This window comes from Miscanthus floridulus, chromosome 8 (genome assembly GCF_019320115.1).
Source record: "Miscanthus floridulus cultivar M001 chromosome 8, ASM1932011v1, whole genome shotgun sequence".
NCBI classification, from domain to species: Eukaryota; Viridiplantae; Streptophyta; class Magnoliopsida; order Poales; family Poaceae; genus Miscanthus; species Miscanthus floridulus.
The window spans coordinates 8,368,433-8,439,406 of NC_089587.1; the positions used below are offsets into that span (position 1 = coordinate 8,368,433).

The 70,974-nt window shown below is 45.8% G+C and overlaps 4 protein-coding genes across 5 annotated transcripts; 3 read left to right on the forward strand and 1 right to left on the reverse strand.

The window, feature by feature from the left end:
- Positions 1-336: 336 nt before the first annotated feature.
- LOC136471049 (achilleol B synthase-like) lies at positions 337-9,501 on the reverse strand. 2 transcript variants are annotated; one of them, XM_066468789.1, is made up of 19 exons: positions 9,445-9,501; positions 9,132-9,373; positions 6,156-6,341; positions 5,955-6,044; positions 5,619-5,813; positions 5,424-5,508; positions 5,140-5,306; positions 4,342-4,530; positions 4,025-4,138; positions 3,760-3,882; positions 3,550-3,672; positions 3,218-3,322; positions 2,726-2,782; positions 2,527-2,573; positions 2,280-2,423; positions 2,029-2,206; positions 1,565-1,645; positions 1,395-1,478; positions 337-644 (listed from the first exon to the last, which is right to left on the reverse strand). In XM_066468789.1, the coding sequence occupies exons 2-19, from the start codon at positions 9,330-9,332 to the stop codon at positions 516-518; spliced, it is 2,298 nt and encodes a 765-aa protein (XP_066324886.1). In that variant the 5' UTR covers positions 9,333-9,373; positions 9,445-9,501; the 3' UTR covers positions 337-515. The 2 variants fall into 2 exon arrangements, with proteins under 2 accessions (XP_066324886.1, XP_066324887.1); XM_066468790.1 differs by lacking the exons at positions 9,132-9,373; positions 9,445-9,501 and adding an exon at positions 6,522-6,662.
- Positions 9,502-49,554: 40,053 nt separating this feature from the next.
- LOC136471050 (uncharacterized) lies at positions 49,555-52,456 on the forward strand. The gene is made up of 3 exons (XM_066468791.1): positions 49,555-49,972; positions 50,944-51,202; positions 51,855-52,456. The coding sequence occupies exons 1-3, from the start codon at positions 49,874-49,876 to the stop codon at positions 52,169-52,171; spliced, it is 675 nt and encodes a 224-aa protein (XP_066324888.1). The 5' UTR covers positions 49,555-49,873; the 3' UTR covers positions 52,172-52,456.
- A 15,063-nt stretch (positions 52,457-67,519) lies between these two features.
- On the forward strand, positions 67,520-68,035 carry LOC136468525 (cysteine endopeptidase RepA-like). The gene has a single exon (XM_066467066.1). It carries the CDS (start codon positions 67,520-67,522, stop codon positions 68,033-68,035), a length of 516 nt encoding a protein of 171 aa, XP_066323163.1.
- A 21-nt stretch (positions 68,036-68,056) lies between these two features.
- LOC136468526 (uncharacterized) lies at positions 68,057-69,023 on the forward strand. Its single transcript, XM_066467067.1, has 2 exons — positions 68,057-68,187; positions 68,780-69,023. The coding sequence occupies exons 1-2, from the start codon at positions 68,057-68,059 to the stop codon at positions 69,021-69,023; spliced, it is 375 nt and encodes a 124-aa protein (XP_066323164.1).
- Positions 69,024-70,974: the final 1,951 nt, after the last annotated feature.

Genomic DNA, 70,974 nt, shown 5'->3' on the forward strand with positions numbered 1-70,974 from the left:
GTTGGCGCCCACCACTTCTTCTCCCCCAACGTGCTTGGTTACAGCGCCAAGGAGCTCCTTAACTGTGTACAATCGCTCACACCCAAGCTTATGAAGCAAGGTCTTGGTTTTGCATCTGGATATGAAGACGTCGATGACAACGGCGTCCTCAGCATCCAGGACATCAGTAGTGCATTGCTTTGAGAAGCGCCTGATGAAGTACCTGCCAAGAATATTCACTAATGTGCAATGAGCAGGTTTTAATTACCTGTATTGAACCTGTTTTCCTAGGAATCCATGGGAAAAGATGATGAGGAAACTTACTGACAAAGCATACAATTTGTACGGATGAAAGAAAAGGCAAACTCTGGTTATTGTATATAGGTATTATTACAGTATACATCATGCTAGATTTACATCCTCACAACATCCAACACTGCATACATGTGATACACATCTACATGAAAGTAAATCTCTTTTTTGCTTCTCACAGATGCAACCTTTTTTTTCACCATGCTATACGATATTGTTTATGTTCATATGGACTTGTTTCTCTTCATTGCACGAAATCCGCGACGATACTCACCCAGAGCCCAGATGGGGAACGCGTTGCGGTAGTTGGGGTAATTGAAGAAAAGAGAGCAGTTGAAGCATCCGACGTGCTCCTATCATAGAAATGCAAGTGCAGTCAACAAAACCACCTTGACCTTTGATAATCAAACACCACATAAGCAATGCCAAAATATGGCGTGCAATTATGCATCCCCTAAATATCTAAATAGGTTCTCTCAAATGTCCACCGTGCACCAAATAAAGCATGTTAGATTCATGAACTTGAGTTTAGACATAATAATGCCTTGAGTGTCATGTTATGGCGCATTTTCAAAAGCGGGTGCCTTATGCAACCAATTAAAATTGCTTGCTCTTGATTTGTTTCTCGCCCATAAAAAAATACCGTTTTTGTACAACTTACATATATTTTTATAATTTTTTCATGTAAACCAATGATTTTTGCCACTCTTCAAGAATCAGATCTGGCCAACTAGCAAAACGATTTGATAAAGCAATTCTGATTCACTAGAAGAAAAGTTTCTAAAAAGAGACTTGAATCCAAAATGTTTCTAAGAGAATATGGATCTCTACCAAACACAACCTTATTTGGGGAATGTATTAAGAATTACATCATGCGGTTACATATTCTAGTCACCCAGTATATTGTTCATTCACATATCCAAATGTGACAAAAAAAGGGTGCCTCATTATTTCAATACTAATATGCCAAGCCATATGATAGTTTTTTTTGTGTGTTCATCAACAATATGTTCCAACAATTTTCAAGACAAGTTAAGAGAAACATAACAAGTTCATTTGTCAATACAATGTATTACTATCATAAAAAATAGAATGGAACTTACTTGCTGTGGAAACTCTCCTGTCTCCAACTGCATATTGATCAATTCTTTTGCAGCACGATGCAATGGTGTTGGATCTCGGTCAATCTTGTATTAGAAAAGCGAGATGTCAATAGATTGATAAATTGTATGTTCTTGTCAATATGTAAAATAAAAGAATAAATGAACTGTACCTGTCCAGCATAAATTAAAGCGAGCATTGCCCAAGCAGTATTCACAGCGTGAGCATGGTCACCTTCGATATTTACATAAACCTATTTAGGATTAAAGGGGGAGATAAGTTCAAAGATGAATGCAAATACTTTAGATACTAAAGAAATATATATTTTTTTCACATTGCATTAAATATTGTGCCCGTCATGACCTGCTAAGGACTTGAGACTAAAGGCTTTGTGTTGTTGTGGTTGTATTAATGGAGCAACTCATAGTGAGAGGAAATTAAATGAGCATAGAATCAATAATATCTGATGATTTAAAGCCATGCTAAATAGCTAGATTCACCATAAGTATAATGTGTGTCAATTTATTACTAGTATGTTCAACAAGGATTCAACAAAAAAAATTGTGTGCCCTCATCAATTATCACTAGTAGGCAAAGTTGGACTAAAATGATCTAGAGAAGAAGGAAACAAAATACCTGAGTTTCACTAGAGATATGGCTTTCTCCCCATCCACCAGTACTGAGCTGCTTTGACAATATGAAGTGGCATGCTTTCCGTATGGAAGAGCTGTTCTCGTACGATCTTCCAAATGCAACTAAACCTTTAATTGAAAAGAAGGCTGCATAGGTGAAACATACACCCCAAGTACCTAACCTGCAAAACAACTATTTGTGTTATCATCTGCTGGCGTAGAAATTCTCTGGGTTAATGGTGCTTTAGGAAAAACCATGAACCGTCTTCTTGTTGTCTGCTCTCAATAAATGTTGCTGCATTTCTGATAGATGTTTCTATCTCTTTTGTGCGGCAACCAGGATATAATTCTTGGAACAGTATCAGAGCTTGGAGCACTGAGGAAGTGCATTCTGGGTAGCTGCCAATTCATAATGCAACATGAATTTATTTCATTATCTGAAATGAAATTTTGTAAGAAGGATCTTCTGCTAAACAATATGCCATTTGCATGCATCACTTACGAGTAATCAACACCTATGTTCCGGAAACTCTCACAAGGACTTAGAATCTAGTTAATTAACAGAAAAAAGTGTCAATACAGTGGAGTGTATAAACAGTAAGATGTACTGAAATTAAAATTTAAGATTACTTAATAGGAATTGCATCTTCCTAATGGGAAGTAACAAGAGCATATAAGAGCTCCAGCTTCTAGAAACATACCTCTATCCAAGAAGAAGTTCTTTTGCACTCATATGTAGAAATGGAACCATCTTTGTTCTACAACATAGAATGATTAGCCATTTTGAAATGATCTCCACGGCTTAAAACAATGCCGACACAAACATATTTTAAAAAGGATCGAGGCAAAGCAAGCATGGTATTGTTATAGCTAAAATTTCAAGGTCTATAGATTGAAATTTGAAAGCTGAGAAAAACTTGTGCAAATTGTATAAGAAGGTTTCCGATTCATAGCCACATGTAGAAACTTGGTTCCTTAAGACAATTATTCACATACACACTATATTTCATCATATCATCCCCATAAGCATGGTGTAATAGATTTATTTTGTATCAGCCAGCACAAAGTGCAACATTTTTTATTTCCATGGCATATAGTAGCACTGTTTATGGCAAGTTTTGTGTTGCAATTTTCTAGGGTACGAAACAAATGATGACATCACATCAGATGACTGAAGTTTAGAGAATTCATACCACAAAAGATAGAAGGCAATCAATAGCACCATGCAGCCTTTCTCTTTCTATCAGATCCCCAACAAGGTTGTTTTTGTTTGAGATCTTTGACAGCAACAGTAGAGCCTGGAAACAATCACGTGAAATTGCTTTAGAATAGAGGAAATGAAAAGGCATGGGAATGAACAACATATCAAGCAGACACTCTACATTAATTAATATGGTACTTAGTGACCTTAGTTTCGTTTCTTCTTAATATAATGGCGGACAACTCTCCTTCTAGTTCGAGGAAAAAAAGTACTTTTACTCATATACATTGAGGCAAAAGAAAAACTAAACAAAGATGGAATAACCTTAAGTGCTTCTCCTGTAGTGTCAGGTATAGCCCATCCATTGTCTGCAGATGAAAGTGTCCATGAACCCTTCGATCTATGCCGATGCCAGTAACTTTGGTCACCAGGATGGTTCCTCAGAACCTTCATGTACACATGCATGTTGTGTTTCATCATTGCCCGTGATGGTAAATTATAAGTTGCCATGACTTGAAGATAAACAAAACAAACCTGTGAATTTTTTATGAACTCATAGGCTCTCTGCATAGTTGGACCATACTCGTTGACAAGATCTGTAGCGCAAAATGCTTGAATTGTGAATGATGTCTCCCAGCTCTGGCAGCCATCATATACCTACAATGGTAACACACAGCCATGCTTACAAATTATGGTTACATCCTATGAGAAAATTTACTTGATGCGTATTCATCAATATGTCCAACATACTTGCAATCGTACCAAGACACTTCTATTGCAATATTAAATGATTACATACCTGTGCCTTCATGCCATCCTCTGAAAGCCACAAGAAATCTGCTATCCTTGCAAGGTGAAGCTTGAATGCATCTGAATTTGGATCTTCTACCCAGCAGCAGATCATGTTTAGAGCCTATAAATAACAAAGTAACCAATATTAACATGCACCAATCAGAAGTTCATGATCCACATGATAATTAACAAGAACCATTAGACAGTGCATATACTAAATCATAAAGCACAAGAATTCATAATAAGAATACAAGAACAGAACAGAACAGAAGTCTGGCCAACTAAAGTGCCAGTAATGAGACATCAACTTTTGCGGATATTTACCTTGTTCACAGTACATACGCATAGGTATTGTGAGTTCTCATCTTCATAATGGATATGCTCCATGAGGCTTCCCAGAGCTCTCTCCCTCAGCTTGTTGACAGGCCAACTGCTCAACACTGGTTCTACACACCTGTAAAGTGAAGTCCAAACAACATTCTGCAACAGCGTACGTGGACAGACGAGGTCCTCCTGAAATGCCAAAAAGAAATTTAAAAAAAAAAGTTAAAAATAGACTTAAGAAAAGAGATCCTCTTAGTAATTAGTCCATTATTGCGAGAAGAGAAATCCAAGGTTTTCTACAGCCTGATGGTTCGACAAATATAAACAGAAATAAACCGGTAGGTGGCTCTATTGTTTAGCTACAACAATTGCAGAGGGAGGGAGGATATCCATATCGGTGTTTGGAAGTTAGGCCTGCACACACTAAAGTAGTTGTCTATTGCAGACCACCGCACCTCTCTCCTGGAATGAGTCTAGTTACACTTACACTTACACTGGACAACTATCCAAAAATACAGACAAGTTACAACCCTAGGCCTAATCCAGATAACCACCTAATAGTATGCTGACTATTGACATGGAGTTGGCTGAGCTAGGACAATCCAATAAAGACCACAAATTGATTCCATAACCAAAGATCCTAATAGTATCCTGCCCATATTCATAATACTCAGGTATAATCGAGGTGGTTCGTGGAGCCCAAATAATTTGTACTTATTTTACACGTTAAGTAATTAGGCCGACAAAGAAAGTTTTGAGGATAATGAACTGTAGAACCACAAGGGATGTGGCAACCACCTTTGCACATTTATTACGAGCATTGCTCCAGTCAATCTTGCCATAGGGAGTGTCATAGATCTCCTCTCTTAATGCCAGTACAGTTGGTGTAATCGGTCCGATGAATTTCTTGCCATAAAGATAAGCCATTGGCAGATATACCATACGGGTTAGGCACCAGAATTTCCCTGAAAAGGACATGGTTGGCAGATATAGCAAACTTATTTCAACAGATCCACGCGCATCCAATATATAACGTGCCGGAAGTTGTAATAATGACACAATTTCATAGAAGGAATATATACTTGGATGAAATGGAAGAAACTGAGGAGCGATCCATAGTTCAGGGAAAATTGGATTATTTCCTGACCAATCGAACACTCCAAGTACCTTCAATCAATTGATACAAAAGAAGAGGTAGTGTCAATGACACTGCCATAGAGAATCAGATGTTATGGATGAGAAACGTGTTGTACACATGTATGGATCGCAAAGAGTACCGAAAGCCATATCTTTCCCCACTGGGGAATGAATGTTGCACCACCATGGGATAGAATCCAAGCACGCCCTTTAGCCAATGCACCGTTGTTGCCGTATGGCTCCTCGCCGAGAAGCCTCAGGGTGATGTAGTTTAAGCATGTGCCAAACATGCTGCTAGAGCACCGGACAACCGTACTCCATCCACCATCGTCGTTCTACAAATTATTTATTATTTATTTATGAGTAAATTAAAACTAATGCCTTATTATACATAAAAAAGCAAACAATTTGGTGCAAATTGACCTTGTCCCCAACAAGGCCTTAACGAGAGATAATCCAAGAGAATTATGTCATGCCTGATGGTTGTAGATGTAGCGGCATATCTCATGCCGATGTTCTGGTGATATGACAACATTCAGTGATCCAGTGACATACAGGGCAAATATCTGCATATGAACGTGAAAGTATGTTTTATATATCCATATCAGTGCAGAACTAAGCAAGGAAAAGAAAGAAGAAAAAGAGGTAATGGCGTTTTGTCCAGATATAATGCGCACCAAACAAGGCATGATGAACATGACCCCGCTGAAATCACCAGGCCAGTGCCCATCACTCGCTTGCAGTGAAGAGAACTGATCCATGGCCCGCCTCAAGGAGTTCAATACAATTTCTTCAGTGACTTGGTCATCCTCCTCAATCTTGATGCGTGGCAGATGACGTTGGTATCTGTTCTGCTTTGCGCACTGCAACGAAAGGATCGATTTTGATTAAACGTTTGACGTAATCTAAGAACAAATTTATTTTTTTAAAAAAATGAGTATCAGCAGATCAGATAATTGGTGAGGAACATCGATGAGGAACGAGTTGGTCCTTAAGACGAAATAAACCAAAAAAAAAAACCCGCAAATGTTAGGGATGAAAACCTGGTGCTTCAACTTCCTGGCCACGCACACACAGTCACACTCTCGTCATCCGCCAGGGATGATGAAAACCTCGGAAGCTCCCGCCGCCGCGGACGCCCTCGCCAGTGAGGCTTGCGCCCCAGACCTTCGCCTCGGCCTCTCACGCCGGTGATGCATCCTCACGTCGGCTGAAGCCCAGCTCCGTTTCAGCTATTCCGTAGGCCCATGAATCCAGTAACGTGTTCCACAGGGCCCATCGGCACCATCCGGCTCTTGATAATCCACGAAAACGAATGGGCCAACGTTTACCATTTTTTTTTCTTTGCAAAAGGACACGTAGCGTAACGGTTTCTGCTATAAAAAAAACTGTAGCCCAGTGGTTACAAGAGTGGTGGCCACAGTGAATGAGGCCTATGGTCTAGTGGTAGCACAGTTCAGTGGGACACCAGGTTTCCTGGTGTTGCACCTATTTTCACCTATTTTTGAGATATTTTTTTTCAGAAAAAGCAGGGTACACGCACACGTGTGCGTTCGGTGGTACTGTGCGTTTTCCGCGCACCGGAGGCTAGAGAGCCTCCCGATAAAAAAAAGAGTATTAGCCACCATTCAGTCGACAACGAGGCGTCTGTAATGACTTTGTCAGCTCAGTCTTCGAAAATGCTCATAGAAGAAGGGTTGCGTGCTCGTGTTCATAGGCATGAGTATACGTTATTGTGTAATTCTAAAAAAACAACTTTTTTTACTTCATCTCTACTATCAGCTATATCGATGAACTAAAAGTTATTTTGGTGAACCGTTTGACAAAGATGTTGTATATGTAAAACTTCTTAAAACATCCTCTCACAGATCCCATGTAGGGCCTCACTGAACCAGTTGAAGCTGGAAGAAGTTGATATTTTTAGCTTCAACTCACAGCAATCTTTTGTGAGAGCATGTTTTAAAAAGTTTCAGCAGTGAAGCTGTTTGAAAACTATCCGTTTGACATAAATAATTTCAAACAGCTCATGGAGCTGCTAGAGAAACTGTGCCATTCGGAACCATGTAATAGAATAGGACTCAAGTTGTTTCGGTTTTGTCGTAAATTAAATTCTTGCACTCGATGGTCCTAACTCAACCGCACATGTCTTTATATATATATATATATATATATATATATATATATATATATATATATATATATATATATATATATATATATATATATATATATATATATATATATATATATATATTACCCTGTAGCTGGCTACAAAATAACTTATTCTATAGCCACTTTGAGTTACGATAATTACTATGTTAATTTATAAGATTATAGTAACTCCTTATTAAGTGGTTTACTATAACATTATGGTAAATATCCCCATGTGTTACAGTAACCCAACTATCGTAAATATATATTGATATTATCGTAAATTAGTATATAAAATTATCGTAAATGGAGGTGGCTACAGAATAACTTATTTTGTAGCTGGCTACTGAATATACTCTCCCTATATATATATATATATATATATATATATATATATATATATATATATATATATATATATATATATATATATATATATATATATATATATATATATATATATATATATATAAAGTATTCCCTCCATCTCTATTGAAAATATTAGCAATATTTGCATCTCCGAATAATTTTATTATAAAATACATCTAACGATCTACCTAATAATACTAATTATATATTGTAAATATTAAACTCCTTCGGCTGCTCCACATCCAAAGCACAGGTCTGTGGCCAGCTCATCTCATGGAGCTACGGTGCCGCTGTGTATGGGTGAGGCAGGGGTTCAGGGGTTTTCTCGATCTGCGTGAGAAGAGATCTTCTTCTTAATCCGGAATATCCGGGGACTGTCTAGCCACCGCGGATCGAGTTTTTTTTAAAAAAAATATTTAGTTAAGATTAAGTATGTTTGACTTATCAGGAAGTAAGAACGACAGATAAAAACGGACAGAGTAGGAAGTAGGAAGTAAATTCGGTGGACACACATGATCCTATCAATATCGCCGTTTATTTATGGGAAGTGAATTCCGTGGGCACATCATCCGTGCGATCCCTTGTTGTCGATGTTGACATATATGGATGAACAATTACAGTAGTATTCAATCACATATAGCTGCATGTCCTAGCCACCTTAATTAAGTATTGTTGTGTCTGTGCAATTTAAACTGAACTAGTCATGCAACGAACAATCCTTAGTAGTTATTTGAGTTGTATAATAATAATTATTATTGTCGGAGATTCTCTAGAATGAATTTCTTTTACACATCGATGTTGATCTAAGCCCTATTCGTTTGGGCTGATTTGGCTTATAAGCCATGGCTGAAAGTACTGTTACCTGATTTGGTGATAAGCCATAGCTTATAAGCCAAATACAATCAAACGAACATGCTGCTAGTTTTTTTTGTCATTTTTCGAAAATATAGACTATCAATCAGTTAAGTAAGCTAGTTATTTTGGGTGAATCGATTACGTAGAGGAGCCAAAGCTTTGCATGTGTAGTCAAAAAATCAATGGGTTGTTTTCCATACGTACGTACTTGTTCGGAGTATATGATTATTTTCACACAACAAAATAAATCTCTCGCTCACTCCGTATTATATATATACCTGCATGCGCATGAGGAGGTCGGCGGACTCCCTCCTCTGGAAGCGATGGTCGGAGAACTCGCGGCGGACCCTCTCCACGTCGGCGCGCTCCTCCGGCGTGCCGTGGTCGGGGTCGAACTCCCACACCGCCCGCCCCACGAAGCCGTTCGTCGACCGCAGCCACGGGCTGTCGTCGCCCTGCCCCACCTTCAGCCTCCACATGCTGCTGCTGCTAGCCAAAGACGTGTAGATATACGACCACCCTGGCATCATCAAGAGATCAGGATTGGCAACATAATAAATATATTAATAATAGTAGTAATACGACTCTAACGGTATATATGCAGGCAGCCACCGCCGCCGACGTGTAGTCAGGTAGGAGCGAGAAGTGCTAGCTAGCTGTGGAGTGGAGGTTCTACGAGGGCGAGGCGATTATTCAGTGCCTGATTGGTTCCATGGACTAAACTAAAATGTGGACTAAAATATTTATTTTTAGTTCCTAAAATGTTAAACACATGGACTAAAATTTGGACTAAAGGGTTTAGTCCTCTAGTCCATGAGGGGGTGACTAAACTGGACTAAAGTGTTCTGGAGACAATTCTGCCCCTCTTTACTCACCATCTCATCCGTGGCCAGCAGCTATAATATCTTCGTCTCAACAGGGGTAATATTGTCTTTATACAACTGCATTAATGGACTTTAGTCCCTGAAACCAAACAGGATCCGGACTAAACTTTAGTCCAGGGACTAAACTTTAGTCCACGGACTAAAGGAACCAAAGAGGCCCTTAAAGGAGACTACAAGAGGCGTCGTTGTCGATGAACAAATTATTGGTATATGTTGTTGGTCATTGGGTGACTGCCCTCTCGTTCAATATTGGCCATACATATAGTAGTTGATAGACCTTGCTGGTTTCTTGTATATCCGGCCAAATCCACTGGTCAAATTTTACTAAATGCGTTTAGATAATATAATTTTTCGATTGCAACTCTTCAACGCCTAAGGCCTATGGACTATGGTACATATATATCCATTCGGGGCTAGCTGCTGCACCGTGTCGAGCTCGGGGATGGTTCCTCCCTGCCCGTGCATATCCGTAATCCGCCCTAGCTCGGCCCCGGCGGCCGCGTGGTTTTCCGACCTCTCACCAGTCTACGCCCAAGTAACCTGCGGCTGCGGCGCGATACGTACGTTGCTCGCGCCGTTCGTCTTTCTCACAGCCGATATCTCCCTGACACCTCCTCGCTGCTCCCTCTCACACTGGAAGCGAGATTGTACTGTGAGGATCGATGATGTGTGTACCTCTCTGTGTAAGACCCGTAGATCCGGTAAGTCTTTCTTTGTCTTATCGATAGATGCACCGTAGCGGATAGACGCCGGTGCCGCAGTGTAGACGACGTCCAGCGCGGTGGGGTGAAGTCCAGTGGCGCTGGTGGAGAGACGGCGGTCCGATGGTGACCCTGCAGTGGGCCGACGGCGGTGGTGGGGCACATCCCATCGCTGGTAGCACGATCTTTAGATCGGTTTAGGGTTATTGTAGGTGGGTGTGGCGGCTCACGATGAACCTCGTGAAACGAGCCCCGATCCTCACCTTCTCTATTTGTATGTGCTGTGCGATAGGGGCCCACCAACCAGTTAGGGTTGGGCTCCTCCGATCAGGGAGCAGAGGCAAGGGCCCAATAGGCCGTTGGGTCTATTGGTGGAGATCAACTAACATTCCCCCTTGATCTCATTCCATCTTTCACTTTCATATCGTTTACTTTTGTTCATTCCATTACAGATTAGCTCATAGAGCATGTCTCATCGTCACGGTCCATTGCCGATAGACTTAACAGCTACAACTCACTACTCTGTTCTGAAATAAATACTTATCTTTGGGCCTTCTTTTGTCCAGGAATATTTTAGGTTTTCCCTTAAATCCATGCTAGCTACATATTCTCTGAACATCATGTTCTCTGAACATGTTAGGTGGTAAGCCTTTTGTAAGCGGATCCGCGAGCATCCTTTCTGTACTTATATGCTCAAGACTTATGACTTGATCCCGGACTTTATCTTTCACAACATAATACTCTATGTCAATGTGTTTGGCAGCACCACTTGACTTATGTTGTGAGCATTCTGTACTGCCAGATTATAATCGCAGTATTACTTTAGTGATCTATAGATGTTGTCAACCACCTTCAAACCGGGTATGAACTTCGTTAGTTAGTTCACCTGTCCGTTGCCTCATAACACGCTACAAACTGTCATACCTTGTGGATGATGTAGTGACAGTTTGCTTTGAGCTTTTCCATGAAATAGCTCCCCTTTACGAGATGATAGAAAATCCACGTCTGGATATGCATTCACTCTCGCATAATCAGAATCTGAATATCCCACCATGTGGAGTGAATCAGATCTTCTATATGTCATCATGGGGCCTTTCGTTCCTTGCAAATAATGCAAGACTTTCTTTACTAATTTCAGTGTTCTATTCCAGAATTGCTCTGGAATCTGCCAAGTAAAACCCGGTAACAAATACCAAGTCAGGGCACATACATACTTGAGCATGTTGCAAGCTTCCGACAGCTAAAGCATAAGGAACCACTTTCACTTTATTGATTGAGCTCATATTGGTTCCTGGGGCATTTAAAATTCCCATATCTGTCGCCCTTGACTATAGGAGCAGGTGAGGGACTACATTTATGCATACTGAATTTCTTTAAATTTTTTTCCATGTATGCCTTTTGTGACAGTCATTATACCATTTTTCTTCTATCTCGGTGAATCTCGATCCCTAGAACGAATGAGTCTTCGTCAAGATCTTTCATATCAAGTTTTGAGGACAAAACTTCTTTGTCTCCTGTAGTAGACCGACATCACTACTAGCAAGTAAGATATCATCCACATACAGGACAAGGAAGATAAACTTCCCATTCTTAAACTTTGCATAGACACAATTGTCCTCTACATTCTCTTTTAAAACCCAAAATTCTTTATTGACTGATCAAACTTCAAGTACCACTGTCTTGAAGCTTGCTTTAATCCATAAATGGATTTCTTTAGGCGGCATCCCATTCGTTCTTTTTCTTCCATGACAAAATCTTTCGTTTGTGCCATGTAAACATTTTCCTCCAAGTCTCCGTTGAGAAATGCCATCTTTACATCCATCTGATGTAATTCTCAATCGTAATATGCCACTAATGCCATTATGATTTTAAAGGAAACTTTATATGAGACTGGAGAAAAGGTCTTATTGTAATCAATTCTTTCTCTTTACATAAAGCCTTTTGCCACAAGTCTCGCTTTATATCTCTCTATATTCCCTTGAGAGTCAAGTTTTGTTCTGTAGACCCATTTACAGCCTACTGTTTTGGCTCCTTTAGGAATTATTTCCAAATCCCAAACTTTATTGGCATTCATCGATTTCATTTCATCTTCCATGGCCTCAAGCCACTTTGATGAATGATCACTTCTCATAGTTTCTTCAAATGAGGTGGGATCATCCTCCATTTGAAATTCCTTAGTGTTATACACTTCATAATCAGCAGAAATAGCTGATTTTCTAACTCTTTGAGACCTACTAGGGGTCTTCACATTTGGCACATCTTTCTGTTTGAGGCTGTTGTTGCTCCCCCTTATGTGTGGCAATAGGTTCTATAGGATCCTGAAGAACAGGTTCCTCATTTTCATTCATTATTGCCACAGGTGGAATAACAACAGATGCTAACACCATAGTATCTTGCACTGTCGGTGCAGCGACAGCATGTAGTGAGAAAATTGGCTCATCAATCATTAGAGTGGGCGCATACACCATCTTCACTTCAATGTCAATTTCTCGAGCTACCATGCTCCCCCTCATCTTTTCATCCTCTAGAAAAACAGCGTGTCTCGTTTCCACAAACTTTGTATGTCTCTCTGAATAGTAGAAACGAAAACCTTTTGACTTTTTTATGTAGCCAAACAAATGGCAACTTACTATTTTGGGATATAACTTTCCAATATTTGGGTTAATCACTTTAGCCTCAGTAGGGCTCCTCACATTCACGGAAGTGGTTTAGCGAGGGTACTCTTTCTGTCCACAACTCATACGGTGTTTTGGGCACCGACTTTCTTGATACTTTATTGAGAATATGAGTGGCAGTTTTAACGCCTCCATTCACAGGCTCAACTATAAGGTGGAGTAACTTATCATACTGCTCACCATATCCATCAGGGTACGATTAATTCTTTTAGCTACTCTATTCTGCTGAGGTTCACCTGGCATAGAATACTAGGCTACTATGCTATTCTTTTAGGGTATGCTGACCACAGTACTCCCCCACGGTCAGACCTGACTATCTTCATCTTTAATATCTTAAATTTATCCAATGCTTCTATTCTTTTTTTTATTAGATAAATTTAGCCATAATGGGAGTAATCATTTGTGAATGTTATGAACGAATCATAACCATCTATACTCTTTACAGGAAAGCTGACCACAGATGTCAGTGTCAATAATCTGTAAAATTCCTGTGCTTCGTTTGTCATCTTTCTTTACATACTTTCCTTTTATGCATTCTCGCATTGTTCTTAATCTAAGAGCTCTAATGGAGGAAGAATATCATTCTTAACTTGTCTTTCTATTCTCCCCCTCGAAATATGGCCTAAACAACAGTGCCATAATTTCGACAACGCATCGTGAGCTCTCTTATGCCACCCTTCGAAACCAGTGTACACGCCTCTTCGTTGATAGTGTGACAGAACCAGAACCTGGTCGGCCAGCTCAGTAACAAAGAGCAGGAAAAAACAAGTAAGTTTTCATTTTATCATAGCAAGTGCATGACATGTGTTGTTGCATTGTTGGTAGTGACAGCTGTAGTGCAGGCTTAGAAGCCGAAGTAACCCGCCTCCAAGAGGAGAATAGTCGTGTGACCGCCGAGTGTGGTCGCCTGAAGGAGGACAACGAGAAACTAGCGCGCAACCAGTCTCAACTCTAGGACAGCACAACCAAGATGAAGGAGGAACTGAGAAGTAAGTATTCTAGACCACCTTTCTCATTCTGTTGCCCGCCTTATCTTGTCGTGCCATTACATTTTGATGTCTTGTATGGTTTGCAGTTTTAAAAGTCAATGCCAAGAAACATCTAGAAGCCGTGATGAAAGATCGTGATGGCTGGAAGGCATGATGCCTAGAGACCACCGAGGATTGGGACACATGGAAGAAATGGTGCCAGGAAGTGGCAACTGGCATTTTGCCCGTCCTCGACCTTATTGACCCGGCGCTCACAGAGGAAGAGCCAAGGACGCCCTAGCTCGGACTGGTCGAGAGATGCAGAAAAGCATGGGGATGGTTCCAAGAGTTTGTGAAGGAGGCAGGTGAGTACACGGGTGCACATGTGCTAAGCATGGTGCGTGCCCACTACCCCCTGCTCGATCTCAAGCGCCTGGAGGGTGGATACCCGAAGGAGATAGACCCAGACAAAGCTGAGGAACTTCGGATGGCCCAGCTAGACCTGTCGTCAAAACCTGTGTGGATGTGGAACAGTACCTGTATATGGTACGCCATTGACAAGTCAGCTAGGAACGCCATCAGTTGCAAGCCAACCGACGAAGCCTGCGGTCTCGACCAGCCAGGCATCGGCGGGGCCATCCCCTTTAGATCGACCAGCACAAGAGTCCCCGAGACTCAAGTAGGATATCGGAAGCAGCGAGCAGTAGGTGCCGCACGCCTCAACCAGCCAATGTAATAGGCTTACAGCTGTAGAAGGAGGACATAGTTGTGTTATTGTAAACTTGGGCCTCTTCAGGCAAGCTTGTGATAATGTAACTGTATATCATCATAAGCTTGTTTACTTTGTATAAAACGTTTTTAAGCTTGAAACTCATGTTGGTGTAACTAAGTGAGAACATGTTAACGTTATGTTTAGTTGTACCATTTTGCTCGACACATCATCCTGAAAAGTTTGTGCGGCCCTAGTTTGCCATGTGGTCGGAGTGTGAGGTGCATGACCTATGCACACGTAGACGCGAACAAGTCAAACCAAGGGGGACCTGCCGATCACCCGTAACGTAGAGAGCGGATCCCATGCACGTGTTGGGAGGAACCGGAGACAGGGCCTGCTCCAAAAACCGTAGGAGTGGTGGTCGACTTTTACTGGCTAAGTTAGAATAACCATAAAATTCGAAGTGACATATTAGAGTGGTCGGAGAAATCATAATAGCTTTATTGAAGTAAATCAAAAGTACAAGAGGGGTACATATCTCAGTAGTTAAGCATAGAAACGTCTAAGCTTGTCGATGTGCCACGAGTTTGGTATGTCCATACCGTCCAGGTTAGCTAACCTGTAAGACGTTGGTCGTGTGACTTCCTTGATCATGAAGGGTCCCTCCCATGGGGTTGCGAGTTTATGGACACCAGCCTGGTTCGTCTTCCACTTCAGGACCAGGTCCCCGACCACAAAGAACCGCTCTTTAACGTTCTTGTTGTAGTACCTGTGCAAAACAGCAAGGTATTTGGCCGTACGTACACAAGAATCGAGCCGCTTCTCTTCTGCGCTATTCACTTCTAGCTCCCGTACTTCATTGACCTTGCCTTCGTCGAAATTCTCTACCCGTGCTGATCTAAAAGCTATATCTGCTGGGAGGACTGCCTCAGCGCCGTAAACCATAAAGTATGATGAGACATCGGTGTTACGACTGGGCTGAGTTCTGAGGCCCCAGACCACTGCTGGTAACTCTTTGAGCCATCTTCCGGGAGCTTTGTCATTTTCTCTATACATCCTCTTCTTCAATGCGTCCAAGATTATGCCATTTGCCCGCTCAACTTGTCCATTAGCTCTAGGGTGCGCCACCGAGACGTATTTTACTACTATGATCCTTTCATCGCAGAAGTCTCAAAAAGCGTTCCCGGTGAACTGAGTACCCAGATCAGTGATGATACTGTTGGGTATGCCAAAACGGTGGATGACTTGGTCGAGGAACATGACAGCCTTTTCTGAGGATGCATGTACCAAAGGCATGTATTCTATCCACTTAGAAAATTTGTCGATCAGCACAAAGACGCATGTAAATTTCCCTAGAGCCAGTTTGAAGGGCCCGATCATATCCAGTCCCCAGCATGCGAAGGGCCAAGAGGCTGGTATTGTCTGGATCTCATGTGCTGGTACGTGGATTCTCTTGGCGAAGAACTGACAACCCTCACAGTGGCGGACTAGCTTCTCTGCGTCGGCTACTACTGACGGCCAATAGAACCCTGCTCGGAAAGCCTTACCGACCAGTGTTCTTGAGGCCATGTGGTTGCCGTAGGAGCCAGAGTGGATTTGGTACAGAAGATGTTCGCCATCTGAAGCGTCGAGATGACGGACTAGAGGGGGGGTGAATAGTCTTTTCTAAAATTAATCGCGTCGGCTAACCGATATAATTGCGGAATTAAAACTATCGGTCTAGCCAAGACTATACCCCTCAATGTATGTTCACTAGCACCTTGCAAAGATAACAATTATGCAACAAAGGTGCTGGGCTAGCTAGAGCTCTCCTAATCAATTCTAGGAGCAAGGTTACACAAACCTATGCCACTAGTACTTTAAGCGACAAGGGAGCTCCTACACATGCTAGTAAGCAAAAGCACAAAGCTAACTAAGCTCACTAGCAATGCTCAATAACAAGGCAACCAATGCCTAATTAGAGAGCGCAAATACTTAGCTACACAAACTAAGCAATGTGACTAACAAGGTTACTAAAACCAAATTAGCCACGCAAGGGAGCTACTTCTATGCTACACAAGCAAGAAGGTAATTAGCAAGCTACACAAGCTATCTAATTACAAGAGCAACTACACAAGCTTAATATATATAAAAGTAATTGCAAGCTTGTGTAATGGGGATGCAAACCAACGGGAAGAACAAGGTTGACACGATGATTTTTCTCCCGAGGTTCATGTGTTTGCCAACACGCTAGTCCCCGTTGTGTCGACCTCTCACTTGGTGGTTCGGCGGCTAATTAGCATCACCCGCTAAGCCCGCACGTCGATCGCCGCAAGAACCCACCCCTTAGTGAGGGTAGCTCAATGACACGCTTTACTAGAGTTGCTCTTCGTGGCTCCCGCGGGGCGAGCACAAGTACCCCTCACAAGCTCTTCTCCGGAGCTCCGCACAATCTTCTTGCGGGCTTCGACGGAGACCACCACCAAGCCGTCTAGGAGGTGGCAACCTCCAAGAGTAACAAGCACCACCGGCTTACAACACGATCACCTAGTGCCACTCGATGCAACCTCACGATGCAATCGCACTAGAATCGCTCTCTCACACTATCGGATGATCACTATCATGTATGTGTGAGATGGAGGGCTCCCAAGCACTACTACACAAGCCACCAAGGCTCTAGTGTGCTCAGCTTTCGGCCCAAGGCCGGCCATGGCCTCTATTTATAACCCCATGGGCAAATAGAGCTGTTACCCCTTAACTGGGCAAAACTCGGGCCGACCGGACGCTCCGGTCCGATCGACCGGACGCTGGACCTCAGCGTCTGGTCACACGATACTCGCCACGTGTCCCCTGCGTTCAACGGTCATCTTCCGATCCCAACGGTCATCTGCCGACCGGACGCAGCACTTCAACTGACCGGACGCTGGACCCTCAGCGTCCGGTCGTTTCCAGTAAGCTCCCGAGCATGACCGGACGCGTCCGGTCAAACGCGATCGGACGCAGCCAGCGTCCGGTCACTCTCCAGCTACTGCTACACTTCACGACAGCGCGACCGGACGCAGCCTGCCAGCGTCCGGTGCATTCAGATCCAGCGTCCGGTCAGTTGACCGACGCCAGCATCTTCTCCATTCTCTTCACCCTTGCTAAAGTGTGCTAACCACAAGAATTTGCATCCGGCGCAATAGAAAGAATTTGCTAACCACAAGAATTCTCCATTCTCTTCACGTGTTTGCCAACACGCTAGTCCCCGTTGTGTCGACCGCTCACTTGGTGGATCGGCGGCTAATTAGCATCACCCGCTAAGCCCGCACATCGGGCGCCGCAAGAACCTACCCCTTGAGTGAGGGTAGCTCAATGACACGCTTTACTAGAGTTGCTCTTCGCGGCTCCCGCGGGGCGAGCACAAGTACCCCTCACAAGCACTTCTCCGGAGCGCCGCACAAGCTTCTTGCGGGCTTCGACGGAGACCACCACCAAGCCGTCTAGGAGGTGGCAACCTCCAAGAGTAACAAGCACCACCGGCTTGCAACTCGATCACCTAGTGCCACTCGATGCAACCTCACGATGCAATCGCACTAGAATCGCTCACTCACACAATCGAATGATCACTATCAAGTATATGTGTGATGGAGGGCTCCTAAGCACTCTCAAGCATGGACACAAAGTCCCCCAAGGTGCTCAGCACCGGCCATGGCCGAAGGCCACTTCTATTTATAGCCCCAAGGGCTAAACTAGCCGTTACCCCTTCACTGGGCAACGGTCGGGCCGACCGGACGCTCCGGTCGTGTTGACCGGACGCTGGACCTCAGCGTCCGGTCGCCCGCAGACGACCACATGTCCCGATTCCAACGGTCACTTGACCTGACCGGACGCAGCAGCACTCAACTGACCGGACGCTGAACCCCCAGCGTCCGGTCGTTTCCAGTAAGCTCCCGAGCATGACCAGACGCGTCCGGTCGAACGCGATCGGACGCAGCCAGCGTCCAGTCACACTCCAGCTACTGCGTCACCGTACGTCAGCCTGACCGGACGCAGCCTTCCAGCGTCCGGTGCATTCAGATCCAGCGTCCGGTCAGTTGACCGACGCCGGCATCTTCGCGACCAACACGTTTTCACTTCTAACTTCTTCACCCTTGCTCAAGTGTGCTAACCACAAGAATTTGCATCCGGCGCAATAGAAAATAGGCATTCCATTTTCCCAAAAGCGCCGAATCCCGCCGAGCTTGTGAGGCGGGATTCGGCGCTTTCGGGAAAATGGAATGCCTATTTTCTATTGTGCCGGATGCAAATTCTTGTGGTTAGCACACTTGAGCAGGCGGGAGAGAGAGAGGGACCCAAACCCATCTCAACCCTGCAAACACCACCTCCTTTGTAAATGTGCCAACACCACCAAGTATACACCACCATGTGTATGTGTGTTAGCATTTTCACAATCATTTCCCAAAGGATGTTAGCCACTCAACTTGCCACGCCACTCGATCCTAGCGACAATGTAAAGTTAGATCACTCGAGTGGCACTAGATGACCGATATGCAAACAAGTTTGCCCCTCTTGATAGTACGGCCATCTATCCTAAACCCGGTCATAAACTTCTCTACACACCTATGACCGGTGAAATGAAATGCCCTAGGTTATACCTTTGCCTTACGCATTCCATTCCATCTCCTCCAATGTTGATGCAACACATGCACCAACACGATCAACAATGATATGATCCACTTCATATCATCACATGATCATATTGGTTCATCGATCTTGACTTTACTTGCTCTTCACCGTTGCCATCGTCCATCGACGCCAAGTCTTGCTCAAGCTTCACCGCCACGCGGTCCATCACTCCAAAGCCTTCGACTTGCCCTTCACGCTTGCAACCGGTCCATCAAGCCAAGTCTTGTCTTGATCTTCTCCACCTTGATCACATGACTCAATGTCATGTCTCATGTGCAATAAGCTCCTTCATCATCACATGTGTGAGCTTTGCAACATCTTCAAGCCATTTTCACCTTCATGGCATATGTTGCTCACACACATGTACCTGTGGACTAATCACCTGTGTATCTCATATAAACACAATTAGTCCACCTAAGTTGTCACTCAATTACCAAAACCAAACAAGGACCTTTCACCATCCTCCTGGGTTATACACTTCATCAAGATTTCCTTCTTTGCGTTCTTGTGCCATAGCTTGCCATCGACGAGCAGGTACTGCTTACTGCGATGCATCAGGCGCTCATTTTCTGTCCGATTAGTGTAACCGCTACCATCTGTTAGGTACTTGATGAAAGGTATTCTCCAGTCGGGCTCATGAGTGGTCGGAGGCGGCTCGGCGGTACTTGACGCTGGAACCGTAGCCACCAATTGCTGGTCTGGAGGCTTGTCTACCGTGGAATCTTCCTCTTTGATGGAAGGCGTGAGCAGGTCTTGGACGAAATACGCCATGTGGGATTTTGGCTCGGGATGATCCTAACTTTGATAGTGCATCTGCTACTTGATTCTTGTCCCAGACCACGTGTATGTACTCGATGCCATAGAACCTGCCTTCCAGCTTTCTGATCGATTTGCAGTATGCATCCATCTTTTCGCTGGTCGTGTCCCAGTCCTTGTTGAGTTGGTTGATGACCAGAGCAGAGTCTCTGTAGACGTAGAGACGTTTAACGCCAAGCTCAACCGTAATGCGCAAACCATGTAGGCATGCTTTGTACTCGGCGGCATTATTAGATGCTAGGAAATAAATCCTAAGGACGTACCGGAGCTGCTCCTTGGATGGTGACATGAAAAGGACTCCTGCTCCCGCACCGTCAATGTTGAGAGAGCCGTCGAAGTACATCGTCCAATACTCGTCGGATCCTGGAGAGGCAGGCGTACTTAAGTCTATCCACTCGACGATGAAATCGACGAGTGCCTGAGACTTGATTGTAGTACGGCTTGCAAATTCCAAGGAGAAAGGGCATAGCTCCATTGCCCATTTAACGATGCGCCCATTCGCATCCTTGTTGCTAATGATGTCTCGCAGAGGGTACTCAGTCATGACCACCACACGGTATCCATCGAAGTAATGTTTCAACTTTCGGGATGTTATCAGTATGGCGTAGATCAATTTCTGAATCTGTGGGTACCTGGTCTTGGACTCATTAAGTACCTCACTGATGAAATAGATTGGCCGCTGTACCTTGTAGACGTGGCTGGGCTCGTCTCGCTCGACCACCATGGCCGTGGAGACCACTCGATTAGTAGCCGCAATGTAAAGCAGGAGTGTTTCGTCTTCTCTGGGAGCAGTGAGGACCGGAGGTGATGTAAGGTATTATTTCAGCTGTGTGAAGGCAGCGTCTGCTTCCTCCGACCACTCAAACTTTTCGGATGCTTTGAGTAGTTTAAAGAACGGTAATCTTTTTTCGCCTAATCTTGATATGAAACGGCTGAGGGCGGCCATGCATCCGGTAAGCTTCTGAACATCGTTCACCTTTTTGGGCGGCTTCATGTCCAAGATAGCTTTGACTTTCTCCGGGTTAGGGCGTATGCCATCGTGACTAACGACGTTGCCAAGTAGTATGCCAGAGGGAACACCGAAGATGCACTTTTTTGGGTTTAACTTCCACTGGAATGTGTTAAGGGCTGCAAAGGTGCGTTCCAGGTTGTCAACAAGGGTATGTGCTTGTCGATGTTTTACCACCGATAGCCTGCCACGGGGGTACCTGGGGCAGTATGTTCGGGCTTCAGCGTATGCTGAACTCGGTGGTTAACGCAAGAGACAGTCGATTTATCCTGGTTCAGGCCCTCGATCGTAGATCAAGTAATAACCTTACGTCCAGTCAGCCTTAAGCCTTTGCGTTGGATTGATTATCATATGTCTCGTCTTGACAGGAGCCCTGCCCTCCTTTATATAGTCAAGAAGCCAGAGTCCTAGTCGGTTTACAATGAGATTTCCTAGTAGGATTACTTAATAGTTCTACTACTAAGATTTACATGGGAAGAATCCTAGTTGAACTAGATCTTCTCTCTCCCTTGCGGGGTATCCTGTGGGTCCCGTATCGACAAGCCCCCGAGCACTTCATGGTTGAGCTCTGAAAGTCTCGCTCTGCCCCTTCAAGTCTTGTTGAGTAGGAACAAGATGTCATCCGAGTGCTTTCTGGAGTGAAACCTTGTAGCGCTTCTTAGGATCTTTGAGTGCTGAAGAAAAAATACATCCATCTGGTTGTAGCCCCCGAGCCTCTTGCTATTTGGAACAAGGAGCTAGAGGATCTTGTCTTGAAGTTGTTCTGATTGTTCGTTGAAGTTTTATCAAAAAGAACTCGAATATGGCTCGTTCCGGGTTCTTTTTGTCGTAATGTCTTGAAATGGTCTGCGTTGAGGAAGTCTTTTGGTGACGTGCGCTTTTTCGAAGAAAAAGGGCACTCACTGAGTGTAGCCCCCGAGCCTCTTGCTATTTGGAACAAAAAGTTAGAGGGTCTTGATCCTTTATGTTGTTTGAAAATTTGTGTTCTGAAGTAGTCCCCAAGACTTGGATTATGCCATCGTCCGAGTAGTTTCGCGGCATCTTTCCGAAGCGGCCTTTTAGTCTTGGATTAAACCATCATCCGAGTAGTTTCGCGGCATGCAGCCTCCGAGCTTATGTCTGGGTTCCTTTTGGGTGAAATTGCACTCACTGAGTGTAGCCCCCGAGCCTCGTGCTTTTGAGTCTATCCCGCAGCTCCGCGCTTTCTCCGAGTTCTTCTCTTTAGAAAAGAAGTCGGATGAAGAGTCTTGATGTATCATCGTCGTTGTAGTCTTGAGTTTCTTGTATTCTTGGTCCTTTGTCTTTGGTTCCGAGCCTCCAGGAGTAGTTGAAATGAAAGCCGGGTTCCCTAGCTTAGTGTTGATTAAGCTATGGTGCTGGCCGAGCCTCTGAGCGTATATCCATGTTGTTTTGTTCAGGAAGAACTCGGATGCGAGGTCTTGGCGTATTCTTTGATGGTCTGCTGTTGTCAGATGTAGTTGTATGGTGGTGGTTGAGTGTAAATGCCTTTTGTTCATGGGTTGTACTGTGCTGGTATATTCTTCCGAATATGCCCGTCTTCGAGTACTGCTTCCTCTCGCCTGAGTCATCTGTTATTGAGTCCTGTCTTTTCACTGTGTCCTTTGTTAGGCTTATTTCGTTGGTACTCCTAGTCCATGTACGCCGATCCTTTGGTCTATAAATACTGTCCCGGAGTGCTTGTTTTCATCCATTGGACATTCTGTTGAAACCTTGGTGGTCATGAACATGGTAGTTTGTGAAGTAGAGCAGCCCCCGGGCATATTTTGTAGTTCCTGTGTGTCTTGTTGTAGCTGGAGGAAGTCTTGTGATAGGGATTAGAGGTAGGCTAATCCCACGACAGCATTGTGCCAGGATGTACGTGGTGGTAGTTGGAGGAAGTCTTGTGATGTGGGCTTCGTTCCTTCATCCGGCAGTTCTGGGTTGATCCTCATCGCCTGTCTTGAGACTGTCCGGTGCAGATCAACACCATATCCAGCATCACATCGGTCTTGGGTAGATAGATGCCCGTCGGCCTTCTCTGCTCCATGTTACCCTGCCGTGCTGCCAATTTCCGCCTTGGATGCACTGCGTTCGTCCTTTGAAGAAAACAGTGTAGCTGATAGCGGTCTGTCCTTCCGAGTAGCAATTTGGGACACGTAGTCGTTCCAGAGCCTAGTCGTGTCCGTGTTCCTCTTTACTACTTTGCTTTTCGTGGTGCCGAGTTTGTTGAGTCTTGTAAGATTTGTAATCTTCTATTTTTGAAGTCGCTTGTAATGTAACGAATCTTGTCTTCTGAGTTGTCTTTGACTTTTCTGTTGTGATCCCTATCGTTCATGAGACTACCAAGTTCTTTCTTACATAACTGGGTTCTTTTGTTCCTCGTGAAGGTAGCCGTTTCTTTCTTCTTTCTTTCTTCTTGGTTTGACGGGTTGTTCTTGTATCAATCTGATAACCCTGCCGTGGCGCTGGACGGATAAGTCTGAAATCTGCCCGTTGGTTTGTACTGTTGTGTGGATTCGTGCCCTCTGTCGTTTTAGCTGCGTCGGTAAATGGACCATTGCGTTCCCACATTGTGTTTTAACGGGCCTTGTGGGTCGTTTGTATCACTGAAAAATATATTTAAAGACCTTTTATCTTCCTTTCCCTTGCTATCCAGCTCTTGCCTTTAAACCCTAGCTCTTAGAAATCCGCCGCCGTCATTGTCGCCATCACCCGAGCACCATCATCCTAGCTTCATCTTCCTTAGTGTCTTTTTTGCTTCCGCCAGTTCATGGGAAAGAAGAAAACCGCAAGCAAGTCTCAGGCGACCTTTGTGGACGAGGAGTCATCCCTCTCTTTGATTGAAAACCAGGAGTTCGTGGCCATGAGGGTAGCTCAGAAGGTTTGGCCGGCTCCAACAACAAGCGAAGACCAGCTGCGCGAGCTCGTTAGCGACGGCTTGATCCAAAGCAAAGTCATCGCTGAATGGAGAGTTCCGGGCGAGCATCGGGTTCCGGCTCCGGGTCCTGGTGAGATTATCCTTTTTTGTTTCCTTTGTCCGCGCTAGACTTTGTCTTCCTGCTTCCGCCTTCCTTCATCAGTTTCTTGGTTATTTCAAGGTTAGTCTGAACCATCTAACCCCCAATGCCATTCTCCATCTTTCTGTTTTTGTTCACCTTTGTGAAGCCTTCCTTGGGATCCCTCCTTCTCTATCTCTTTTTCGCTTTTTCTTTCGTCTGAAACCTCAACCCCACCATGAAGAAACCAACGCCCTCGGCAGTTGTAGGATTCAGTTTCGCCAGGGTCTCAAAATTAAGTTTTTTGATTATGACCTGGTCGATTCTGTCAAAGATTGGCGTGCCGAGTGGTTCTACGCTGCCAATTTGATCCCTTCCCTTGTCGTCCACTCCGGATCTGGTCCTGTGGTGAATGACCGATGGGACAAGAAGCTTGAGTCACCTACTGAGATTCAAGCGATCCAGCCACTCCTTGATAGGATTAGCATGCTGAAACAGCAGGGTTTGACCGGCTTTGGTATTGTTTCAAGCTTCCTTCGTCGCTGGGTTCAGCCTTTGAAAGAGCGAGAGCATCTCGGCTTTGAGTATTCTGGGGCCGAGGATCCTTCACGCATGGTCCCAGCTCTTGAGCTGACCGGTGAGGAGGTGCTCGAGCGCCTCCAGAAGATGCTGAAAGGAGTGAGCGTCATTCCTCCTGCCGTCTCTGAGTTCTCGGCCATCAACCCGCGTCTAGCTGTGAGTTGTCTATCTTTTTGTTTGAGTTCTTTATGTGCACTTGCTGCATCCGTTCTTGCTTAGCTTTTCCTTGTCTCGGTGTTTTATCTTTTTTCGCAGGAGCTTGGGCGGAACTTTGTCGATCCGATCCCCCTTGATGTTCTCCCTACCGTGGCGGAGACTGGGGATCATCTAGCTGGTACTTCTGCAATTAGTAAGTCTCAAACCTTTACAGCCCTTCCTGGGGTTTCTTTCAGATTTGTTGATGTATATGAAGAATATGTTCCTCGTCTAGTCCCTCGTGGCCCTCGCAGTGTCCCAAAGAGGGGGCGAACGGATGGGTCTTCATCTGGCCTGCCTGTCTCCAAGAAGCCTCGCAAACCAAGTACTCCCTCAGGTACTCCAGTCGTTGCTAGCATGCTCTTAGGTGAGCACATTTAATACTCTTTGTTCCTTTATTTTCATGTCTCTCTCTTGATCCGAGTACTTTTATTCTCTTTTCAGCAGGTGCTCTGGTTTCCTTGGCTGAGGAAGAAGAGGACGATGAAGTCCCCCTCGTCATGCGGCGGTGAGTTGTTTTTCATATTCTTGTTGCATTGAATTTCTCTTCTTTGTTTTGACTTTTAGTCTTGAACTTTTTTGAAGTAATCGGAGGTCGGGTGTGAGTTCTTCCGAGGCTCCCGCGCCGACTTCTCCTGAAGCTCCGGTGTCAAGTTCTTTGGTTGCCTCTGTCTCGAGCTCTACTGCTCCTCCGGTGCGGAGTTCTTCCATGGCTCCAGCCCCGGCTTCTTCCGCAGCTCCGTTGTCAGCTATCCCGCGCCCGTCGCCGGGTGGCGGGGACGTCTTCGCCGTCGTGGTTCCCCCTGCAAGGCCTTCTCTTGGCTTCGTGAAGAAGAAAGTGGTTGGGTGAGTAGATTCTAGCTTTATCTTTTTGGCTTTTATCTTCCTTCCTCTGGTTCTTAATGGTGCTTCCTTTTATCATTTTTCAGTGTTTCGTCTTCTCTCATTTCTTCATCGACTTCTTCTCTGCCTCTCGCCATGCCAACGAGTTCCGAGCCTTGGGACTCACAACATTCTGTTGATCAAGTCGCCGCGGGGGCTTCAGAGCTTCCTGGTGGAGTTGCGGACTTGGTCACTCCAGAGGTGACTGTGGCCGTCGCGCCGGGTCCTTCTGAGGGTTTGGCTCCAGCTTCCCTAGAGGTTGCTTTGGTCGTTCCTTCTTCGCCCCAGCCGGCCTCTCCTTCCCCTTCTCTTGCTTTCGACGGCCCCTCTTTTTCCGGTGACGTGGTGCAACAGTTCGATGCCACTCATCGGTTATCAGAGCTGACCGTAGCCTGGGGGAGCTTGTCGACCCTCGCGACTTCTTTTGGTGAAAAGCTCCAGGTAGGTTTTATTGGCACTCCTCTTTTGCATGCTTGTTTTTCTTCTGTTCTTATGCCTTGTTTCTCTTTGCTCAGTCTTTCTCTCGTGATCATTCTGGCTTCTTTTTCTCATCTGAAAATGAGAGGAAGTTGTCTTCGGAGGTGGACGCTCTGAAAGCCGATCTTGACCTCCTCCGGGCTGAGTTGGAGACGGAGCGTCAAATGCACCAAAAGGAGGAGAAGACCCTTCGCGCCCGGGTAGTGGAGACGGAGAAGCAGAGAGATGCTATGGTGGAGTCTACGAAGAATGAATGCAAAGGTGCCACGGGTTCTGCCTGTTTCTTCTTGTATTTTGACTTCTTTTTCCGCTAACTTGTTCTTGGGTGTCTTGTCTAGCTCTCCGAGTTGAGAAGCAGAAGCTCTCGGAGAGTATCGATGAAATGAAGGCCCTTGTCTGTTCTAGTCATAATAAAGCTGAGGAGGTAATTACTCATGCTGAGGAAGAACTCGCCCTTGCTAAGCTGATTAGGCACGGAGCTGACAGAGATCTTGTGTAGGCCCAAAAAACTATTGAAGGCTTGTCTGGGAAGCTGGCGATGGCTACTGAAAATTGGAATGTTTTGTGGAAATCTTTTCGTTCAGTAGCCGATGTCCTCCGGACTCCAGCGGATGACGGGCAATCTTGGGCGCAGTTCATTCCCCGGATTCCGACTCGTTTCCAAGAGTTCGCAAAGAAGTGTGCCCAAGTATGTACCAAGAATGTGCTGGCCTAGGTCCGGGTCCTTGCTCCAGAGGCGCCTCTGTCCAAGATAGCAGAGGAAGCTGAAAGCCAAGAATACCTTGACGCCGTTGAGAGGATGGAGCCTGAGGTCGAAGGTCTAGCCAGTAGGGTTGTAGACAGTCTAAATATTGACATCTCCCTTTCTGATGACAACGCCTGACTCGATTGAGCATCCCCTTGTAATATCACACTCCTCTTTAAATGAAGATTCTTTATTTTTGTTGATGTATTCTTTGCCTGGGTGCGGTTGAAGTTACTTGACTTGCTGAGTACTTTGTCCTGTTCCTGTCTCTGCTCCGCAAAACAACTCTGTGCGTTATCCTGACGAGACCCCTTGATTTGTCGAGTACTTTTCTTTTCTTCCTCTTTTGTGATCCGTCGAGCGCTTTGTCCACGCTATGACTTTGTTAGATGTAGATCTTTGTGTTGACAACCTTTCTCCCGCGCTATGTAAAACGACTCGGCATAGAAAGTTGCTTTGACAAACTTTGGCATCCGAGTGCTTTCTTGAGTGGCGCTTGTGCTTTTCTGAGGAAAAAGTATTCCTGTTTGGTGTCCGGGATGTAGCCCCCGAGCCTCTTGTTTTTCGGAACGAAGAGCTGGAGGGTCTTTTTGAAGTTAAATTTCGGTCGACTGGTTTTAGGTGTTAGCTTTTAGCTACCCTCATCGGCGGGCTCAAGCGTCTTTTCAGCTATTTTGCTCTCGGCCGGGAGCTCAGGCATGTTTTCAGCCATTTTGCTTTTTGTTTCGGGTGTTAGCTTTTAGCTACCCTCATCGGCGGGCTCAAGCGTCTTTTCAGCTATTTTGCTCTCGGCCGGGATGCTCAGGCATGTTTTCAGCCATTTTGCTTTTTGTCTCGGGTGTTAGCTTTTAGCTACCCTCATCGACGGGCTCAAGCGTCTTTTCAGCTATTTTGCTCTCGGCCGGGATGCTCAGGCATGTTTTCAGCCATTTTGCTTTTTGTCTCGGGTGTTAGCTTTTAGCTACCCTCATCGGTGAGCTCAAGCATCTTTTCAGCTATTCTGCTCTCGGCCGGGATGCTCAGGCATGTTTTCAGCCATTTCGCTTTTTGTTTCGGGTGTTAGCTTTTAGCTACCCTCATCGGCGGGCTCAAGCGTCTTTTCAGCTATTTTGCTCTCGGCTAGAATGCTCAGGCATGTTTTCAGCCATTTTGCTTTTTGTTTTGGGTGTTAGCTTTTAGCTACCCTCATCGGCGGGCTCAAGCGTCTTTTCAGCTATTTTGCTCTCGGCTGGAATGCTCAGGCATATTTTCAGCCATTTTGCTTTTTGTCTCGGGTGTTAGCTTTTAGCTACCCTCATCGGCGAGCTCAAGCGTCTTTTCAGCTATTTTGCTCTCGGCCGGGATGCTCAGGCATGTTTTCAGCCATTTCGCTTTTTGTTTCGGGTGTTAGCTTTTAGCTACCCTCATCGGCGGGCTCAAGCGTCTTTTCAGCTATTTTGCTCTCGGCCGGAATGCTCAGGCATGTTTTCAGCCATTTCGCTTTTTGTTTCGGGTGTTAGCTTTTAGCTACCCTCATCGGCGGGCTCAAGCGTCTTTTCAGCTATTTTGCTCTCGGCCGGAACGCTCAGGCATGTTTTCAGCCATTTTGCTTTTTGTTTCGGGTGTTAGCTTTTAGCTACCCTCGTCGGCGGGCTCAAGCATCTTTTTAGCTATTTTGCTCTCGGCCGGAATGCTCAGGCATGTTTTCAGCCATTTTGCTTTTTGTTTCATGAAAACAACTCGTTGAAAGTCATGACAAGACATGCTGTGGATGAATGTCATCTTTATTGATCATGAGTATAAACTACTACATATGTTGTTGAAGAGTATTGCTTTTCATCGATTGTGAACGTTGGTCCCTTGTGGCTTGCATATCTGTTTTTTCTTGAGTTGTTTTTACGCGTAGAATCTTCTTAGCTGGCTGATGTGCCATGTATTGCTGACTTCTTTTCCATCTTCGGTTATTAACTTGTATGTGCCTGGTCCGGTGACTTTTGTGACAATGAACGGACCTTCCCATGGACTGAGTAGCTTATGTCGTCCGTCAGTCTTCTATATCCTTCTTAGTACTAAGTCTCCGACTTGTAGTGATCGAGGTTGGGTACTCTTGTTGTAATGCCGTCTTAAACCTTATAGGTATCTGGCTGATTGAAGGGTAGCGTTTACTCTGACTTCTTCTGAGCTGTCAAGTTCCAATCTTCTTGTGTGTTCTGCTTCTCCTTCATCGTATTGTTCTATCTTTAGGGATGTCCAGATCAAGTCGGCAGGCAGTACGGCCTCTGACCCGTAAACTAGGAAGAAAGGTGAGTAGCCTGTTGCTCTGCTTATTTGAGTTCGTAGCCTCCATACTACTTTCGGTAATTCTTCAATCCATTTGGACCCATAGTCCACTAGTTCTTCGTATAACCTTGGCTTTAATCCGGCTAGTATGAGTCCATTAGCCCTTTCTACTTGTCCGTTGGCTTCTGGATGTGCAACAGACGCGTAGTCTATACTGAAACCACAGTCTTGTGCCCAGCTCTTGAATTCTGTAGCTGTGAAAGGGGAGCCTAGATCTGTGATGATTCGATTGGGCATGCCGAAGCAGTGCATAATGTCTTGGATGAACTCGACTGCTTTGGTTGCGCTGTACTTCGTGAGTGGTTTGTATTCAATCCACTTGGTGAATTTGTCGATTGCTACGAAGATGTACTCGAAGCCGCCTTTTGCTTTCTTTAGGGGTCCCACTTGATCCAGCCCCCAGCAGGAAAAGGGCCAAGCGGGTGGGATGCAGATAAGATTATGAGCTGGTACATGGGCTTGTCTTGCAAACATTTGGCAACCTTTGCATTTTCTGACAAGTTCTTCTGCGTCTTTCAAAGCGGTTGGCCAGTAGAATCCGGTGCGAAATGCTTTGCCAACCAGTGTCCTTGAAGCGGCATGATTTCCACAGCAACCTGAGTGTATTTCATCTAGGATCTCTTTGCCTTCTTCAAATGAGATACATTTTAGGAGTACTCCTGATGATGCTGCTCTTCTGTAAAGTCTATCTCCTACTAGAACGTAGTTTTTGCTTCTGCGAACAACTTGGGTGGCCTCTGCTTTATCTGCTAGCAGTTTATTTTCTTTGATATAGTCGATGAAAACTTGGCTCCATGAAGTGTTGATTACCAAGATCTGAACGTCTTTAGCCTGAATTTCATGTGTTGTTTCACCGGGTTGTTTGATAGAGGGAACTGATAGCTCTTCTATAAATACGCCGGGTGGAACCTTTGCTCTGTCTGATTCGAGCTTGGCAAGGACATCTGCTGCAATGTTGGAATCGCGTAGGACGTGTAAAATTTCTAATCCTTGGAAATGTTTTTCAAGTTTCCGGATTTCAGCACAATAAGCACCCATGTTTTCTTTGGTGCAATCCCAATCTTTGTTGACTTGGTTGATGACTACTGCTGAATCACCGTATACGAGTAATCTTTTTATTCCAAGGGTAATCGCCACTCGTAGCCCGTGGATGAGGGCTTCATATTCTGCTTCGTTATTTGTAGCTTGCCATAATATCTGAAGGACGTACTTGAGTTGTTTTCCTTCTGGAGAAATGAGGAGAACGCCTGTACCGGCCCTGCCTAGTTTGAGTGATCCGTCAAAGTACATCTTCCAGTGGTCAAGGATTGTATCTGATAAAGGCTGTTGAATCTCTGTCCATTCGGCCATGAAATCGGCGAGGGCTTGAGATTTGATTGCTTTCCATGGGGTGAAATTGATGTCAAGAGCTCCAATTTCAACTGCCCACTTGGATATGCGCCCCGTGGCATCTTTATTGTGTAGGATGTCTCCGAGTGAAAAATCTGTCACCACGGTAATCTTGTGGCTTTCGAAATAGTGGCAAAGCTTCCGTGAGGTAATGAGTAGAGCGCAGAGTAGTTTTTGTATATGCGGGTACCGGATTTTGGATTCTGACAGTACTTCGCTGATGTAGTATACGGGACGTTGCACTTTATACATGCGCCCTTGTTCTTCTCTTTCTATGACTATTGCTGTGCTGATTACGGTAGGAGTTGCCGCAATATATAGCATCATATCTTCATCTTTCTTTGGAGGTGTCAGGATAGGCGACGAAGTGAGGTATTCTTTAAGTTTTTTGAAAGCTTCGTCGGCCTCTATTGTCCACTCGAACTTATCTATCTTCTTTAGTAGTTTAAAGAAAGGTAACCCCTTTTCGCCGAGTCTTGATATGAAGCGGTTGAGGGCCGCCATGCATCCTGTTAGTTTCTGCACATCTTTGACACTTCTAGGTGGGCCCATTTCTGTTATAGCTCGAATTTGCTTGGTGCTGGCTTCGATCCCACGCTGACTGACCAAAAATCCGAGTAGTTGTCCTGAGGGAACTCCAAATACACATTTATTTGGGTTCAATTTCCATCTCCATTTCTTCAAGTCTTTGAAGGTTTGCTTTAAATCTTCAATTAGAGTGTCTGGGTTCTTTATTTTCACCACCACATCGTCCACGTATGCCTCCACATTTTCACCGATTTGATTCCCAAGGCAAGTCTGGATAGCTCTTTGGTACGTGGCGCCAGCATTCTTTAGTCCAAACGACATGGTCTTGTAGCAGTAGGCACCAAACGGGGTGATGAAAGATGTCTTGCTCTGGTCTTCTTCTTTTAGTGCGATCTGGTGATATCCTGAATAGCAATCGAGAAAAGATAATAGCGCAGATCCTGCTGTCGAGTCAACTATCTGGTCAATGCGTGGTAGCCCGAACGGATCTTTTGGGCAATGTTTGTTGAGATCTGTGTAATTGACGCACATACGCCACTCGTCCGTGTTTTTCTTCTGCACAAGGACCGGGTTTGCTAGCCAATCTAGATGAAGGATCTCCTTGATGAATCCGGCTGCCATCAGTTTTGTTATTTCCTTTTTAATTGCTGCCTTCTTGTCGGGTGAGAATCGTCGTAGCCGTTGCTTTACAGGCTTGGAGCTTTCGTTAACATTAATTCTGTGCTCAGCCAACTCCCATGGGACTCCTGGCATGTCGGCCGGCTTCCAAGCGAAGATATCTTTGTTGTCCCGAAGAAAGTTGGTGAGCGCGAGTTCCTATTTTGCCGAGAGGTGAGCACTGATGGTTGCTGTCTTGGAGGTATCGCTTGTGCCTAAGTCGATTTGCTTGACGTCGGCTTCTTTTGGTGGTGCGATGATGCTGGGCTTTTTAGCCGGTATTTCTAATTCTTCTTGGCTTGTCTCTGCAGCGATTGCGGCTATTTCTTTTCTTCCATTGTCGGCTTGTGCTTTAGCTGCAATTTGGATTGCCTGAACATCGCAGTCAAAAGTGCGCTTCAAATCACTTCGAAGAGAAAGGATACCGTTGGGTCCTGGCATCTTAAGCAGTAAGTACGGATAATGTGGTATTGCCATGAATTTGGCCAGTGCTGGACGTTCGAGGATTGCATGATACGACGAATCGAAGTCGGCGACTTCAAATTTGATAAACTCTGTTCGGTAGTTTGAAGGAGTTCCAAAGGTAACAGGTAAAGTAATTTGTCCGAGTGGCATGGCTGCTTTGCCGGGTACTATTCCGTAAAAAGGTGTGCTTGTTGGCGTAATCATCCCGGCGAGTTGTAGTCTCATTTTCCTTAGAGTTTCTGAAAAGATGATGTTGAGTCCAGCTCCTCCATCGATTAGTACTTTGGTGACGGTCATACCAGCAATAGTCGGATCTAGAACCAGTGGATAATGGCCTGCATTTCCCACGCTAGTCCATTGGTCTTCTCTGGTAAATTGGATAGGATACTGTGACCAATTGAGGTATCTTGGTGTAGCCGGTTCTGCTGTCATAATGGTCCGCAGTGCTAGTTTTTCTTGATGTTTGCTTCTGCAATCCGGAGCTCCTGAGAAAATCACTGCTACCGTTCCCCTGGGTTTTTGGAATCCTTTGTCCTCGTGGTTGTCTTCTTCTCTTTTCTGATTGTCCTCTTTGGTGTTTTCCTTACTATCTTTTCTTGTGTATCGATCATTGAAAGTGTAGCAATTTCCGATGGTGTGCCTCCCACTAGGGTGCAATGGGCAACGCATGTTTTCAATGTCATCATATCTTCTGGGTTTGGGAAACTTCTTTGATTTGTCGACCATTGCCACAGTATTGTCTGGTCTACGTTTTCTTTCTTGATGTCTGCTATTTCGGTGATTTTGCTTGTCCAAGTTGTCCTGGTTGCTTTTATCCGGGAACCTCTCTCGTGTTTTTTCTTCTGCAGTAATCATCTTTTCTACTGTACGTCTGAATTCTTCATTGTTTCTCAGATTTTCTTTGCAGAAGTCTTGAAATTGCCACCTAGCCATGATTCCGTGAGAGAAAGCTTCAATTACTTCTCGTTCGGTTATGTCATGCACTTGAGCTCGTAGTTCGCCGAATCGTCGATAGTAATTTCTAAGACTTTCACCTCCCTTTTGCTTGAGTCCTTTTAGTTCTGCATGAGTGATTGGGTGTGTAATGATTCCTGCGAAATTCTTACAAAAAGCTCTTTGCAAATCCTCCCAATTTCTGATAGATCCTGGGTTCAGTTTGTCGAACCATTGGAGGGGCATGGCCTCCAGTGCCATGGGAAAGAAAAGGGTTTTGATATCGTCGTCTCCTCCGGCTAGTTCAATTGATTGTGAATATATTCTGAGCCATTGCCTTGGTTCAGTTTTGCCATCATACTTGGAGTGGTTAGACGGTTTGAATTTGTGAGGTAATCGTACCAATGCAAGCCTGTTCGCGAAACAGGGGAACCTGTCGTGTGCCTTGGTTTCTTTGAATTCAGATTCGGCACCTTCTTCTGGCCAACTGTTGTTCTGATGGGAACAATCTTGCAAGGTTGTCTGGGTAGGTACCCTGCTCCTAGTCTTTCTTAGTTGTTCAAATCGGTGGCCTTGATTATGTTCCTTCCTACTTCCTCCGTCGTGGCTTCCACCCGGCCCAAGTCTTTCGAAAGCGGATTTCCTTTGATTTTGATCTTCTTGCCGGTGGGTTGTTGATGTGGCGGGTAGTCTTGATCGAGCTTTCTCTTCATGCGTTCTCGGGATCGTCGATCGGAGCAAGTCCTGGAGCTGTTCATACTTCTCACCAGGATGTGAAGTTGCTCCGAGTTCTTCTAATGCTTCTCGAATCTTATCGTAAGGCGTATTGGCCGTGCGTCTTCCTTCAACTTCTCGTTGCGATTTTTTTTGTCGTACTCAGCCAATTCTGACTCGTATCTGATCCAAGCTTCCCTGCGCTGCCTAGCATGGTGTTGGCGCCCTTGCTTCAACTTGTTTTTTCTTTCTCTAGCTTGTTTCTGACTATCGGATTCTCCATCGTAGCCCTGGGCAAAGGGTGATATGTTGGATTCTGATTCATCTGATGATCTGACATCAGGTGCTTCCGAGGGATTTAATGGTGACCGCGGACGTCGAACCATGAGCACTTCTCGTGCGTGAGTCGTTCTGTTATTGGCGTTAATTTTCATGCTGTCGGAGTCACTGATAACTTTAGTAGATGCCTCGGTGTCGTAGATCGAGTCTCCTTCTTGGTAAGGTAGAATAGCTGTTGTTGTTGTGCCGACTAGTTGGGTTCCGCTACCCTCAGGAACGGAACCCGGCCAGTGGATGATACAGTCCTGTGATGTTATCGTTAGCACGAGACCCTCCTGAGCTCCTGTCAATGGTATCCTGAATCTAGGATTGAAAGATCTTTCGAACTGTCCCTGATAGGATTTTGTCATGTTGTCGAGCCCAAATGGAAAAGAACTCGACTTCTTGAGAGAACTCTGGGGGTAATCCGAGTTATTTTGGGTTGTGCTCTGGAATCTTGCCAAAAAAGAACTCGGTTTCTTGAAAGCACTCGGATAAAACTTCGCCTTGGAGCTTGAATTCGAATCGGATACGAGTGGTCATGAAATCTGATTTGAATCGGATACTATGAGCTGCGCGAATCTTCTGGTGAGCTGATCCGTTGCAGTTGTTGAAATAGGAACTTCTTTAAGATGATCTGGATCTTCGAGGAGATGGCTTTGAAGCTTGCCGTTGTTGTCTGCCTCGCAGATCCATGAGCCGAAGATGAAAGTTGATCCCGTCGGGAAGATTATGTTGTCGAGGTCCATCGAGCTCTCGGATGCAAAGTCGTCGAAATCCCCTACCTGGCGCGCCAGCTGTCGATGTTTTACCACCGATAGCCTACTACGGGGGTACCCGGGGCAGTATGTTCGGGCTTCGGCGTATGCTGAACTCGGTGGTTAACGCAAGAGACAGTTGATTTATCCTGGTTCAGGCCCTCGATCGTAGATCGAGTAATAACCTTACGTCAAGTCGGCCTTAAGCCTTTGCGTTGGATTGATTATCATATGTCTTGTCTTGATAGGAGCCCTGCCCTCCTTTATATAGTCAGGAAGCCAGAGTCCTAGTCGGTTTACAATGAGATTTCCTAGTAGGATTACTTAATAGTTCTACTACTAAGATTTACATGGGAAGAATCCTAGTTGAACTAGATCTTCTCTCTCCCTTGCGGGGTATCCTATGGGTCCCGTATCGACAGTGCTTCCTTGGTTTTGACAACTATATCATCGACATAAGCTTCGACGAGGTCGTCTTTTATCTCTTCTTTGAGGCAGGCCTGTATAGCGTGTTGGTAGGTAGCCCCGGCGTTCTTGAGCCCGAACGACATGGTCGTGTAGCAGTAGGCGCCAAAAGGCATAATGAAAGATGTCTTGATCTGGTCGTCCTTTTTTAGAGCAATCTGGTGATAACCAGAGTAGCAATCGAGAAAGGAAAGCAGCTCGCAACCGACGGTTGAATCTACGACCTCGTCTAAGCGAGGTAAACCGAAGGGGTCCTTAGGGTAGTGTTTGTTGAGATCGGTGTAATCAATGCACATTCTCCATTCATTATTCTTTTTGTGTACAAGAACCGGGTTGGCTAACCACTCCGGGTGATACACTTCTTTGATAAATCCGGCTGTCAAAAGCCATGTAACTTCTACCCTAATCGCCTCCTTTTTGTCGTGAGCGAACCATCGTAGCTTCTGCTTGATAGGTTTGGCCTTGCCATTGACATTCAAGGAGTGCTCGATCAAGTTCCGAGGTACACCGGGCATGTCTGTAGGTTTCCATGTGAACACATCCACGTTGCTACTCAAGAACCTGACGAGCGCGTCTTCCTATTTGGGATCCAGGTTGGCCTCAATGAGGGCCGTTTTGCTGGGATCACCGTCGACCAGCTGGATCACCTTGTGCTCCTTGGACTTGATGTTCTTGCATGGAGCCTCGAGCTCTAGAATCTCCAGGTGGTCGGCGGAGGTCTTCTTGGCGTCGAGCATGGTCTCGGCCATTCGAATAGAGAGGTCATGAGCCTCTGCTATTTTGAAACTGTCGTCTTCGTAGGTATAAGCTGCGTACACGTTACCTCAGAGGGTTAGAACTCCTTTCTCGGTAGGCATCTTGAGCACCAGATACCTGTAATGAGGTATGGCCATGGACTTGGTGAGCGATGGTCAACCAAGAATAGCATGGTAGGTGCCGTCGAAGTCAGCGACCATGAAGTTGACGTAGTCGGTGCGGAAGTGGTCTAGGGTCCCAAACTACACAGGTAGCGTGATCTGCCCGAGAGGTGTAGAGCTCTGTCCGGGGAGAACACCCTAGAATTGTGCCTCGTATGGCTTGAGGTCTGCCTGAGCTATCTTCAGGACGGGCAGACTGTTCTTGAACAGTATATCGATGGAGCTACCGCCGTCGATCAGCACTCTGTCGAACTGAACCTTGTTGATACAAGGATCGAGGACCAGGGGAAAATGCCCTGGCTCAGGTATTGTGGCCCATTGGTCCTTTCTGCTAAAGGAGATTTCGCGGTGAGACCACGGAGGGAGCCGCGGATCAGTGAGGAGGTTGTCGGTGTTGGCCACGTTCAAGCAAGCGCGAGCGAGCAGCTTGAGTTCTCGTTTGGTCTCGATGGACACTTTGCCTCCGATGATGGTGTGCATGCGATCGGTTGGCTTGACGTACTTGTGATGAGGGTCTGCATCGTCATCGTCGTTATCCTCGTTGCGCTGTTCCCCTGCGTCGTTAGGCTTGTCGGACGTATCCGGAGCCTGTTGACGCGTGTAGATAGACTTGAGAACGCGGCAATTCTCCATGGTATGGTTTGACTTAGGATGGAGCTGGCAGGGCCCTTTCAATGCTTTGGCATAGTCGTCTTTGTAGTTACGACGTCTGCCACCCTTTTTAACGGTGTTGACCTCGCCGTCATCTTCCCGAGCACGCTTGCTCCTATAATCGTCATGGTGATTACACCACTGATTACGTTGGTAGCGGTGGTCGCGGGAGTCGTTGCGCTGGTTGCGGCGGTCAAAATTGTCATTCCGACCATGTTTGCCGCGGTAGTCGTCGCGTTGTGGGGGTGGTCGGAGCGTGGAACCCTAGCTGCTTCTTCAATAATTATCTTTTTAGCGTCGTCGGCGTCCACATATTTCTTAGCGGTGGCCAGGAGCGCTATGACCGATTCAGGTCTCTTGCAGAGGAGCTTGTCCCTTAGGGCGTCGTGGAAGCGGAGGCCAGTGATGAAAGCCTCGATTGCCTCGTTGTCAGAGATTGATGGGACCTTGATGCGCAGCTCCAAGAAACGCCGGACGTACTCGCGCAGTGGCTCATCTTTTCAATCTCGAATCCATTGTAGGTCATATTTGTTGCCTGGTTGTTCATAAGTAGCAATGAAGTTGTCGATGAAGGCTTGCTTGAGCTCCTGCCAAGAGTCAAAGTAGTTCGCCGGCAAGCTGACCAGCCATTGGTGACCTGCATGGCCAACAGTGATTGGGAAATAGTTAGACATGACGTGCTCGTCAGCCATGGCTGATCTGCATGTAGTTTCGTAGAGCATGACCCATAATTTAGGATTTTCCTTGCCGTCGTACTTCTGAAGTTTCTCGAGCTTGAAATTCTTGGGCCATATGACTTGGTGAAGGTGTGGAGTAAACTGCTTCAAACTCAGCGGGTCGTGGGCAGTGTCATATTCCATACGGCGATAACTTTCGTGGGATGCTCGATTGTCGGCTCTCTAGTTGATGCGAGCGCGCAGATCGCGTCTACCGAGGTAATGGCGGAGATCGTTATCGCCATCGCGGTGATCTCGATTGCCATCTGGATTAGCCCTGCGACCGTGGTTATCGCGGCGATTGTTGCGGTTGTCTTGGCGGTTATCATCCCGGACGTCGCGGTGGTTGTCCTCTCGACGGCGGTTGTCATCCTAGCCACCATCATGGCCACCGTTTCCGCCTTGACGGTTGTCTGATGGGTCGTTGTTGCGCGAGCCACGTTGGTTGAGTGGCTATGAGCGACTTGGGTACTGGTGGTTGTGGCTTGACTCGACTAAGATGGATGGAGCCCGAGCTTGATTTATAATCTCTGCGGTCTAGGCCATAGCAGCCGTCAGATAGGCTTGTATTTCATCGCGAACTGCTTGAGTTTCCGGGGTGTTGGGTAGCCGTTGCATTGTCGCCATGGCGATGGCTATGTTGGCGCTTGGAGTCCTGAAGATCTATTTGTCCCCCACCCTGTCGAAAGCATTGTTGAGGTCGCGTGGCTGGACCCTTATGCGTCGTGCCTCCTGGTCTGCTTCGGCTTTGATTTGCCGGCGATTAAACCGGTCAATATTGCGTGCTTCGCGTGCAGTCCTTTCTTGTTCTATTTTGCCAACTGCCGGTGGTTCGTCAATGCTGACAACATGGATCAAATCCCCTCGCCTTGGTGGAAAAGACGGGAATTGTGGGAACCCTGAGGCATGGTCTAGGATATCTAGATCGTATTTGACGCCTTCATCTTCGTGATGCTGAAGCTCGGTGTGGACAGATGCATTAGATGCGATGCTAGACGAGGAGCTGGAGTCGCCCTCTTGGACTATGTGGATGGATCCTTCTTGATAATCTTCAATCCGGATCATGTTGACGAAGTTGCATGGCTTCGGCCGAGGTCGGTGCATAAAACACAGATCCAAGCGGCGCTGTAGGTTATACGCGTAGCTGGAGGCAGCGTTTCGCAGGCCGTAGGGCTAGACCTGGTGGTTCTCCGTTGAGGCTTCGTACTCGGAGAGCCGGAGACCCGTCGCGAAGGCTGGCCGGCGACGAGCGGAGCGCCCTTCAGGAGTAGATATGACCACGAGATCTGTACCAAGTCGTGTAGGATGACTGGTCCGAGCTGGTCGGGTAGATCTGTTGTGGGGAGCGGTTACCTGCTCATTAGGTTGACTTTGAATCGTACTTACTAGAGCTAGGGTTTCAGCGAGTTTGGTGCCGACCCGATCGATGGAGTCGAGCAGGTCGGTGTTGTCGATCGGCTTCCCTTTGTAGCGGGGAAGCGGATGATGAGTTGTCGGCGTGGCTGAAGATGATGCAGGCGTGGTCGGAGCCAGATGTACCGTGATCGGAGCCAGATCCATCGTGGTCGGAGCCGTATCCGTCGTGGTCGGAGCCGTATCCGTCGTGGTCGGAGCCGTAGCCAATGTAGGTGAAGCAGTGGTCGGCGCAGACTGAATCCACGCCTCCTCCGTGGTCATGGCGATGAAGTCGTCGGAGCCGGTGGTCCAGGTGATCTGGCCGACGGTGAACATGAGGCCGTTCGGCGTAGCCATGGAGCCGGAGATTATGACCATCTTGTTTGCTTGGAGAGCAGTACGCACCCCCCTACCTGACGCACCACTATCGACGAAATATGATCGGCAGTCTACCTAGGGGTATGCCCAAGGTAGTAGATTGTCGACAGACAGATGCGTAAGCCACAAACAAGACGGTGACGCAAGACAGACACAAGGTTTTATCTAGGTTCGGCCGCCAAGAAGGCGTAATACCTATGTCCTGCGTCTGATTTGTATTGCTCTATGTCAATGAGAGATGTTTTTTAGAGGGGTCCCCTGCCCGCCTTATATAGTCCGGGGGGCAGGGTTACAGATCTGGAAACTAATCCTAGCCAGTTATAATTGTCATATGTGGCCGGATAAGGATTCCTATTCTAACCAACTAGGATCTTGCTTGATCGCCAAATCTGTCTTGACTCCTTGCGCGGGACTCCGAACGGGTTGGCCGGGCCGCACGTCGTCTTTTGGTGGACCGGACCCACTGATTCGGGCCGACCCAAGCCTAGCCGTAAGGGTATAGGGGTTAATACCCCCACACCACCATTTCCAAAGTAACACTCTATCAGTAGCTACTTTATCAGCTGGGTAGCATATGTCTTTGAAGAGCCAATGAACTGACTCTTTATTCTATCGATGTACTCGGTGACCGTGTCACACTCTAGGATTAAGCCCACAATTACAGGTTCAATCGTGTTCTTTATCACAGCTAAACATTTCTTGTTGGCAGTGACCCAATTCCTATGCACAAAAGTCATAGGACTATCTTTTGGGATTCAAAATCCCTCTCTTTAGTTGCCTAAGTGGCATCATTCTCTATTGTCTCCCTCACCGGTGCCACAAACTCAGTGGAACACGGTAAGGTGACTACCCAGTCCACCTTAGACAAGATGAAAACTAGGTCAAAACTTTTCTTAACATAAAATTAACACCATTTGCATGTCTTGATTCCAACGTTGGTCAAAATCAAAACATATAACTATTCTTATACACTAATTCTACATCACCGTTGGACAGAAATAGAATTAATGCATAAATCATTAACTTTTACAACTGTTCTTACACACTAATTCTATATCACCGTTGGGCAGAAGTAGGATTAATGCATAAATCATTAAAATTATCAACTTTTCTTATACACTAATTCTACATCACTGTTGGGCAGAAATAGAATTAATGTATAAATCAGTAAAATTACGATATTGTTATTAACAACGTTGGTTAGAAAATAACAACATCATAATCATGTCAAATTTCTTTTTCTCCAATTAAATACCATATTGGTTCAAAATAACTAGAGAATCAACATTTTCTTTAGCAGCGGAAAAAATCACTTTTTCTCTAATTAAATACCACATTGGTTCAAAATAATTGGAGAATCAACAACTTTACTTTGGCTGTGGAAAAATTCTCTTTTCCTTGAATTTTACCCACAGGGAAAATTGTATTTTCGATTTCCTTTAATCCATTAATCAATTTCCAGGAAATAAACATTTACTGGAAAAACTTTCCTTTTCTCCAGTTAAATATCACCTCCGTTCAAAATCACTGGAGAATGTACTTACTCAATTTCTTGAATTTTAATTTTCTAGAAAAAATAAAAAACGAAACTGGGCTCTTGCTCTTTAGTGTTTCGGCCTGAAACGGCCCACGGCCCACAGCCGCACGCGCCCTTCCCGCGCGCTCACCCGCGCCCAGGCCGCAACCTGGGCCTGGGCCGGGAAAGTGGCCTTACGCCCTCGCCCGCCTGGGCCGAAAGGCGGCCCGTTCAATCTCGGCCGTCCGTCTTGATCCGACGGCCAAGCGCGCATCTCGCTGAGGATAAAACCACGACGCCGCGCGCCCCCGAGCAAACCCTAGGTCATTTTCATTCGGTCTCTCTCTCTCTCTCTTCGCCTCACTGCTCTCTCTCTTCTTTCCTCAGTGCCGCCGCAGCAGTCACCGAGCGAGCGAGCTTTGACGGCGAGAGCGAGCAGCAAGCCCCGGCGCCGTCGTCGGCCCCCTCGCCGGCGTGCGCGCTCCCCAGCAGGTGAGCGCGCCGCCGTCGAGCGGCCTGGCCACGGTCCCCTTTTGGCCGAGCCCAGCGAAAAAAGTCCCCGGCTCTGTCTTCTTCTCCCTCGCCGGCAAAACGGACATCCCGACGCACGGCAAGGTAGATCCATTCTTTTCCTTTTTTCCCCTTTCTTCTCCGATTTGGGTCTTGTTCCTCTTTTCCGAACTGGTTAGTGTTTGGATCTTCCCCTTCGGATTTAGGGTTCGGCATCCGACCTTCCTCTTTTCCCCTTCTGTGATTTGGATTGTTCTTCCTTTTCTTTTCGAGTTCATCCGAATGAAAAACTAGGGTTAGGGTTAGGGTTCCGACCCTTCTTTTTCTCTTCTTCCCCAATCGGATCTAGATCTACGGGTCTTACACAGAGAGATACACACATCATGGATCCTAACATGTACGTGCAGCTCGGCACTCTATTCCATGCTCCATGCGTGTCTACGTGCACCGTGGTTCTTGTTAACGGAAGCCCGGCCACATGACCTTTTCGCACTCTGGAGCTTCCATGTACATGCATGCTGACGAAGGACGGCGGACGGCAGGTTCGATTCTACCGCAGTTGCGTTATACGTACTGCATCATCATCAGCTCGTCTCTGAGACAAGATCAAGTAACAATCAGATTGCTGCTACTCCAAACAGAAGCTCAGGAAACAAAGGTTCCGGACTTCATGCAACTAATGCATGGAAGCCCGCGCTTGATAGTGAAATTTTTGTATTTTGGTCCCTTTTAAAAACATTTTTTACAAAAAGATCTACGCCAAAACGTTTCTGCAAATAGACCATTTTTAGGCGTTTTAGGACATGACGCCGAGGTATGAGGGTCGGCGTCGACTGACACGACGCCGAGGTCTTGCCACGTCACGGACGACCCCGGTCGACGGCGACACGGTGGCGCATGGGGCCCACTACGTCGGCGTCGTGTCAGCCAACGCCACAGGCCTAAATTCGGCGCTGTGGGGAGTCACGCCGAGCTATTGCCACCATCCGGCGCGCGGCCCAGCGGCCCAACAACGCTTCGTGGCCCAATAGCTTGGCGTGCGATCAGATGACGCCGAGACGCTAACCTCGGCGCGGCCCGACTCAACGCCACGCATCACGATTCATGAGATCAGAGAAGCATACATGTAGCTCGATTGGTTTCATTCCACTAGTGATGGAGGCATGGCATGTTCGTCTGCGGGTGCCGAGAGACAATTCAGAGCGGCAGAGACCGGAGGTAGTGCATGCCCGCTGCCTAGCCTGTTGCGGGATTGCGGCAAGCCGAGGTAACGTCTCGGCGTCATAGGCCATGGCGCCGACCTCTAAATTTAACCACTTAGCCAAAATTTTATATATCCATCTCACGGTAAAACTAGGGTGTTAGGTTAAATTTAGTGGTCGGCGCCATGACCTATGTCTCCATCACTAGTGGAATGAAACCGATCGAGCTGCATGCATGCTTCTTCGAACCTCGGCGTTGAGTCGGGCCGCGCCGAGGTTAGCGTCTCGGCGTCATCTGATCACACGCCGAGCTATTGGGCCACGAAGCGTTGTTGGGCCGCTGGGCCGCGCGCCGGATGGTGGCAATAGCTCGGCGTGACTCCCCACAGCGCCGAATTTAGGCCTGTGGCGTTGGCTGACACGACGCCGACGTAGTGGGCCCCATGCGCCACCGTGTCGCCGTCGACCGGGGTCGTCCGTGACGTGGCAAGACCTCGGCGTCGTGTCAGTCGACGCCGACCCTCATACCTCGGCGTCATGTCCTAAGACGTCTAAAAATGGTCTATTTTTAGCAAACGTTTTGGCGTAGGTCTTTTTGTAAAAAATATTTTCAAAAGGGACCAAAATACAAAAATTTCACCGCTTGATATGCCGTCGATTGGAAGGAAGAGCCGGGCAATGTTGTGCGCCTTGACGCCAATTGGAGCCTTTATTTAGCAATAGTATTCCTGCTTTCTTTTTCTTCTCAAGTTCTCATGTCGCCAGTACAACAAAGGGCCAGTTTAGTTCCACTCCATTTTACAAAATTTTTTAAGATTCTTCATCACATCGAATCTTTAGACGCATGCATGAAGTATTAAATATAAATAAAAAATAAAACTAATTACACAGTTTAGACAAAATCCACGAGACGAATCTTTTAAGCCTAATTAGACTATGATTGAACACTATTTGCCAAATAACAACGAAAATGCTACAGCAGCACTTTGCCAAAAATTTTGCCATCCAAACAAGCCCAAAATCGAGGCGGCTCCAATTGGCGACACCCTATTGCTTCGTTTGTCATATTTCCAAAACCACCATCACAATTCACAAGCTACAGACACCCAGAATCAGCCAACGCCACAATGTGGGAGGTGAACCCGTTATCAGCGATGATTCCATGTTCACGTTACAATGGAGCCATCTATGCATCTTTGTTTTTCTTCTACTAATTCTATACTAGTCCATCACGCGCGTCTTTGCGCGCGCCAGCGATTAAACGGAAATCAAACCGCACAGGTAACGGCGTTTATACTTTGAAATTGATGGGATGCTAAAATCTAGATTTTTCTGTCTTCCACAAATAAGGTAGGCTACAGCTATACTAATCATCCCGAGACATGGACTTTCTCAAGGTGTCCTCAATGAAGCGGCACTGAGAGAAAAAATCAAAGCTATATTAGATTAAAATATTACTTTCTCATACTATAAATATTTTACAAACATACCTTCAATCACATTTAGGATAGTAAAGAAAGGACAAATTGAGGAACAGTAAAAAAAATTAGCATACCTCCAAGGAAGAAGCAGCCGTTAGCGTGTGATTTTCTATTGGATCAGAAGCCGCCGCCATAATTGTAAAGCGCCAAGCCAGGCTAGCACCCTCCCTCATTGTACACCAGACTTTAGATGCAGTTTGATTCTGAAGTGGCAAAACATGTCATCTCAGTTGTAAACAAACAGAATGACAAAATAAAAAGGCACATGCACACACACATAATAAAAAGACAAAAATCTGCACACGAACATCTAAGCTGATATTTTAGACCTTTGGCCACCGACGCAGCAAAATAAAAACAGTACATATAAGGACCTAGGAATTTCAAGATGGCATTTGGCATAGGCAGGTCATCTCAAAAACATTGTTGAAAGAAATAAATAGTTTTATACCTTAAAAAGTGAGGTCTAAAAAAATGGAAAACATGAAGATCAAGAAGAGCAACTCCAGAAACGGTAAGCACATATAGCATATATACAAACTCCCCTTGCCTGCGACCCTGCATTGCCACAGAAGTGACTAGTCTAGTCTCTAATGTTCCAGAAAGTTACTGAAAACATCAATTGTCATAAGATGTCATGAATGAACCAACCTCTCTTTCACATAAAAAGGCAAATGGACATAGCGCCTCATGGAAGACCAACCGCAGCCCAAAGCTAGGGAACTCCTTGGAGGCACTAAGTTCGATGGCCTCTAGCACATTTGGGTGTTCCTCGTGAATCCTCCTGTAAGACGGCAACCATATGCTCCATTCAGAAGATCCCCACCTACTATGAACCTAGGGTTTCTCTAAACATGGCAGGTACCAAAGCAATACTGAAAGTGCACTTAAGTTATAGTTCTAAAAGGATTCATATCACATAAACATGAGCACAGACAACTCCAAAGGCCAAAACTATTCGAAGCTAAGTCTAATCTGCGCGATGTCCAGCTAACAAAATGTGCCACTCGTCTGAACAGAACCATGATATAGAGCTCGAAAGTGAGGAGAAGCCCCGACACGTACCACGAGAGGTAATTCTGAGAATCGCCCGAAGGGATGATGCGGCACCCCGAGGCGGCGCGCGAGGGCACGCAGACGAAGGGATCGGAGGGGCTCGCCGGCGCGGAGGCGGAGAGGAGGGGATGGTGAGGTCGATCCACCGCAGCTTGTCCGATCCGGGTATGGGAACCTCAGCGCCGACTATCCTCCGGGCGGCGGGGGCGGCCATGGCTGCCTCGCCGTCGTCGGAGTCGGCTACGCCGGCGGACGCCGCGGGAAGGAGGGTTTTGGAGAGAGTGGGTTTTGGGCGGCGAGATGGAGTGTGGTCGGAGGAATTATTCGGTCGGAGCAGGGGCGCAGGGCTTTGAGAACAAACAGTCCAGATGCCGAGTTGGGCCTTCTTTGGAAGTTTTTTTCGTTCTGGGCTTTTATTAGTCTCATCATAGGCCGTGTTCGTCCGTACTCTTCAGTTTATCTTTTGGGCCAGAACAGTGTTTTCTGTCACAACAAAATCATGTGTTGCTTTTGTATCTAATAAAACTGTGTTGCTTTTAACTTGTTTTTTTATAAAAATCCAATTTATTAGCGGCAAGATACCGTAATGATGGTGAAACAGTCACCAATTATAGAGTTCAAAGTTGTCAAAGGACAGCTGTTTACATGTGATGGGTTGTTGCATGAAGCTGCTAAATCAAAGTAAGACCTATTTGTCAAGCTAAAGGCCTCAGTGGCTAGTGCATGCGCTGTGGTGTTGAGCTTCCTATGTATATCTTGAAAATTCTTGCGTTGTTGCTTGACGTATTGTTGACGAAGCGTTGCGTAAAAGGCTTGATCTCCCATTGTGATGGATTGTCGTGGTCATTCCCATTGATGAAGTTCACCAGCTGCTGATTGTCCGATATGTTGTATTGTATCATCATCATTACTATTCCTATCCTCTACTTAAATAAAAAGGTAGAATTTTCAAAAAAAGGATCAGAGACTATTAAAAATAGTATGTGAAAACAAGGTATATTTAATTATTTAAAAAATATATGATTCATTCTTATTTGAATATTTATAATTTTGTATACAACAACCATAACGAAACTTTTAGGGAGTGTTTGGTTGCTTGCCAAAGGCTGCCATGCCACAGGTGCCACAACATTCAAAGACATTTGTTTGGATCCTGATGCAAAGGAGGCTGCCACAAAAAAGCACAGTGTAAAAGTAGCCACAAACTATCAGCTTGTTCGTTTCGTCGTAAACGATCGTGGATTATTTACTGCTGGCTGGTTTAGTGTGAGAGAAAAATACTGTTCTAGCTTATAATCCATGATCGTATACGAGCAAGCGAACAGGGCGTAGAAATTTATCGCCGCAAGGTGCATCTCACCACACTGCCCAATCTTTGGCGTGGCCAGTGGTGGCCTATAAACAAACAGGCTTTTAGTCTTATAGCATCATCTCCAGCAACACTACCTATCCTACTACATATCTCCAGTTTAGGCAGTGGAGGACAAAATATCTACTCCAGCAGACTACCTACTAGACCCCAATAGATTTATTGGCTACCTAAATTCCTCTCCCCACTGCCCATTCGTGTTGGCCAAGGTGGCTACCCAAAATTTTCTCGCTCTCTTTTCTACCCCCGCAGCCGTGACTGACATCGCCGCCTGTCCAACACCGCTCGCAAGAACACCCCGACGGCGGCCTTCCACGACCTCGCCGCCCCGCCCAAGGCCACCTGGGACGCCCCCCCACGCCCCCCTCCCCCGGTGCGACCTCTGGCGGACGCTCCTTCCCTGTCGCGGCTCCTAGTGCTGGTGTGGCTCGCCTCCGCCGCGGCTCCCAGCGCAGGCAACGGCTACCCTCCGCCGCAGCGCGCGAGGATGCGACGGACCTCCCCGGTGGGCGCGCCTCCTCCTCCCGACAATTCCCGACCGGATCTCTGTGGCGAATGACACGCAGGTCCCATACGTCATCATCTTGTTCTTCTCGACATGGATGGAGCTGGAGGTGGCTGGAGATGTGACAGGGCAGGCCGCCCACGCCGCCGGCGAGGACCTCCGCCCGCCGGCGAGGACCTCCGTGGCGGAGGTCCTCGCCGGCGGCGTGGGCGGCCTGCCCTGTCACATCTCCCACCACCTCCAGCTCCATCCATGTCGAGAAGAAGAACAAGAGGATGATGTATGGGACCCGCGTGTCATTCTCTGCTAGGATTAGTTTGGACAGTCTGTAGTACTGCTGGAGTCGGAAGCGAAATATGGGCAATATGAAAATGGGTGGCTACCTAAATAGACATTTAGGTAGTATGATTTGGGTAGTATTGCTGGAGATGTTCTTAGTAATTGAGTTAGGTTGGGTAGGCTACTCAAATACATACAATTCAATATTGTAATATCTATAAGATCATCATTAGCTCATTAGTGTGGAAAATAGGCCTTACAGTAAAAAACAAAAGTACACTAATATTGCATGTACCAATATACATGAAATTAGTTATTTAAATGATAATCCTATCATGCTATTTGAAAAAAAACAAGTAGACACTGACATGCCATCCGAATAAATTTTCCTCGTTATAGAACCTTATGGCCTGCATCCTTAAAATTAGCATTACTAGCAACTAGCGGCCTGTTCGGCTGGGCAGGAGGATCGTGGTTAGACCGTGGATTATTACTGCTGGCTGATTTGGTATGAGGGGAAAATACTGTTCCGGCTGAAAATTTACGATCGTTTACGAGATCCATCAGCCAACCGAACAGGCTGTAGATTAGCATCTCCTAGTGCCCTCCAACTAGGGGCCTGTTCGGCAGGACTAAAAAATAAGCCAAAATACTGTTTCCGGCTAATTGTTATGAGAGGAAAATACTGTTTTATCTGGACGTAAACAGTGTTTTTGTGAGTGAGCTAGCTAGCCAGGCTCAGCCCAGTCAGCCAGCCGAACGAAGCCTAGGTATACAGGGCGTAGTACAGTCTGGTGGCATTTTTTATCCACCCTTACTAATTCCTACCCCTCCGTTTCAAATTATTTGACAGTTTATTTTTTTTCTAGATATATTGTTTAATATGTATCTAGACATAATCGGTCTGTTCATTGGTTGGTTTCTGGACTGATAAGTTCGGCTGGTGCTGATTTGTTGTGAGAGAAAATACTATTAGATGATTGATAAACCCTGACTAAAACCATACTATTAGATGATTGATAAACCCTGACTAAAACCAACAAGCGAACGTACCGAATATATATCTACGAGAAAAAAGACAAAATATATTATAATCTGAATTGAAGAGAGTAGTTGCTAGCTATTAGCAACACGAGTAGCTACGGAAATATGTGGATGCGCTCATTTTCTTCTTGTACCCCATATTTGCTTTCTCCTGGTACTAAACAAAGTTGCTCCCTGCAAAGGCCGCTCAGTTTGACTTTAGAAATCTATAGTTTTCATTAGAAAGGCAAAGTTGACATTTCACGTATACGTATGTGTTTGGATAAAAAAACAGAAAAAATAACCTTCCGCCAAATAAATTCTATGATAAATAACTAAATTGAGCCATCTTTAGATGACGTTTTTAAGGAATCACAATTTTAATGTTTTCAATTTAAATAACTAAATTTTAAATGTATTGTCTAGTCTCAACTTGTTTATTTCAGCTTATTCTCTCTTACAGAATACTATTGAATTAGCCAAAATCAGCCGTCCACGTCTTCCAAACTGGATCAGCCGAACACCCCTTAGGCCCGTTCGTTTAGGCTGATTCCCGGCCAAAACCCTTCCTGGTGCTTGTTGGTCCATATAAAATACATCTATGTTTCTGGCCGGATCCGTTCCGGCACTCCATTCCGTGTGAAACGAACGTGCCCTTAGGGATTTGGACAGCAAAGTCTGATCAGATCAATCAAAGTTGTCAATTTGTGTACGGTGAAACGTCAGTACTGCACTACTCCGTGATTTTGCCACCGAGCCATCCCCCGAAACAGGGAAGCAAATCCGACCCCACCTGCAAGCGACCAAGGGCTCAAGGGCCAAGGCCACCGCGTTTTTCTGGAACCATCTTCCTTCCAGCGCAAACCAATCAACCAACCGAGCAAGCTTTACCAAACAAGCAGAAGCAGAACCCCCCGCACGGCCGCACCGAACACAGCACAAGCGGAGCGCGTGCGAACTCGGAAGCGCGAAAACCCTCCCCGCCCTCCCCTGCCGCGGCGCGCGAAGGAAGCAAACCCCCCGACCGGCCGCCCTCGCGAGCCGCGGCGGGGACAGCGGAAGCAGCAGCACTCCGGAGCAGCCAGCACTCGCTCGACCGGAGCGGGGTTCTGTGGGAATCTCCGAATCTGCGGAGTTCGTGGCCGGATTTGGCGGCGCGGAGGCGGGGCCTTCTCGTTTCGGGCGAGAAGATGGTGGGGTTCGCGGGGAAGAGGAAGGAGCTGGAACAGGTGGTGGATGGCCTCTCCGACTTCTCCCTCTCCGGCCCCGCTGCCAAGAGCCGCAGATTGGTGAGTTGGTGAGCTGTTTGGGCTTTTTTTTAGGCTTCTATTAATTTGGGGCTCCTATCTGGTTTGCTGGCGCAATATTTTGCCCTAATCTTGTGCTGCTACTATGCCTGCGAATTCATCCCTTTAATTAGTGATGATTGGTGGACGCCTGACTAGGGTGGTTGATTATTGGGATCTGGGAGCGGTTACATGTTAGCAAATACAGTAAAATTCTTTTTTTAAGAAAAAAATGGAAGATATTGCTTCAAGTATTATCTTGCACTTGATATTATCTATACTTGCTGTCATGTCCATGACCTGCCTTTATAAGTGGCTATTTGATTAAAGCGTCTTCACGCAATTCAGCATAATAGATTCAATAGATGTTTTGTCAGATCTGTGTCCAGTTTCTGTACCGTTTTCCTATTTCTGATTAACTACCATTAGTTTACTCAGCAGTATCTGCTCTGTCAGGAGCTTCCTACTGAATAAGTTAATGAAAACGTCTTTCTGCAAAGAGCGTATGCAATCAGCAAATCAGTAGCCCTTTCGTAGGTCAGCCTAGTTTATGAGAATGCGTGTTTTGTTTACATGCTGTTATTGCCAGATTTTGTTGTTGTTGCTTCCATTGGAGTTCTTCTTTGGTGTAGAAATGTAGCGAGGTTTATCCGATGATGATATGCAGGGTGTTCTTATGGCATCATCTCCATATGTTTCTATGCATTTGCTGTGACAGCCCTGTTGTCTAGCAAAGTAGCACCCTGCTTTCTGTTTGATCACTTCAAGTGAAGAAGGAAAAACCATATACATGTCACAATTTTCCACTGCATATAGATAAGCAAGGTTCATCATGCATGGTGCACTGCATTTCTTGTTGTGCATAAGTAAGCATTCTGTCATTTTGTTGTTTTACTTTCCTTGGAAGTCTTTATTCAGAATACTTATTGCATCTGTAATGCCTCTCTGAACGAAATGTTGCTTATTATTTATAGGACCCCGGGCTCCCACCAATTATGGAAGAAGAACCACCTGCTCCTTCCATGTCATTCCAGATGCTGGGAGAGAAAATCAATAGTGGTGTTGACATACCCAGTGTGGAAGACATGATGGAAGGTCTAACAACACATCATGTGCCTAGTGAGGACTTGGCACTTGTTTTATACAAACCAGTAGATAACCCCGTACCATTTGTTCCTGGCATCTCAAGCTCTTCATTCATAGTGAGTTCAGACTTGATACGTGGTCTAAAGAGTAAGTACATCGTGACCAACTTTCTTTAGTCGTCATTTATATTTAAATTCACTATTCCTATGAAACTTTACTATTTTGATCCTGCATTTCGTTAGATTTCTAAGTGTCTACTGTATATCCAGAACTTGTATGGGTACAGGTATTTGTCATTACCTAAGTATTTGGGTGTCCCTTTGTGCAAATATAAACTAACCTATTTAGATTTTTTTGTTAACTTCTATATCTATGACATGTCCAAACCTATCTCTTGATAGTTTAAGCAAGTTATATGCGAAGCAAAGATTCTACTATTTAGTTGTGACATGCAGCTAGTTGGTGAATATAACAGGAAGCATAAATGCCTGTTGGCCTAGGGGCATGAGGTGATACGTTTTAGCCATGACATCACCTACTTACATTGTGATTTGCGTGGGTGATAGCTTGGTGTGTCCTTTGTTTAGTGCTGTAGTTGTGCTGCATTCTTTGCTGTGCAGAATATGACCCATGTCATGATTTTTAACATGATTTACTTGCCAATGATTATCTTGTTCCTTTTATTTTCTTTGGTTCTGCTATCTTTTTATTGAGCTTTTTCATTGGCTTCTATTTTTCCAATTATATGTGTTATGGATTTTAACAACTCATGAGTTTCTTCGCTGTTTTCACTTTTCAGACCATGCTTTCAATCAAGCGAACTATCATGAGATGGACAGTGAATCCCCTGAGCGTAGGAACAGCTTGGCTTTAGTTCCATGGACACCACCACAAGTGTCTATAAGATCTGACTGGGTTGCTGCTGAGCCAGAAAGCTCACAGATTTTTGAAGTACCTATGGAGGCTGATGAGACTGAAGTAACTTCTATGGATGTCGAGGAAACACCCGAAGCAATTTCCGGGGGTTTCAATGGCGAGAACCTTGGCCAGTGGCAACATTGTATGACCCCATCGTCGCTACCAAATCCATCAGCCCATGTTATGTGGTCAAGGTGACAACCGGGAGGCCCTGTGTACTGACTACTGAGTCACACCGAGGATGAAGAAATCCTTTAACAGGCCTCCCCTAGCTGTGTAGAAGTAGCTGGCTGTTTAGTTGAAAACAAAAAACTGATTATGCTTAGCATGATACCTCCTGGTGTAGTGCTGATCTTCCTCAGTAATATCAGTCAGTAGACTCCATGTTACAAGAGAACCTGGTTAGATTGACATCCAATTAGTTGATGTAACTTGTTGGATCTATAACATCTTAACGCCCTAGTTTCAAACTCCTTTGCATTATTATTATTGTATTACCATGGCTGGTTTATTGATACCATAACCGTTTAATTGCCATGAGTTTTATCATATATTTATAAAAATCAACAATATATGCTCCTTTTTAGTAACATATTTTAATGGTCATATAAAATATATGTATATGTATATGTATTAAAAACCGGAAATTGTTTTTAATCAAAACAGCGGGGAGTCACCTGCTCTAGTTTTCATCTAAAAATAATTTACAAGAGATTGGACCAAAAAAATCATTTTTGAAAATAAGTTTAGAAAGAGTTGTGTGGAGTCCGCTTTTACCCTTAGCTCTTTTCCAAGTTTATGACGCCATGTTTGGCTTATTCGTTCGATTTTTTTTTTCAGCCGAAACAGTGTTTTTCTCTCACAACAATTCAGTCGGAACAGTGTTTTTAGCCAGTTTCAGCCAAGTTTCAGACCAGCGAAACCATGTTTCTAAAATAAAAAGTACTCTTATCAGTTTTAAAATTCGCTTCCCCGTTTCTTAGTGACACCCGACCCTTGCAAACGACAAAGGGTCGGGCCTCACTCACTCAGAAACTCGCATCCGACCTCTTCCTACGTTAATGCCTGAAAGGTAAGAGTCGTGGAAACGAACTATGAGTAAAACTGGGCGGACTGCTAAAAGACCTATGGCCCAGTGGCTACGGCGCTTTAGCTCTCTAGCGTAATCAAAGTTTTTTCACCGGCTCGAGCTGAACAGAATCAACGACAGAAGGGGTTAGGTCACGCCTACTCGTTTTACATACGAAATAAAAACTTGTTCTTCACAAGTTCGCGTCATACTCCATTTTCACCGCTGGAAAAGGACAAATGTTTAAGAACGACAAAAAATAATTGTTCATTACAAAACTATTGGCTCCACGGGCCGAATTCATCTAACTAACTAGCCCCTCTGGGGGAGTACTATGTCTTCAATCTTGCCCACCAGGTTCTGCGAAAGGGGAGCCACCGCCTATTCCATCTCCTCCAGCTCGCGGGCCTCATAGCCGGGCGCATAGCCGTGGCTCATTGTCTCCAGATCGATGCTGTCTCCATAATGAGACGAGCAATCACGAAGGACTGATTGACGCCGGCGTGAAGGGCGTCTCTCTCGAGCTGGTGCACCCAAGCCGTGATCTCAACAGCACGGGCGGCGAGCGAGCTGGTCCCCTCTGACTGCACCACTTGAAGGTCATCGCAGACCACTCCAAGGGCAGTGCTCAGGATACCGAGCTCGTCACTCTCCGCTTGAAGGTTTCTTCTCACCTCGGCGAGATCCACCGCTAGCCCGGCAGAGACGCTCTCGGCCTCCAGCTTCCGCTTCGTCTCCCTTTTGAGCTCGGACTAGAGGGAGCTGACCTTCTACTACGCATCGTCGTGCTCTTGACAGGCCTGGTCACGCTCTCGGAAAGCTTGATCGCGCTCCTCATGAGCCGCGTCGCGCTACGAGCGGAGCCTCTCCGTGGTCTGGATCAGCTCGTCCCACTCCTTGTGCAGTCGCTCGATCGTTGCGGCATCCAGGCTCGCCTTCTCCGCCAAGGTCGTGAGTTTCTCCTCGGCCCCTAGCTTCAGCTCCCTCTCCCTTTCAACCTCGCCCAAGAGGTCGAGGATCCGTTGGCGGGTCTCGGCATCCTTTTGAAGCAGCTCGTCCCGCTCCTTCCTCACCCTGGTGGCTTCTTCATCGTCCCTCCGTGACCTTGCCACCAGGGCCTCGAACGCCTGCTCGGCCTGGTCAGCGTCCTGGCAGGCCTCGGCCACCCATGATCGAAGATTGGCCGCCTCCTCGACGAGGGGAGTCAGCTCGGCCACCTCTGCTGGGCGGCGGTGATCTGTGCCATCACCTCTCCACGCAACCGTGCCTCCTCGAAGATGTAACACCTCTGGTGTTACGATCTTGTTTAGCACCGCGATTTAGACCTAAGTAAAATTTTCGAAACGAGTTTCTTAGATTTTTTATTTAAAACGTACTTGACGTGATAAGTGAATCATGTGTGACTTAGTTTTGTGGACTCAAATTACTCAGAGCGTAAAGATATTCAGGAATGTCGAATGATAATTCTAGCCGATAGATAGCGAACGGTTTGTTCTATTAGATTAAGCAGGAAAATCAACTTTTATAAATGAAATAAAATCCATTAATAAATAGGACGATATATATATTTATAGCCTCGGTTTAGTGACATGTTTTTAAGTATAGACTCGTTTTAGTCCCTACGATAAGTTGGTAACATACCTACGACAGCTGTCCATCTGGCCGCTCCATAAATTTACGTGGTTGGTGTGAAACACGTTACAGACGTGAGATAGCGCAGCAGCTTAGCAGTCTTCATTTACTTTTTCTTGGCGCGGCTTCAGCGTACTCGCCTTGCTTTGCAATTATGCATCATCTCGTCTTTTGTCGTGGCTCTGCAGCCGACGCGTCTGTTTGCCTACGCCCCTGTCTTCTCTCCCTCGCGTACATCGTGTCCAAAATTTTATGGGAGCACGTGGCTCTGCCGTGTCCATGCCTCACTGCTCCCTCTCCCTACGCTCCTTCTTGTGCACGCCAAGGCTGAGCTGTTGTCTATCTCTGCTTGTCCTTTCTCTGCTGGATACTACTGCTATACTGGACGCGCAGTAGGCCACGTTCGTCTGCTTTCTCACGACCTTGTCCGGGAGCACCTTAATGGTGATTTGTTGAGTCACTACTCGCTCTGTCCCCTTGCCTCTGCCTTTTTCTCGGCCACAGCACCACGCCGCTTTACATCGCGCCTGCTGCGTCGTTGCCCGGCGTCCTGCAGGAGTGTGTGTGCCCATGGCCGGGCGCTAGTCCGCACGCCACAGCTCCACGACGCCTGCGTCGCCTTGGCCTACTCCCCGCGCGCGAGCTCCTTGGTCTCGCGCTGGAGCCGCGGTCCACCTCCTATTTTCCACCCCACTCCCTCGCCGCTGCGCTACTCCTCCCGTGCCCGCGTGCCGGCGCCCTCGCCGCCTCCCTAGGCGCACCCCGCGCGTGCGCAAGTCACGGCGTTGCCTCTTCCGAGCGCCTCCTTCATGGTCCGCACGCCGCGGCCATGCTAGCGCTCTGCCTTCGTCCGCGCTGCTCCACCTCCGTTGTTGCTGTCACAGAACCGACCAATTTATAAGAGCACAAGTACAAAAACAATCGCCAAAACGATCAAATTCTCGCACTTGAGCCCATATAAACCCGGTAGTCAACTGAAACCTCGAAGGATTTCAAACCAACTTGCATACAACCAAGATCACAGTAATTCAACATAACATATCATACGTTACAATATTTCACAGACGGTTTGCAAATAGATTACATCACCTCAAAGTCATCGTTATTACAAAACAAGTGTTGTAAAGTACACGGAAGCAAATAGTTTAACTTACACACCCGAGTTCAAATACAAATATTGGTTTGCTGATCACAACCCGCAAAAACATTCGGATAAGAGAAACAGAGATCATGCCCATGATCTAGTCTTCGTCACCCGTCGGGTGGAGACAATACTTACAGAAGCCCTGATATAGAAGGTCATCTGCAACAAGAGGGAATAAACTCTGAGTACGAGAATGTACTCAGCTAGACTTACCCATCGGAAACCAAAACAAATGACACCAAGAATCATGCATAGCTTAATTTAGTGGATCTAGCTGACACTTTCTTTTTGCGGAACAGCATAAGTAATAATGATCACCTCTTAACCTGAACTAGCAGTGACTTTTAGCCATTAACCTGTCATCTATATTAGCACCTGTACTAAGCAATCATTTGATTAAGATGCAAACATTAATAACCATAGCAGGTATAAATCGTGGCAACATTATCATCATCATCCATTTAACCATATCGTTAAATTAATTGAATCTACGTTGCCGCTGCTCAGTCAAGTTCTCACTATCCGAGAGAGACAGTGATTCGAATTGATTCCTATCCAGCTGGAGGGGTATTCCTAACACAAACCTTGCTTCCCCCATCAGGGTCGCAAACAAGTCACCTTTGGTACAATTTAGGAGTCGCGAGTCCGATCAGTGCCGCAAAATCAGAGAACCACTCTGCCATGAGTGCTCGGTGACTTAACTCGCCCTTGGGCTTACGCTAATGGCTCTCCTCACATCCTTACTTCCATCCAGATTGCGACCCCTGCTCGCGTCCCCAGCCTGAATCGAGCTACTAGGCTTCACGGTCGGAACGAGTTATCCGGCCAGCTAAATGTTAGGCTACGTTCAACATGACATAAGGACGTACAGCGTATCGGTCCTTAAACGACACAGACGGAATCACTATGTCCAAACCTACACAAGACTCCGCTCGGTCTTAATTCATTATTAACATGGTTCTTTTCTACGATAGCAAATATAGCCAATCGTGATCCACCTCATCCTAAAGCTCGTAGGTGACAGGAAATCACCTGACTTCTACCGCACTAAGCATGGCTAAGCATTTAACCCATTCCTGAACTTAAATAGGATTTAAGTACGATATTTGGACAAGGATGAATATATAATGCAACAATTGATTCCAACCAATTCCTATACTTAATGCATCATCAACAATAAGAGATACTCAAGAGGTTTGTAAAAATATGGGAGACTTAATATGCTCCGAGGCTTGCCTTTCAGGGAAGAGGATGGTTGGTGGTCAGGGCACTCGGGCAACTCCTCCTCGGTGGCTGCTTCGTCGATTTCCTGCACCTCGGGCTCCTCCTCCTGGCTCGCTCCCTCGAATTCTAGCAGCGTCACTCCCTCCGGCACACCTATTGCATGTATGTGCAAGATAAATATCATGGATGCACATGAACGAAGTTAGAAATGCTCGGGGAATGCACATGCTTACTGCAGTCCGCATTTTCCGACTTAAGCTCTATTCAAATCACTTTAACTTACCAAGTTTATACAATCTAATGTACAATTGCTCATCTTCAGTTAAGGACCTAGCACCTGAACCTAAGCATGTTCTCAAGTTAGGCTAGCACCTAAACAATCAACAAGAACATCGCAACTGATCACACACAATCATTCGTATTTCAGAAAAACAGGAACTTATATAGTGGTATAGTAAACTGACCAAAACTAGAGATCTATAAATCAAAATGATAGGCAACAAGACAATTTGGAAAGCTTATGAAATTGCCTACAATTCATTTTCATACCTCAAGGCATAATTCCAATTTTTACTAGGTTGAATTTACAGAACCACATAATCAGGTCCAACAAGACAGAGAGCAAGCAAAACTGTGATCTAACTTTGAACAGCTGTAGCGCCTAAACTACCAGGCCAATTGCCACCAAATTTTGACAGGAGCTAGATACATAAGTTATCTACAACTTTTGTATTCACCACATTCCCAGCAAACTAAAGTATCATGGGGAACTTAGTAAAGTCCCGAGAACTATCCAGAAAGACATAATGCCAGGAAATATTTATTAACTTATGTTGCAAACAAATAATTGGACAAAACCAACTCTACTTACTTATCACACATATCACAAGAACACCAGAAAGTAAAGTGTTCACCACCGATTTATTTCTTTTAATGCCTTTCTTAATTTATTTAATTAATTAAGAGAAATGATAAACATATATGAGAACTACACCATTTAATCTACAAAAATTAAGTAGGTACTACATGCCCCAAGTAGACTACTATAAAAATTTCACATCATTTGAGCAAGTATAACATCCTACATAAAAATGACAAGCCATAAAAGCTTAAAATGACATAATTAGGAAACCCTAGTGAAAAGTGTCAGGCAATAGATTTTATATTTTTCCTAGCATCCTTAAGGTACTAGGACATTTCCCACAAAATTTCATGGTCATTGGATTCATAGATAAATTACAAAAATTCACACAAGGATCATTCAATGATAAAAGGAAAATCTATAACTCAAATCCCATACATGCAATGACTCTCAAATTTTATCAGAGCTTCTACTAAGTAAGAATAGCTCACCAACAAAATTGCATAATTTTTGGAGCACAGGAACTCAAGATATAATTTAAACAAGTTTGCATGCATTTAAAAACACATTTCAAGTTCCTATTTAATTCATCCAAAAATTCTACTACAAGTGTTCATGTTATATTTTTCCTAAATACTACACTTCACTATGATCCTAACAAAATTGGAACCACCCAATTTGGAGCTACCAAACTCTAGATATAGATTTTACAAAATAGCATCAAATCTGCATTTAAATTAATAAAACCTAAACATGGTTCACTGACGCGCGGGACCCGCGGGGTCAACGTACCCACCGGTCAGAGACCGTAGAGCAGGGGAGCGGCGGTTGACCCACGCTTGCTCACCGGCGGGGAGCGGCGGTTGACCCACGCTTGCTCGACGAATCGCACCTAACCCTGCTCTTCCCTCAACCTCTACCGAACTCTAGCAAGGACGGCGGCGTGCATGGTGGACGGCGGCGGAATCCGACGGTGCTCCGGCGAGGTTTGGCCATGTAGGGCATAGCTAAGCTTGGTACAAGCTTCTAGGGCTCACGAGGAAGCTAAGGGAAGGAAGAAAGGGACGTGAGAGGGCTCCGGTGGTGGTCGGCCACAGTGAGCTCCGACTCCGGCGAGACCCGGTCATGGCGGACGGCGACGGAAATGGCCGAAGGCCCTCACCTAAGGTCATTTGACGCTGCAAGTTGGCGGAGATGGTGGAGCTAAGCAAGGTGGAGCTTCTGGCATGTAGGCTCAGGCAATGGCGGGGCTACGGTGGCGCACGAGCTCGGTGGAGCAATGGCGACGACGGCGGCGTTGCTTTCTCAGTGCCTCGGACGCGCGCGAGAGGGAGAGAGCGACTGAGAGTGAGCGGAAGGGCAGACGGACATGGCCTCCTTGCTGTCGACCACAGCCAGCGACGCCAGGCCGGTCATGGCCACGCGGTGGCAGCGGTCTGTGGCCGGTCGGCCACTATGCCAATTCAGCAATCCGATTCAGTTACCAATTGTGCCGACTGACAGGCAATTTTCAATGATGCATAACTTCTAATCGGCTCGGCCAAATGCTGATCTAGTTCAACTACATGATAGAGCTAAGTGAGTACTCCAATTAACTCAACATGAGCTCGAGCTAAATCGCCATGGATTTCAATCTACAAAGCTCAAAGTCGCCTTCATGAAACTGGAAAACAGCTCCAACACTTAGAAAATTTCTAAGTGTTGAAACAACATCGATTTCTGGCTTGTGGGCCCAATTTGAACATGTTCTGCATATTTTCATGACTTGGCTCCTAAACAAAGTTTGTTCCTTATAAAATTTGCTACAACTTTGCTTTAGGTTGCTCAGACATGCAAATACTCTAAGCTACACTTTTTAAACAGTCAAACTCAGGAGCTCTAGGGGTCCATAATAGTCAAACCATGACTTGGAAACCTAATTAGGCAAAATGATCAACATGAACATTGTTCCTAATGACATTCTAAGTATAACTAAGTTGCTTAAAAGGATAATTAGCCACACCACACATTGGTCACACCAAAATCAAGCATCACATATACTGAAACAAGGACAAACAAGTGACTTTGTGACTTCTGTTTCAAAACCATGTTTCATGTGTTTCAGGAGTTGGTGGCATTGTACTAGCTAACCATGTTTCCCTAAAGTGTGTTGCACATGTTGCACTTGAGTGTTACACACTATGCATTTCCTAAAACAATGACACATAGAATGTAACAATATATTGCAATGTTTCAAAAGCATGTTTCAGACAATTCCAAACTCATGAATGGATGAATGATGCTCATATTTATGAAATGCAAGTGCAAATGTGGAAGCGAAACACTTGAGGTGTTACAGCCTTCCTCCCTTAAAAAAATCTCGTCCCGAGATTTGACAAGCGTACCATTGTTGATAGAATTCCTTATAACCGTCCCTCAAATAATCTTCTCTTTTCCACGTTGCATCGCGTTCACTACCCTGATTACTCCACATGACCTTGTAAAACTTGACCACCCGACTCTGAGTCACTCGCTCACGAGTGTCAATTACTCGGACCGGCTTTTCTTCAAAGGTCAAATCAGATTTTAACTCAATATCCCCAGTGGAACTCTCTCTTCAGGGATGCGAAGACATTTCTTCAATTGAGATACGTGAAAGACATTGAAGATAGCACTCATCTCAGGAGGTAATTGGATCTTGTATGCTACTTTACCACTCTGTCCAATGATTTCAAACGGACCGATATATCTCGGCGCAAGCTTTCGCTTCACACCAAAGCATTGGACACTCTTCATGGGTGAGACTTTCAGATAAACGAAGTCTCCAACTTTGAACTCAATAGGTTTTCTACGGCGATCAGCATAACTTTTCTGCCTAGCTTGAGCTACGGCCATATGGGTTTGGATAGTATGAACTTGTTCTTCAGCTTCTTGAATAAAATCAATTCCATAATATCTCCTTTCATCGGCTTCAACCCAATTCATCGGGGTTCTACACTTCCGGCCGTACAAAGCTTCAAACGGTGTCATCTTGATACTTTCTTGATAACTATTATTATAAGAGAATTCAGCTAGGGGCAACCACTTTTCCCATGAACCCTTAGTCGAGATGACACATGCTCTCAACATATCTTCTAAGATTTGATTCACTTGTTCAGTTTGCCCATTGGTTTGCGGATGATAGGCAGAGCTTCTTACTAACTTAGTTCCTAATAATCCATGTAAGTGCTCCCAAAAGCGAGCAGTAAACTGTGGTCCTCTATCAGAGACAATAGTGCGCGGTATCCCATGAAGTCGGACTATTTGATTAAAGTACAACTCCGCATAGTCAGTTGAACAAAAATCTATGCGAATAGGAATAAAGTGTGCAGACTTGGTCAGACGGTCTACAATTACCCAAATAGAGTTAAAATTCCTCTGAGTAGTAGGGAGTCCAACAATAAAATCCATACTTATCTCCTCCCATTTCCAACCTGGAATAGAGAGTGGCTGAAGCAATCCAGCTTTCATGTGCACCGCTTTGACTCGACAACAAGTGTCACACCTAGCCACATAAGCGGCTATCTCTTTCTTCATTTTGGTCCACCAAAAGCGAGGCTTCAAATCATGATATATTTTGCTACTACCAGGATGAATAGATAATTTTGAGGAATGTGCTTCGGATAGGATTTGATTTCTAAGCTCTCTATCTTTCGGAACCACTAACCTATCCTTAAACCATAACACGTCATTCTCATCTACCCAAAAATGCTTGTTTTCTTGCTCTTTCATCTTACGCTTGATGTGGAACACATCTGAATCCGTCTTCTGTAGCTCGATAATTCAACTCTGTAGAGTACAACTGACAATGATGTTGTGAAGGACTGCAGGATGTAGGAGTTTGACAAATGGAAGTCACTTTCAATCAAAGAGTGGCAATGAGATTTCCTGCTTAAGGCATCCACAACGACATTTGCCTTGCCAGGGTGATAGTGCACTTGGAGGTTATAATCCTTGATCAACTCGAGCCATCTTCTCTGACGCATATTCAACTCAGGTTGAGTGAAGATGTACTTAAGACTTTTATGATCAGTGTAGATGTTGCACACATTGCCAAGCAAATAATGTCTCCAGGCCTTCAAAGCATGAACAACTACAGCGAGTTCTAAGTCATGCGTCGGATAGTTCACCTCATGCTTCCGAAGTTGGCGAGAGGTATAAGCAATGACTCTTCCCTCCTACATAAGAACACCTCCTAAACCGGTACCTGATGCATCGCAGAACACATCAAAAGGTTTCTCGATATCCGGTTGCGCCAAAACCGGAGCCGAGGTTAGAAGAGTTCGCAGGGTGTGAAAAGCCACATCACACTCGGAAGTCCAGACAAACCTCATGTCTTTTTGCAGCAACCGAGTCATAGGCTTGGCTATTTTAGAGAAATCTGGGATGAAGCGACGATAATAGCCAGCCAATCATAGAAAACTTCGAACCTCGTGCATCGAGATGGGAGCCTTCTAGTCCAACACTTCTTGCACTTTGGTGGAATCCACCATAATTCCACCATCGGACAACACGTGTCCGAGAAAAGGTACCTCACGAAGCTAAAATTCACACTTGCTGAACTTTGCATAAAGCTTGTGTTCCTGCAATCTAGTGAGAACCACTCGCAAATGTTCAACATGATCTTCTTCATTCTCAGAATAGACCAAGATATCATCTATAAATACCACCACAAATTTGTCCAACTCAGGCATAAACACCGAATTCATCAAATACATGAAGTGTGCGGGGGCATTGGTCAATCCAAAAGACATAACAAGATACTCATACATATCGTATCTTGTAGAGAATGCAGTTTTTGGAACATCCTCAGACCGAATTTTGATTGGATGATAACCAGATCTCAAATCAATCTTGGAAAAGACTTTTGCCTTAGACAACTGATCAAATAAGATATCTATGCATGGCAGAGGGTACTTATTCTTGATTGTGACTGCATTCAAAGGCCTATAATCTACACACATGCGTAGTGATTGATCCTTCTTCTTCACAAAGATAGCTGGGCACCCCCACGGAGACGAACTAGGACGGATAAGGCCTTTCTTTAGAAGTTCATTCAACTGAGTCTTAAGTTCGGCTAGTTCATTGGGAGGCATCCTATAAGGCCTTCTAGAGATGGGCGCTGTACCGGGTAGCAACTCTATCTTGAACTCCACGTCTCGATCCGGGGGCAATTCGGGCAAATCATTGGGAAAAATATCTGGAAAATCACACACGACAGGGATGTCTGCCATAGGCTTTGCTTGCACCGCATTAGTCGTACAAGAAAGATTGATGTCCCTGGGTAGCTGTACTAGAAAACCCTCCTGATTACAAAGATCTCTGAGCATGTCAATTTCAGTTCAATGTTCTGGTTGTCAATTTTAGTTTTAGTTTTATGTTTTAGTTATTTGTTTTTCATTTTATGTACTTTAGTTTTCAGTTTCTTTTTTCCATTTATTTGTACCAGGTAAAAAAAACTTGCAATGGCTTCATCTCTTCACCGATCATTTGTCCATAGTCCCTTTGTGATGGAAAAGATCGAAGTGAAAATATCAACTGGCTAAGAATCTACTGGACCAGCTACATGCAGGGACGAAGCTAGGAAAAAAATTAGGAGGGGCTAAACAACGGCAATTAGCAAGAAAAGAGGTTCAGCAAATCTCAGCCCCTCCTACCTGTACATCTACAGCTAAAATTTCAGACGACGGCTCTACGGGGCTTCGCTTGCTCGCGAGCGGTAGGGGGGCTGGCTCCCCCCTAGCCCCACCGCTGGCTCAGTGCCTGGCTACATGTGCATCCGTGTGTGATATTGTAGCAACTTATCATTGATAATGTTTTAGTTTCTTTTGTCATACCTTTGTGTATGTGAAGGATGTTGGCAGTATTGACTCTTGTTTGTTCGTATGTATTTACCAAAAGCAACATGGGACTATGAAGACAAGCAAAATCTATCATGTAGTTCAAACACTTATGGTCTTTCCTACTTTTTCAATCCAAAACAAAGCTTTTTATGTTGCTATCCCACCTGTATTTTGGACCCTCAGAAGTTTGCTGTGATGGTCATGCAGCTTGCTAATCATGTTGGCAGCAAGTCATGTTTCCTGGCTTTTGTAATGTGTTGTATAATAACTTGCCCCCTAGTTGGCAGCTTATGCAATACTTGTTTTAATAATTTACCTCCCAGGTTGCAGCTTGTCTTGCTTTGGGCCGCTACTCTTTTTTTTTATTAAACACCCTCACTTGGCAACTAGTGATTTTCTCGGCTCCTGCAATGGGCAGTATAATAACTTCTCCTTAGTTGGTATCTTATGCAATGCTTGCTCTAACAATTTTCCCTCCCCTAAATTGTAGCTTATCTCATTTTGGTCGCTACTATATTTTAATAAATGCCACTGATCGGCGGCTAGTCATATTTCTCAGCTTTTGCAATATATAATAATTTGCTCCCCAGTTGGCAGCTTATGCAATGCTTGTTGTAATAATTTGCAATATATAAGTTCAAATAAAGTGTCACTATCAACTCGATCCATGTAATTTGCTCTTAAAATAATATAATATAATATAGGGCTAGTACCTTTATGTAAATAACCTATAACAATTTTATTATATTCACATGATAACAATCGATGAACATACTATATAAAAACTTTGGTATATTTTTTGTGTAGCAACTTTAGTGTTATATGGTAGTAACTCATTTGGTAAATCTTCTAGCTCCGTATGAATTGCTCTTAAAATAAAATTTATCGAAGCATATGCAACCGGGGTCTAATTTTGCTCGCCTCGTCACGTAGAATACACGGATGTAGACGGAATTAAAAACAGATAGAACGTTCCAGAGTTATAGCAATGGAAAGAAAAGTGTTGCTTTTTTTTGTTTTACGTCAGACAGACGTCAGAGTGGCAAGCTGATCGGAGTGGGTCTCGTGCTTGTCTGAGTTGCGCGTGGGGCTGGGGCAGCGGCGTGTGTAGTTGCGCGCGGCTGGGGGTCGCGTGCTACGCCCGATGCGCGACCGTACCGGTCGCGCCTTATCCGCGTCGATCCTGGAATGACACGCGCCACGTTGGTTTGGGCTGGTTTTTCTCTCATACCAAATTAGTCAACAATATTTTTAGTCATGACTTAGAGCTGAAAATACTGTTGGTTAGTTTAATGTAAAAGAAAAATATTGTTCGTTAGCTGATAAGTCATGGCTTATAAGCCAAATACGACCGAGCGAACTTGCTGACGGAGTTAATTTCCTTGCAATCGAGGCAGATGCAGTAGTTCCGTAGTTGCATGGAGTCCGATCCGGACCCGTTGTTTCCTGATCTCCTGTTTGGAATCGTTGCAATCTGATACTAGTAGTAACTACTTGATCTTCTGCTGTGATGGTCCTGTGATCTAGCTCAGAGAGGTGGCGCGCGTACGTATATATGTACCACTACCACAAATTAAAATCATCGACAAGCTGATGATGCAGTATATATAACGCAACTGCGGTAGGATCGAACCTGCCGTCCGCCTATATATACGTCCTTGGTCAGCATGCATGTACTAGCTAGATGCATGGAGCTCGCTCCAGAGAGTGCGAAAATCTCTGGCCGGGCATCCGTCAACAAGAAGCACGTACATAGACACACGCATGGACCTTGGATGAGAGTAGCGAGGTGCACGTACAATCTCGCTCCAGTGTCCAGTGTGAGAGGGAGGTACGTACGTGTAAGGGAGAGAAGGCCCTGCCTGCCCTGAAGAAGAGCACGCGGTTGGATCGGCCAAGACTGTGAGAGGGACCCAAAGCAAGCACCGCCACCTCTGCCCGGATCTGGGAGACGGAGGGGGAGAGAGCTGAGGCCAGGAAACGAAGCTGGGACGGCGCAAAAGCTACGTGTCAGCGTGTCGCCTAGCTAGAAAGGCGTCAGCCGGCCGGTACACACACACACACAATTAAGACACGCCGTGGCCACGATGGCGAGTGGACGCCTCCTCTACGTTGCACGTACACGAGACATGACTGACTTGGTTGCGCGACCAGCTAGATCGAAAGTTTTGCGTACAGTGCAGCACCAGCGTTAAGCCCGTAAGCAGCCATGACAGCTACGTACGCTGGCCCTTGTGCTGCTATTTTAGTTCTCGTGCATACGTAGTACGAGTTAAAAAGGACCTGCTGGTGTGTGCTTCACGCCAATGTCTTCTTTGTGTGGCCATGGAAGGCCGATCGAGGGCAAACAAGGAAGACTGTAACGTGCATCGATCTTCATATACTGCCAACCGGTTATTAGAATACTTACTGTATATGACAAGGCACAAAAAGGAAAGTTTGTTCGGTTAGTATAGAAGGTGCACGCACTTGCGCGTTGATCTGATCGGGGACGATGGCCGGATCGAGCTAGAGCTCTTGCATCGGCATCTTTCGGGTCAGCTGCTTGCAGTGGTCGATGCCTTGGTCGGTCGGTCCACACAGTATTAGCGATAGCGATCATCCGCGGGCGAGCACGTACCGATTCGCGGTTCCATGCATGCGAGCAAAACTGCAGTGCACAGACGTGACACGTACGTACGGCACAGAGAACGACGCGTCACCCGGCTACGAGACCAACGTCGTGGGCGACCGCGCCGTGCTTGCGTTTCAGCGACCGGTCCGATCGAGTACGTACGAGCTGAGGACGGACTCGGACGCATGCATGCAGGCCATCTACGAGCAGGTGTACGGCACGGCGTCCGCCACGGGGAAACGATCATGAGCGGCTTCCGCCCCGACGCGGTGCCCGTGTACCGCGAGCTGCATGCATGGTTCACCGTTCACCCGATCGGATCGATGATGCGCGGCTGGGCGCACCGCGCAAGCATGCAGCAGATGCCAGCAGGGGCAGCTGATCGAATCGAACGCGTTTTGGTGCTCATATATAGAGCAATCGATTCTCGATCTGAAATTCTACATACCCTTCACAACATTATTGGTATGCAACTATGCATGGCTACGCAACCGACCGGCCGCTTAATTAGCTAGCCATTCTGATGGAATCGAGAACGCGCGCGTTTTGGTGCTCATATATAGAGCAGTCGATTCTCGATCTGAAAGTCTACATACCCTTGGCAACATTATTGGTATGGCTACGCGCCTACGAAAGCCATTCTCATCCGTCTTGGATGTATGGTGACACATTTGCTGGTGTGTGTGACGATCGATGCATGGATCGCATATATGGGACATGGCGCGTGAAAACTGCATGGCATGCCGCCGATCGGCCATCTCGTCGAGGCGCTTCGATTATTCGATCCATGTTAATAAATAATCCCGGGCCGCCCATCTTATCTTGAAGACAACTAACGGCAACCAAAACCTAGCGGGTTCGCGCAGCCCGCAGCAGGCCGGCCGGGCACGCATCAGCGTACACCGAACTGAGTGACCGAAGCAGCTAGCCCAACCACGTGCACTGCTGGCTCGCTCGCTCGCTCGCTCACCGTCTATAAAAGGATGGGACGGCCCATACCTATCACTTCCATCCATCGCTTCTTCCACAACACGTACGTAGCTAGCTCGCAGTCGCAGAGCATCTGTCGCCAAATAAACCAGATCAAGAGTAGTAGTGCAAGCAGGCCGATCGATCGCTAGCTCCACCGAGACGACGACCATGGTGATGAAGCACCAGCTCGCCGCGCTAGCAGCAGGCGTGGTGGCGTTGCTGGCGCTGCTGCTGGCTCTGCTGGAGCCGGCCGCCGCCGGCGGCCTCCAGTTCACCACCGACGACCTCGCCTCCGACGCGTCGCTGTGGGAGCTCTACGAGAGGTGGGGCGCGCGCTACAATGTAGCACGCGACCCCGCGGAGAAGCTCCGCCGATTCCAGACGTTCAAGGAGACGGCGCTCCGCGTCGCGTCTCGTGCTGGAGTCGCAGGAGGCCGGGCTCCGGGTCTGAACGCCTTCGCCGACCTGAGCGCCGACGAGTTCGACCGCGACGACAGGTGTCGCAGGACGACGACGCTGGCGGAGTGGCGCAACCGCAACCTCAACCTCACTGCTCCTCCGTCCGTGAAAAGGCGCGGCGGCGACTTGCCCCTCCCAGTTGCCTGGGACTGGCGTGACAAGACGTGTGGTGACCAGCCGTGCCTCGGTCCCGTCAAGGATCAGGGGTACTGTGGCTCCTGCTGAGCCTTCGCGGCGACGGGCGCCATGGAGGCTCACCACGCCATCATAGGGGCGAGAAACAAGGAGAAGCCGATGCAGCTGTCCCAGCAAGAGCTGGTCGATTGCGATCCGGGGAGCGATAAATGCGCTGGCGGCTTCGCCGGCAGCGCTTTCCTGTACGTGATCAAGAACGGCGTCGCGTCGTCGACTTCTTATCCTTAATTACAGAGGAGTGAACGGTACATGCCACGCCAGCGCTACACCGCGCGAAGACCTCATCATGAGAGGGTACGAGGACACGCAACCCTACGACGAGTACCAACTGCTCTCGGTAGTCACGGTCGGCCCGTCGTCGTCTCCGTCGCCGTCGGGGACAACAACACAGAATTCAGAGATTAGAGGGCGGGTCTGTTGAGTTGTGATCTAAATTCAGTTATGTACAAGATAAAGGTTAACTTTTGTCGGAGCAAAGCGAGACCTGTCGTCGGGATGCTCAGGCCGAAGCGAAGCGAAGGCTGAAGTCAGCCCATCATGTTTCCCTACCGCTCCTCGGGGGGGGGGGGGGGGGGGGGGGGGGGGCGGAGCCCCCCGCGGTATGGATCGTTGCCTATTAGGGTTTTTATCTATATATACTTTATGTAAGCCGTTGTTTTGGAATAAGAAAAGTTATAAATCCCCGACGTTTGTAACCTCACCCGATATAGTGAAGATTTGCTGGCTGGTGCCCGGGTTTTCCACGTTAAAAATCCCATATCCCCTGTGTTTAAGCTACTGTTTTTCATCGTTTATATTGCCTATCGTTTGTAAAGTGTATGGCAAGGACAAGAAGTGCGGACTTTGGAACGATCACGAGCTTCTTCTTGTAGGGTACGACTCCAACACCTACATTCTCAAGAACTCTTATGGAGATGACGGGGGTCACGAGGGCTACGGCTACCTGATCCTGCCGCGCCCCGATACGAACTGCGGCATGCTCAGGGAGGGCGGCTCTTACCCCCACATCGGCATCTGACTGGTCGCGCCGTCGAGGTGCACTCCATCTCTGGTCTGCAGATAGATGCTCGATTACTATACTGTCTAGTAGTACTACTGAGATTTCGTCAGCACCAGCGGTTCCTGATAAACATGTACGCGCCTAATAATCAATAAATCTGCATGTACTACATGCGTGTGATGGATCGTTAATATGCTGGTCTGATATATATGTTGTTTGATTGTTTCCGTTTCATTTGTATAGCTAATTCGATGCATCTTTATTTTCTTTCGACAACGTTACTTTCGATGCATGCATGTTTTGTCCAAAACGATCGAGGGCAAAGGGAAAAGGGAAAAGAAGAAGAAGAAGATGCATTTGTGTTTCTGCATGTAAAAGAAGGGCAAATAAGGTGCTAGCTGAACTAATTTGCTTATGCGGCACGTCGCATATATACTGAGCTGCTGGGGACCTCAGAAGAAAAAGAACACACAGAGATAGAGTACATTGACAGCCATAGATGAAAATTTACATATATTAAACTATATATATATATGCCATTGTGTGTTCGTTCACGAATTTAAATAAATAAATAAAGAGAGAAAGAAAGAAAGAAAGAGAGAGAGAGAGAGAGAGAGAGAGAGAGAGAGCGGCCCTCGTGAAAGAACTATACATCGCGACGACCACGGGTACACATCCCCTGCCTTGTGTTGGAGTGTTGGACATTTGGAGGTTTTATGGAGATGCAGGGACCAGGGATATATAAAAAGAAAAAAGTTGCTCCATCCACCCTGGAGCTTTTGCCAACGGACCAAAGGCCAGTTAATTCCTACGTCCATTCGTCTGACTCGTCCAGATTGAACTCATACATACGGAACGGAACAGGTACTACGTTGAGACACAGCTACTTCATTATTCTCCACTGATGACCACCTGAAGGACGTGCTTGCTGCTGCTGCTGCTCATCGCCACTGCATTCTGGGTGCTGCGTTGCGTGTACACGGAGAGACAGGTGGCAAGACCTGTGTTAAGTACTAGCAGATTTTAGAAATAATCACACAAGTTCAAGTACGGTACTTGGCTCAGCAGTCTAGAAAACGATTATCTATTAGTTCGTAGTTTAGAATAGAGGAAAATTCACCAGCGGTCTACGAAGTTGGCACAAGGTGTCACTTAGGTCCCCGAACTTTCAAAGTGATATCTGTAGGTCTCTAAAGTTGGCAGAGGGTGTCATCTAGGTCCCAAACTTTCAAAGTGATCACCGCAGGTCCCTAAACTTGGCAGAGGGTGTCATCCAGGTCCCAAATACTGTAGCGATTCGGCACAGAATTTTAAAAAAAGAAATCTAAATTTCGGTAATGTAGCTACATTATGCAGAAAATTCTAAAAATTGTATCTTTTTAATACGATCTCGCACGAAGATGATTTTTATATAAAAGTTGTAGCTCTCGACGGGATCTACAACTTTCTAGTTTTGAGTTTTCTAATTTGAGGTCGCTAATAAACTCAAAAAAATTAAATAAATTTTCAGCAGTATATTAATCGTGTACGAACGCTTGTCGCCTTGAAAAAAACATATCTTTCTTATATGCTATCAAATGGAGATACTTTTTATATGAAAGATGTAGCGCTCGATGAGATCTACAACATTCTAATTTTGAGTTTTTCAATTTGAAGTCTTTAAGATGTTCAAAAAAATTTAAAATGCAAAACCACTATACATGAACTGAAATCAGCATTTTAACTTTTTTAGCATCTTACCGACCTTAAATTAAAAACTCATAATTAGAAAGTTGTAGGTTTCATCGAGCGCTACAATTTTTATATAGAAATTATCTCTATCAGATGACATATAAAGAAGATTTGTTTTTTTTTCAAGGCGACAAGCGTTCGTACGCGATTAATATACTGCTAAAAATTTATTTAATTTTTTTGAGTGTATTAGCGACCTCAAATTAAAAAACTTAAAACTAGAAAGTTGTAGATCCCG

Bases quoted from the DNA above. Each gene is read 5' to 3' on its own strand.
- LOC136471049 (XM_066468789.1), bottom strand. From the start codon at position 9,332: ATGTGGAGGCTGAAGGTGGGGCAGGGCGACGACAGCCCGTGGCTGCGG. The intron at 2,783-3,217 runs GTATGAATTCTC...TCTATGTTGTAG, and splicing joins ATTGCCTTCTATCTTTTGTG to AACAAAGATGGTTCCATTTC. The intron at 2,424-2,526 runs GTAAGTGATGCA...ATGAATTGGCAG, and splicing joins AACATAGGTGTTGATTACTC to CTACCCAGAATGCACTTCCT.
- LOC136471050 (XM_066468791.1), top strand. From the start codon at position 49,874: ATGGTGGGGTTCGCGGGGAAGAGGAAGGAGCTGGAACAGGTGGTGGAT. The intron at 49,973-50,943 runs GTGAGTTGGTGA...TATTATTTATAG, and splicing joins CTGCCAAGAGCCGCAGATTG to GACCCCGGGCTCCCACCAAT. The intron at 51,203-51,854 runs GTAAGTACATCG...TTCACTTTTCAG, and splicing joins CTTGATACGTGGTCTAAAGA to ACCATGCTTTCAATCAAGCG.
- LOC136468526 (XM_066467067.1), top strand. From the start codon at position 68,057: ATGGAGGCTCACCACGCCATCATAGGGGCGAGAAACAAGGAGAAGCCG. The intron at 68,188-68,779 runs GTACGTGATCAA...CCTGTGTTTAAG, and splicing joins TTCGCCGGCAGCGCTTTCCT to CTACTGTTTTTCATCGTTTA.
- LOC136468525 (XM_066467066.1), top strand. From the start codon at position 67,520: ATGGTGATGAAGCACCAGCTCGCCGCGCTAGCAGCAGGCGTGGTGGCG.